A 66,589-nucleotide genomic window follows, 5' to 3' on the forward strand; every position below is an offset into this window, starting at 1 on the left:
TCTCCCCACCCACCCCGCTTCTGTGAGTGTGCTCCCTCACCCACCCACCCACTCCCTCCCACCTCCCCGCCCTGGCATTCCCCTACACTGAAGCCTTGACAGGACCAAGGGCCTGTCCTCCCATTGATGCCGGACAAGGCCATCCTCTGCTACATAACGCATGACTTTCTAATTTCACGTAATGAAATCATGCGGGAAGACGGATCTATGGAATCCTATGTCCAGCGGGCCCTGAGGCCTACAACTACTGGCTGCCAACCCTTCCAGGCGCTCAGTCTTGGCTGCTGTGGTGCCTCTCACTGCACCGCGCATCCTAGCGCTTTTTCTTCCACCGACTTTGCGGTGGCAGGTGAAGTCCCTTCTGTCACTGGTGACAGCCCAGGGAGGTGGGCTCCCAGGACACAGTGCCAGTAGCTGGAGCGCCCAGATCTCTCGCCTGGGGCAGCGCGCGCTTTGCGGGAGGCCGGTTAGATTGGACCGGCTGCCGGGTGGCCCTACTAATGTCTTCAGCTCCGCCCCACTGCCACCTGACCCCTCATGACCAATCAACCAGTCAGGGGCGGAGGCAGGGCCCGTGCGGCTCGCAGATTGGCCGAAGCGCGACACGCAGCCAATGCGGATACCCTGGGAGCCGAGGCTCCGCCCCATCGGAGTCTAAGGGGTGCTCAGTCTTGGGGTTACCGGCCAGCGATCAGGGAGATGGACGTGGCGCGGAATGGCGCGCGGGGCAGTGTGGAGAGCCCGCCCAACAGGTGCGCTCCCTCTGGGGATCCCGCAAGGCCCGAGGACACTTGGGGGACCTCAGTGAGGGTATGGTGAGGCGGGGAAAGGAGTCCCAGAGACAGGCAGAAGCGTCCGGCCACACGACCCGGGAGAGAACAGGCTACCATCGAAGCTAAGGGCACAAGGGGATCCGCGGGTGACAACTGTGCCGTGTGGCCGCATCATCCTCCCGTGTTTCGGGCTTCTTCCCAGGGAATGATGTCTTAGAGGCTGGAGCTGGCAGCCAAATCGCAATTATCTGCATTTTACAAGAATCGCTGCTGCTTAGAGACTAAGGCAGCGTGGCTGTGGGACAGGGGAGAACTTTGGGGACGATCTCTAAGGCCCATTTGACCGCCCTGAGGTGAAAAGTGGAGGGAGCCTTAGGGTCACCAGGACGGTGGGGGAGACCTACATTCTCTTGCTGTCCACAGGGCTGCGGGACCTCCTCCCCTGGCGCGCAAGGAGCAGGGGTGATGTGTCGGTCCTGGTTCACCTCTCTTCAACCTAGGAATGCATCACACCAAAAGCCCCCTCCCCACCCCCATTTCAATTTTTTTCTTTCTCTTTTTTCTTTTTTCCCCCGTCCCTCCTCCACCCCAGCCCCACAAGGCCTTGCTATGTAGTCCAGGCTACTACTGCTTCCTCCCACCTGGGTTACAGGTTTGCCCTCTCATTTTTTTTCTCATCGTCTGTGCCCACGTCTAGGATGTGAAATATCTGTCTCTCTTTAAAAAATTGAGTCTTGCTGGATGTGGTGGGACTTGCCTATAATCCTAACATGGAGAGTGGAGGATTGTGATTTGGAGGCCAGCCTAGATTACCCAGTGAGAACCATCTTATAAAGGCCTAGGCCTGGTGGTTTGAGCCTTCACTAGATATCCATTAAGCAGTTTCACTTTCTCTAGGAAGTTGCTAATGACAGAGTCAATCACTGGTAAAATGCAAGCCATAAAACAGTTGAGCCAAGCTACGGATGGGAAAACCACTGTCACTCAGCAGACCTGAGGGTGTGTTAGCACTTTGGAGATTCTTTAGAGGACCGACTTGGAGCAGGACAAAGCCTGCAGCAATGTGAATTCCAGCCCCAGGGTGGTCAGGTACACCTTCCATGACCTCAAGCATTGCAAAGTCAGGTGACTCTTTGGGGCTTAAAGCAAAGATAGGAGAGCAAAGCTTCACCCTGCCTGTTCTGTGGTTCTCTTGCCGGCCTAGTCGGGCACTGTGTTCCGGCTCACCAGAGCATTGGCTTGAACACTGGTTGGACTTAAACCCAAGTGAAATACTGACTGTTTTCAGACCTGATTGCCTACCATGGAGTTTTCTGAAGGTCTGTGACCCTGGTGAGAACACAAAAAGATAACTCTCTTTAGTGAGGGTCTCTGGGGCTTTGCACTCTGTGTCCTCTGGATGAAGCCCCTGCCGGAAGACAAAGCCTGCTTGTTCCTGGAGCTACTCGTCACTTGTTCCCTAGAGAGGGCACTAAGCATGTGACTCTTGGGTCAGATGATGACGGGGACCACAGGGGAAGACTGGGATGAGGGGAGGGAAGGAAGGAAGAGGGCCAAGCTGCGGCCTGCAGTTTCAGACAGAACCGTGGAGCCTCACCCAAGCAGGGGGTGGAGCCAGGAAAACTGAAAATTCGAATTGCCCCAGGGAGAGGCCTGTGTGGTGAAAGCCGAGGAGAAATCTACTGCAAAGACACAGAGGGCAGAGCTCTTAGAGGCAGCTCCTGAAGGACTCGCAGGAGCAGATGGCTCCAAGTTGTTGGGAAATTCCCCAAGGGAATGTGGGGCTCCCCAGCCATGGGAAGTTCTTTCCTCCCTCCCTGCCTGGAGTTGGGCCTCAGATCTGGCCTCCAGCCACCAGCTGTCAGTCAACCTTGTGCTAGGGGAGATTATGACCATCTTGTATGGGGCAGCTACTGGCTGATTGGAAACCATGGTGTCTCCCATCAGGAAGGAGAACATGGAGAACTGAAGCCTGTGCTGACCTGTCCTACCTGGGCCTTCACTCTGGTTGCAAAGGACCCGAGCTGTGGACTCCCAGAAGAGTGTTGCTGCCTACACCCTGCCTGCTCTCCCTTTACCGGCTGTTCTCTTTCTTCCAGGAAGGTCTATATGGACTACAATGCCACCACACCCCTAGAGCCCGAAGTCATCCAGGCTGTTACGGAAGCCATGAAGGAAGCCTGGGGAAACCCCAGCAGCTCATATGTAGCAGGTAATCTAGAAGAATCCATGACAGGCAAGGGAACCAGAGGCCTCTTAGAGAAAGTATATCCTAGCCTGGCTTGGTGTTGCCTTTAATCCCAGCACTCAAGAGAGGCCAGCCTGGTCTACAAAAAGTGAGTTCCAGGATAGTGAGGGCTACCAACACTGAGAAGCCCTGTCTAAAGTGTATGCTTACATGAGATGGCTTTGTTTTGGTTTGGAGTGGACTTTCTTTTTTCTTTCGACTTTAAAGTTAGTACAATACCTATATTGCTTAACAGAATTCCCAAGAGTTTTTTTTTAAAGCACACTTTAAAAAAACAGAAACAAAATAATTACATTTTGATCTTTAAGCAGTCTGTCACTAAAGTCTACATAGTATCTTCTATGTAAATGAGCATCATGTTACAATTATGTACCTGACTTGATTCTTGAAGTCTTCAGTCCCTGTATGTATCCTAGCTAGGAACTGCACATCCGACAGATTTTTTTTTACATACACTCACTGGCATTGCACAGTATACCTGTGTGGGTCAGAGGACAGAAAAGTCCCTGATTGTATCTGGAGCCTTGCTGTCACCCTGATGGCTGTAACCTTTCAACTATAACCTGCCACCCTTCCCCACAAGAAACAGATCTCACTGAGCTCTGTATAAGCCCGCTCCTACTGAACATCTTCTCTACAAGTAGCAGTCTATCTCCATACATTTGGTGATGTGCTTCTCAGCATTTACATGTGTGGGCTGGAGAGATGACTCAGTGGTTAAGAGCACTGACTGTTCTTCCAGAGGTCCTGAGGTAAAGCACTTGATACACAAGTGTGAAGATCTGAGTTCAGATTCACAGAACCTGTGCAAAAGCCACGCAGTCATGGTGGCAGGTCTGTAATCCCAGCACCCATGAAGCAGAGATAGGGAACCCTCAGGACAATCTGACTAGCTAGGTTACCAAGTCTGCAGGCTCCACACCCTGCCTCAGGTTCTGCAGGAGACCCTGAGTAACACAAAGCACCAAGGGAGATACTCAATTCCTGGTTTCCACATGCATGTGCACCCAAACATGCAAACATGCATGTACAACACAGCACCTACACATGCAAACACACATGCACAACACAGCACATGCTGTGTTACATTTGAAAAAAGGGAAATTAATTTGTGGCTTGGGTTATTTAACATTCTTTCTGTTTTGTTTTGTTTTGTTTTGTTTTGTTTTGTTGAAACAAAGTTTCTCTGTATAACCCTGGCCATCCTGGAACTCACCCTGTAGACCAGGCTGGCCTCAGACTCAGAGTTCCTCCTGTCTCTGCCTCCCCAGTGCTGGGATTAAAGGCATGCGCCATCACCACCTGGTTTATAATTATTTCTTTCTAGTTTGCCTTTGTAATGTAGAGTTTTAAATTTGCATTTTTGAATGATCATTCACTTCAAGTCAGTAGTTAAAAGGCAGCATTCCACACTTTTCTGCAGGCTCAGAGGCTAATCATGCTTTGCCTCCCTAGTTAATGTTTATCAGCAGAGTGGCAAGGACCCTGCACCCAGCCCTGCGCCGTGTGATTAGGGTGACTAAGGCGAACCACAGTAATGGTGGTTTATTGGGAACTGAGTGCCAGTTAGGGGACTTGAGATGGCGCACGCTAACCCATCTGTCACACAGGTGGTTAGCTCCAGGTCTCTTACTAGTACCTATGTCCCACGTACAGGGTTCCTTGGTGAGTTTCACAGCAGCTGCTCATTGAAAGTTCCTCAGCAATTCAGTGACACAGACTTTCCAAGTCAGAAGCCAGTCCCAGTCACTCATTAACTTGTCTGTTGCCTTACTTCTGGATATTGCCTTCTGCCTAATGTCCCCTGCAGTCTAGTCAAACTTCTCATAGAAGACCAAGAAGATTAACGGTAACCTGGAAGTTGGGCATGCAGTGGGAGACTGTTGCTGGCCTGGGTGACACCCCAGCTGCTCTCTGTCGATATTTGAGAAGAAATGCCAAGAAGGGAAAGAAAAGTGAAAATCATGAATCACAGATTTCTGCCTATCTGTTTTCAAGACAGACAGGGTCTCACTATGTGGCTCTGGCTTCCTAGAACTCACTCTGAAGCCCAAGCCTGCCTCAAATTCACAGAGATCCTCCTGTCTCTGCCTCCCGAGTGCTGGGATTAAAGGCACAGCTCATCACAGATGTTTCAGTGTTCACAGCATTAGGTTTTAAAGCCTACAGCAACTTGTGCTGAGGTTCTGTGGGAAGAGTTTGAGTTTCCAGATGTGGCCTTGCTCATAACAGACAACAACATCTGGAGTGAGCTGAGGAGGGGAGGGGTTCTGGCCAAATGACTGGGCAGCATGGGGAAGATGGTCTGGACCCAGCATCAAATGTAAGAACCACTGGTGCGTTGACTGAGAGCCTCGTAGAGCCACCTTCCTCTGACACGCTGTGCAACTGGGCAGCAGCTAGGACACCTAATTGAAGGCAGACGCTCTCCATCTTCTTCCTGTGTCTCCCAAGGCTGACCTGCGGTGTGAGAGAAGGCACTGGCTGACTGGCTGTATGAAGTCTCACATTCTGTTTTGCTTACTTCTGTTGTTCTGAACCTCCTCTCCTTGTCCTGTCTTGAATGGTGTGGGCAGACAGCCATAGCCCCTCCTCTAGCATTCAGTAAAAAAGCAGAGTTGTGCTGGGGGAAACGCCTAGATCCCCCCGACCCCCCAGGATGTCCCTGGCTCTTGAGTTCCATTGGTTGGCACTTTCTTGCTAAGTCTAATGAGGCCCCTTTGCTGGCACCCCTCCGAGTGGTAGGAAAGTGTGCTCATCCCGGGTGGATGAGTCTCCTTCTAAAATCACCCTAGTCCCTGGCTTCCCTTGTCTAGTTGCCCTGTTGGATATGAAATTAATGGCTAGTAATGACCATGTTTTTTGTCTTTCAAGGTAGGAAGGCCAAGGACATTATAAACACAGCTCGGGCAAGCCTGGCCAAGATGATAGGGGGAAAGCCCCAGGACATCATCTTCACTTCTGGGGGCACTGAGGTAAAGCGTCCGCCTCTGCCTGCTGAGCTGAAAGGCACAGGTGGGGTGGGGGTGGGGTGACGTTGTTTTAGGATCGATCCACTTTCTCCTTCCTATTGCTCCTGCTGCTCTGGGACTCTCCTGTGATTTCCGACTACGTTGTATGTGTCATTGAGTTTGAGGCTTCATCTGTCCCAGTGGAACTTATTTATAAGTTGATAGAATACACTAGAAATAAACTTAGAAGGGAGATACCGCGAGGCTCAGGGACAGTTGTTGACTGTGGATCACAGGTTACTTCAGCCGCAGCAGTTTTTAGATTAAAAGTGAATTGTTTTTGTTTTTGTTTTTGTTTTTTTGCTTCTTGTTTTTTTGTTTTGTTTTTTGGCCTGTAATAGACATTTACCAGGACATAAAAATGTCTACTTAGGAAATAGATCCAGTAGAAAAGAACTGGTGAGACCTCCCAGGAGGTTGAGATGTTTCCTGGGGCCTCCTAAGGAGTTCTGGGCGACGGGCTGTGCACAGCACTTGCAGACCGGAGGACTTGGGATCTTTTTAAACCAATCTGCTGACTCAGCGCAGCCTCAGTCAAAATTCTGGCAATGAACCCTCACAAATTAACTCAATGTGGAAGCTAAGAGCCCAGACTTCTGGAAGATTAAGAGCCCAATGAGAGAAGGCTGGACACTACCCAGACCAAGTCTGTAAGAGCTCCCGTAACTAGGCAGACAGCTCTGGCAAAGATAGACACTTGGTCAGAGACAGTGTGTCAGTGAGGACGCTTGCCTCGGGACTGGTTGGCCACACATCTTGCCTGCTCAGGACAGGCCTGGACAACCATTGCTGGCACGGTAGTGGACCATAAGATTGTCATGTGACTGAGTGGGCCGATCACAGGGAGCCCTGCCAGCCTGTGCTGCTGCAGGGTCCAGGAGTCAACTTCTGCTTCTCAGCAGAGATGGAACCAAGAAGTGACATTAGGAAGCTCTTAGCTGCTGTCTCCGCATCTCTGTAGCATCAGACAGTGAAGGGTTCCTCAAAGGAGAGCGCGTGATTGGGCAGCTGAGGCAGGAAGGCCACAGCTTTGAGCCAAAACAAACCAGGAAGACGCTGAATTCGGTCACAGTAAAAAATAACAAACTTCGAGTTAACAGAGAACACTTTGAGGAAAGTCAGCTGACAGGCACGCAGGACAGCTGGGGGACTCCCACAGAGGTGGAACACAGGTGGGGCGCAAAGGAAGCTGCAGAAGTGTGGACGGTAGCACTAACTGGGAATGATGTACCCAGAGGCAGAACAGGTGATCCGCAGGCTCAGGTGAGGTAAAGCCCCAAGGCAGGCTGAGTGTGCTTTGGGCACTGTGGGTTCCCTGCAGTTCCACAGGGAAGAGAAGCCACCTCTTCCTGCTCTGCTGCCCAGCGGGTTCTCCTGGCCACGGTTTGGACCAAGTACTGTGGAATGACATGCCCTCGGAAGGCAGGGGTGTATTTTAATTTTAATTTGATTTTTACGTTTTTTCTTTCATCTTATTTATATCTGTGCATGTGTGTCCCCCATCTTGTGTTCCTCCCACCTGGGGTGGAGTTCTCCTTCCTGTCAGGTTTATGTAATATGAACGTTCGGGCTTACTAAGAAACAGGTACACTTGAAGTGAACTCTGGAATGTTTAGTGTTCTGAAGATTTCCGAGGGCGCAGGCCTGTCAGGAGGTTGGTTTTCTCTGGCCCCTTCGTTCTGAAGTGTTGGGCAGGAGGGAGAGTAATGGGTGAGAGCTTCCTCTATGCTGGCAGCTCTGGTGAAGGCTCTCTCTATTGTGTCTCCGCAGTCCAATAATTTAGTAATCCACTCTATGGTGCGATGCTTCCATGAGTGGCAGACCCTGCAGGGGCGCACGGTTGACCAGATCAGCCCTGAGGAGGGGACCAGGCCCCATTTTATCACTTGCACAGTGGAACATGACTCCATCCGGCTGCCCCTGGAGCACCTGGTGGAAGATCAAGTGGCAGGTTAGTGACCATGGGGACCGTCCCAGACCTCAGTGAGGGGACAGAGAGGCCACTCAGAGCCCGGCAGACCTGTGTACTGTATTCAGAAGCTGATGGCCGTTCCCACTGCTCTTACTCTCAGCTGTCACGACCAATGCTGCATAAGCTGCTTAGAGAGGGTGTTTGTGCGAGCAGTTGCATCAGAATTGCTGAGTCATACAGAAACCGAATTTGAGCCAAGTGGTGGCGGTGCCTGACTTTAACCCCAGCACTCACTCTGGAGGCAGAGTCGAGGCCAGCCTGGTCTACGGAGCTAGTTCAAGGGCAGCCAGGGATACACAGAGAGACCCTGTCTCGAAACCACATTTGACAGATTCTCGGATAGGCTTTGTTAACCTTAGCCTTTGCTCTGCAGGTCGATGTCACTGTCTGACACAGACATCGGCAGTGTCCTGTCCCTGCCAGAGCTTCTTGTCTGTCTCTCCTGTTGTAGTCGCCATCACGGGCTGTGCCTCAGTGGTCTTTCGGTGCCTAGTGTCTTCTCACACTATCTTGGCTCTTTTGTATACGTCTCCTTTTAGGACTCTGTGCTCCTGGTCTTGCCTCTTCTGGCTTTATTTTTGGCCTTTAGTAGTGAGGATTGATTGCAGGGCCTCGAGTGTGCTAGGCCAGTCCTCTGCCACTAACAGGGCCCTCAGCCCCTTGCCCTAATTTTTCCTGGAGTACTTATCTTTTTATTGACTTAAAAGAATTTCACAGATATTTGGCACAAGTCAACAAAGTTTTGATGAAGTCTAATTGCCTTTGGTGTTTGTTTTCATTTTGTTGTTTTGTTTTTGTTTTTTGTCTTGTGTCATATCTGAGAAGACTTCACCCTAACCCCGGGTCACGAAGATTTCATTGCTGTCTCAGCATCTAGTTTTCAGCTTTGGGTCTCACAGTCAAGTCTGTGGGGCACTGTGAGCTAGGAGTAAGAATCTGTTTTTTTTGTATGAAATTGACTCTCTGGTTTATGTTTCGAAAACTGTATTTTATGTATGGCACTGCAACTGAGATATTAAATAATGCCCTCGTAGAGTGATTTGATATGGTTTTATCTAACCTCTTGCTTCCGATCTTTGTGTCACTGAATTTGAGGTGTTACTCAGAGATGGAGGGTGACCCATTGATGACAGCTATAAGGGCCACTCAGACATTCCATGGGACCCGTCTGTGTGTCCCTCTAGTGTGGTGGGACCTGGCCCCAGTATTCTCAGCTTTGGTTCACAGAGTTCCAGGGGTGTTTCTCTCCTTAAAGCAAGACTGCCCTGTTAGAGACCCTGACACCGATCCAGATGGGAATAAAGTGGGAGGCACTTCCTGATTCCCGGAAAGGACTTCAGATGAATTTCTTTTGTCGTGTGTCTTGTCTGATGGCCGACTCTGTCAAGCCACGTGCACTGACTGGGCTGTTGTCCATCCATCCTTTGCCACACCTTGCAGGAATTAGTTTTTCTGATGATTATTTTTAAAATAATTTTTCAGAAAGAGAGCGAATGTTCGTATAATTCACATAATACCAGCTGAGGAAATGAATGTGCCATGTGGAGCAGCCCAACATGCTAAAGACTCCCCCACCTGTCTCCCCCTCTCCCTCCTCCCTCTCCCTCTCCCCGTCTTCCCCCCATCTCTCTCTCTCTCTGGACTATGGTTAATCTCATATCTTGCACACAGCCATGGCCATACACAAATCTATCCCAAGACTCAGAGGCTAGAGAGGGTTTGCACGCACTGGCTGTCTTTGTTCTGATTTCTCTAAGGAGTGTCTGTCTGTGGATGATGGTTCAGCCAGCTCTTAGACTCCGCTGACTGAGCAGAAATCGGCTGGAACCTATCCCAGTTCTCTGTGGACCTTTTTGTCTGGCCCCTAAATCCTCTCTTTGTTATCTCTCTCTGGACGCATTTGCTTATGTGTCACCTAAGGTGCTACCTGTTGCCATAGTGTGGCAAACCTCCTGTAGCTACTCACTACCCAAGACCTGCTGTTGTGAGAGAAGAGCCTGAGCCCTGAGCTTCTCAGTGGACAGCACCTTCAATTCCTCTTCTAAGGTTTTCTGAACTTGGATGAGACATTCCTCTTTTTAAAAACATAATTATGCAGTAATTTGCATGGCTAACCTTAGTATATGTGTTTTGTATTACAGAGGTCACTTTTGTCCCAGTGTCGAAGGTAAATGGGCAGGTAGAGGTTGAGGATATCCTGGCCGCTGTCCGTCCCACAACATGCCTTGTGACCGTCATGCTGGCCAATAACGAGACTGGCGTCATCATGGTGAGCCAGCCTTTTCCTTTTCAAGGAGGCCCCAGGGAAGAAGGTGCCTGACGTGGGTATTTCCGCCTGTCTGCACTCAGCCTGTCCTTTTTCTGTCCTTGGCCCTCCGGCCTAGCTCAGCCCTTGGCAGCTCATGTCATTCTACCCGCATCAAGTCAGAGCCACGCACTCACTCTGCTGCGTTCCTTTTCTTGCTTCAGCCCATCTCTGAGATCAGTCGTCGCATTAAAGCCCTGAACCAGATCCGGGCTGCCTCGGGGCTACCCCGAGTCCTGGTGCACACAGACGCTGCTCAGGCACTGGGGAAAAGGCGAGTGGATGTGGAGGACCTGGGCGTGGACTTCCTGACCATCGTGGGGCATAAGGTATGTATGCACGGGCTGCCTTCCCTCCATATTGAACTAACAGCCACGGCAGAGTGGAGCCCCCAGCACCGCCAACCATGACCAAATATGTCACTGTCGCCATCCAGTGAGCTCCAGTACCTGTCTGGGACCAGGTGCTGAGAGGCTGTGACAACAACTCAGGAAGGACTTTGTCCCAGAGAGCTTTCAGTGCATGTGTGTTATGGCACCAATAACAGCGAGGATGACCTTGACGAGTCGTGACACAGAGAGCAGGGCACCCCCAACCCACACGGAGCCAGGGGAGGACATAGCTATGGGCTCTGAGGAAGATGGATGGCTCTGGGTTCAGGACACAGCAAGTGCTGTTGCTAGGGAAACTTATGCAGAGGCCTCATCTGCTCCCACAGAGAACCCTGCCAGCATAGAAGAGATGGGTCTAGGAAACTGTTGCTTCCTCTAACTTGATTGAACTATGACCTCTTAGCAAGAAGGTTCGGTCTCAGTGACTCCTCAAAGTGCAGTTCACGAATAAGATCATAGCAAAGACACCCCCACCCCAGATCTTCCGTTTGGCTTTCTGGCAGCTGACAAGGACCGAGGTGTTCTGTGCTCTGTTTTGCAGCACAGTTCTTAGCTGGTCCCTAAAGGACCACACAAGTTGGCCTGACACTGTGACGCTGCACCCTTTGCCTCTTACCCCTGGGAGGTATGGAGTGCAGGAAAAGCCCTCGCTGCCATTCTGCCCCTTCCTTCACAACCCTCTTATGTCATGTGCAGGCCCCTCCCAACACAGGACTGGACCAGGAGTCTAACACTGCCGGTCCTCAGGCTGAGCTGGACCCTGGACCTGAGGGCTCTTGTGACTCTCACACGCCAAAGTAGTAGCAGAAAGACAGCCCAGGCCACAAGGAAACAGCAGGAGCATGCTTCCCCACAGCTACCCGGAGCACTTTGTGCCTCTCGCACTCAGACACAGCGGAGCAGGTGACCAGGCAGCTCCCAGTGAGTAAACGACTGGTTTTCCCTTCCAGTTCTACGGCCCCAGGATCGGTGCTCTGTATGTGCGAGGGGTCGGTAAACTTACCCCCCTGTACCCCATGCTGTTTGGAGGTGGACAAGAGCGGAATTTCAGGCCAGGGTAAGGTTGAAAGTCCACGAGCTTCTGTCCAGCTGGCCAAATACTCCTGTGGTCGGAGTCAGTGACGTTTTGCCGTTTCTCTCAGAAGTGCAGTCCACATCACCCCAAACCAGAACCGGTCCTGCTGATTGGTTTCCACAGTGGGACTCAGATCCGCAGTCTCTTGGGGTGACTCGGAGCATGCAGTAGGAGTCCCCCTTCTCAGAAATGCTCCAGAGCAGTGGGCTCCCTGTGTGCTGCAGCGCTGGACTCTTCTCTCAGTGGGGGCTCAGCAGGCGCAGAGGGTGCCCCGTTTTCCTTTGTGAGAGCCCTGGGTCTCCACTACACACATGGTGTTTTAACCCAAATCAGTGCCCATGCCACCTTTGTTAGGACATCTAAGGAGAGGGAGAGAGTAACAATTCAGAGACAGTGGAGGCTCCTTGGCTCGAATTCCACAGCCAGCTGTTGAGAAACACTGCTAGGGGAAGGCAGGAACTGCCCCCGCTGAAGCCCGCAGGCAGGCAGGCCGGCCAATCAAGGAGAGGAAACACTAGGCAATATCTGCTCTAGCCATTCTCACAGGGCAGTGTGCCGCCCTCACCAGCCATCACCGCATAGACCCCAGGCTTCCAACCAGTCTGTATGGAGCACTGCAGGCCTCACCATGGCGTCAAAAGAGACCAAAGGGACCCTGGAGGTCTCCACGCGTCGATAACAGGACACATCCTCTATGGACATCAAGTGAGAGCTGTGGCTTCTGCTTCCCGCTGGCAGCACTGGGATACAAGTCCTCTCTCTGCAGAGCAGAGTCGGAGCAAGTCAGGAAGAGCAGAAAAGTTAGCCAAGAGAAATTCTTCCAGCATGTGAAAATGTCCGGGTATCTCATCAAGGCCCAGAGAGCTCTTAAAGCAAGTGTCACCAAATGGATGCTAACCCCAAGAGAGTGAGATGAGACAGCAGGCTCCATACATGTGCGACAGCAAGGGATCATGGGAGCACTCGAAATGAGTGAGGGCTGGGGAGCACCATAGGAAGATCCAACTGGACATTTCAAATTAAAGTCTACAGTAACTGTGTGGCTGCGTGGATGGACTCACATAATCCTGCAGGATAGCGGGGACAAAGGAAAGGGGAGAGAGAGAGAGAGAGAGAGAGAGAGAGAGCAGACACCAGGAAATAGAAAACTGGACTGCGCATCGAGGACCTCCAAGGCCATCAAAAGTGGTGTGACGCATGCACCATTGATCCCCTCAAAGGAAAGAAGACAGGGCAGGACTAAAAAGGTCACCTGAGGATATAGAGCTGGCCTCAGTGGCACACGCCTTTACTCCCAGCACTCAGGAGGCTGAAGTAGGTGGAACTCTGTGAGTCCGAGGTCAGCCCAGTCTACAGAGAGTTCCGGGATAGCCAGGGCTGCTCTTTAAAAAAACAAATCAAAACCAAAATGATGATGGTGGTGATGGTGATGGTGACGATGATAATGATTATGGTGGTGGTGATGATGGTGACGACGATGATGATGGTGGTGATGATGATGATGATGGTGATGACGACGATGATGATGGTGGTGGTGACGATGAAGAAGATGATGATGATAGACAGCCAGCCTCCAGCCTCTCAAGTAAGAGACTGAAGCACAGGTACAGAGAGCTGGAGGCACAGAACAAGCAAGCAAAAAGCCAGGAGAAAGCCAAGGAAACGCCTAGACACTTATGTGCGAAACAGTGGCAGAGAAACTTTGAAAGCAGCCAGAGACAGACGGCATCTGACTGACGAGAGGAAAGTGCTTTGAATGACAGGCTTCACGTGGTTGTGCACCGTCCTGAGGGAGAGCAGTCAAGTTAGAATCCCCACCTGGTGAACAGGTCTTCACATCTGCAGAGGAAATCAAGGTGTGGCCAGATGAAGAGAACATAGGAAGCCCTTCTCGAACTCTTGGCCTTTCCTTGAAGCTTAAAAACAAAAAAGATTTGATGGCTCATGAAAGATTAGAACAGTGTCTGGCGTGGTTATCAATGTGTATAAAGTGAACATTGAAAATGGATGTACAAAGGAAAAACCGTAGAAGGGATATTACTAAATATGTTTGGCATTTGTAGACAGGAGTCATGTAGGTCAAGCTAGCCTTGAACTCTGACCCTCCTGCCCCTACCCCTCAGCACTGGTTATATTGGGAATGTTCCACCTGACTCTATGTCTCTTCTGACTGGTAAAATGATAAAATCAATAGGCTGAAAAGTTTTGCTAACACATAATAATATATAATATATTAATATAATGCATGTAATTCTGCAACCACGGTGGGGGGGCACTTTACAAAAAGATGATGGGTATATCCCCAAATTAAAATTTAAAGACCGTACAGTACCCCCACCAAAGCAAACAGGAAGATCTGAAAGTATGGTCAATGGTAGGGATACTGGCTTAGAATACATGAGGCTGTGGTTAGGGTAGGGCCACAAAACACTGGGGGAAAGCAGGCTCAAGCCCAGCTGCCTCAGTTTTTTTTCTTGTCACTGTGATAGAACACTTGGGCAAAAGCAGCCAGAGGGAGGGAGGAAGGGTTTCTCCTGGCTCAAAGTTCAAGGGTCCATGCAGTCTGTCATGGTGAGAAGTCCAGGAGGCAGGAGTTAGTTACAGCACATCCTCAACCAGGAAGCAGCATGATGACTGCAGGATGCTGCTCTATTCTCTTTCTCCACATTCACAGTCCAGGATCCCAGTCACAGTGGGCGGGCCTTCCCACCTCAATTAATGTAAAAAGATAATCTCTCCAGGTGTGCCCAGAACCCTTAGAATCTTAGGAGATTCTAGACCCTACCAAGGGGACAACTGATACTAACCGTCACGCTGCCATTTCAATAGTGATGTCAAATGTAAATGGTTTAAACACATTGCATAAAAGAATTTTTATGGGCTGGAGAGATCACTTATCTGTGAAAAGCACTTGCTATTCTGTTCCCAGCACCAACAAGCTTGACTGCATCGCAACCATCTGGAACTCCAGCTCCAGGAAATCCAGTGTTCTTTTCTGGTTTCTGAGGCACCTACACTCATGTCAGTACCCCGCCACCCCACCCTCAGACACACATCCACACAAAGCTTAAATCTTTTTTAAAAAGACACTTCAAATATATGGAGAGTCTGCCTGAAAGTGAAGAGGAGCAGAGAGGGAAGCAGGCGAGGCTGTCCAATCCTAGCTACAGTAGGCTTCAGAGACAGACAGAGAAGACACAGTGTGCATCTGGCAGAAGCTCAGATCCCCAGAGCTCACGAACTAGCTGGTCCCGTCAATCAGTGAGCACCAGGTTCAGCGAGAGAGACCCTGTCAGGAAGGACGACACCTGGCTCAACACCTGGTTTCCACGTGAACACACACATGCAGGGCACCTGCATGCGCTCATGTGTGTACATAAGAGCATCTCACATACATTTAACAGTTGCTTTGTGAATAGCTTTACTACAAAAAGACCAGCTGCCTGCTGGGAAAATATGTTCAATGGCAGACTTAACATCTAGAGTTGCCCTTGCTTCATCTCTGCGATAAAATACCCCGATACATACATATATACACACATACACTCATACACTCATACACTCATACATACATACATACATACATACATACATACATACCTACCTCAGGAAAGAAAGGACTTATTTGAACTGATAGGTCCAGGTTACGGCCCACCATAGCAGGGAAATCAAGGCTCCAGGAACTCTAAACAGCTGGCCACATCCCATCCACCATCAGGAGCAGAGAGTAATGAACTCCTGAATGCTCAGGACTCAGCAAGCTTTCTTACACTGCACCATGCCTTGTCTCCTGCAGGACCGAGAACACGCCCATGATTGCTGGCCTTGGGAAGGTAAGTCTGCTGACCTTGGGCAGCTACCATGGCTACATGTGTGTACTGATGACAGAAAGCCTGGACCGTCCTTGGCAAGGCTGGAGAGCTAGAGCCAGGTGTGGTGCACTCACGTAGTCTCAGTGCGTGGGAGGTAGAGGCAGGAGGATGAGAAGTTGAACAGATGTTTGCTCTTTGTGGTAGGGCAAGTTACTCCTGCTTAGCAGTTGAAAGGAAAAAACCTAGGCCAGTGAGAGGGCTCTGTGGTAAAGGTGTCTATCCTGACGACCTAAGTTTGACCCCTGAAGCCCACGTGGTGAGAAGACGGAACTGACTCCAGAGACTTGTCCTCTGACCTCGGCATGCACCTTGCTGCATGCATTTGCAAATGTGCGCTAGATAATAGAATCGTTTTAAAGGAGAAACTCTGAGTCTCTTCCCGAATGAGAGATGGCAATGCTGGCCTCACTGCAGGTGGTCAGGCCTGCTGGTCCCTGTCGTGCCATAGGGTGTGAGGTACCCAGGTCAGGGTGGGACTCAGCCTGTCTGCTCTGGAGCCTGCGCTCTGCTAACTCTTCAGGAACTTGGCTGTGCAGGCATAGTCCATCGCGTCCACAGGAGGGAAGCGGAGAGAGGTGGACATGCTCAGCTCACTCTCCTTTCATTCAGCCCAGGACCCCAGCCCATGAGAGGAGCTGCCCACATTCTGGGAGGGTCTTCCCTCTAAACTTAAGCCTTTCTGGAAACACCCTCGAAGACAACACACCCATAGTGTGTTGCCATAGCAACTCTAATGCCAGTCTAGTTGATGACAGAAAATTACTATCAGACTCGGGATCCCAAACCACACAGGTCCCTCCACATTCCCTGTCGCCCTGAGGTGGCTCCCACTTTCCAGGCCCTCGCTCACAAAGCTGGGAGACCCCTTAGGGCTCCTGGTCCTCTTCCGTGGGTCTGAGGTGGCAGCTGTGGCTGTCTCCTCTTCCTGGGGGTGTGGGGGGTGCCAATGTGTCTCTATCCTTCTCATGGCCCACAGCACTGGACAAAGTAGCTTGCCCTTGGTTTCCATGTGCCTCTTGTACAGCAGTTAGCGTGACCCTTGCATATCACAACAGGTCATCTCTGCCCTTACTAGAGCTAATCACACATCCGCCAGGCACTTACATTCCTATTCTGCCACCTGGACCTGCTGTGAGTGATCTCTTCCAAGGCCAGCAGTTGCCAGGGAGATGTGCTGACCTCTGACTGCCGTGGAAACACCTATTCCCCCATGACTATCTCCTTGGACCCTCAGGGACCTGAGGACCTGTGCACTCCCTTCTTAGGAGTAAGCTTGCCGACCTAGTTCTGTCCCTTAGTGGAATGACACTCCTTAGGGACTGAGATTCCTTTCGAGGTGTGTTTGTTCTGCCTGTGGCACCTTTGGGGAGCTTGTGGGGAGCACCTGGTGACCCTGCTGAGCACATGGGACAGCCTGGCACAGCTTACAACACACTTTGCAGAGGCACAGCAGAGGCTAGGAAGACTGTTCACAACTGTCTGATCTCCGATCCCAGGAGACCCACACTGTCCCATGTCTGTTACCCCAGGCTGCGGATCTGGTGAGTGAGAACTGCGAGACTTATGAGGCCCACATGAGAGACATCCGGGATTACCTGGAGGAGAGGCTGGAGGTGAGAGAGCGAAAGACCAACCCTGCAGCCTCATCTGTGCACCTGGGAGGCGCCCCAGGGTGGGACAGTGCAGGCAGCAGGGTGGCACCAGATACTAGCTCCCTATGGGTGAAACTCAGTCTGGGGACCTGCGGAAAGAGGGGGCAGAACTGAGCTGGAAGTTAACTGGCATCAGAAAGCCCAAAAGGGGACCCTGTATCGTTCTCTGTCGCAGACATGTGGTCGTGTGTGAGGGTGAACACATCAGTATATTCACTCGTGCTAGTTTAGGGTCCACAGTTTACCACATAGCTGTTATAAGATTAACACACACCAGGGCTGTTTCCAAAAAAGTCTGGATAGCAAACAGTTGGTGGGAGAGGGTGACTTTGAAGTGATCACTGACTAACTCATGGTGTGTGTGCATGCCTGTGTGTGTGTGCGTGTGCGTGTGCGTGTGCGTGTGTTTTTGTCTTTAGGCTGAATTTGGTAAGAGAATCCATTTGAACAGCCGCTTTCCAGGAGTGGAGAGGCTTCCGAACACCTGCAACTTTTCTATCCAGGGGTCCCAGCTTCGAGGTGACTACTGGTCTCACCCTCATCCCTGTGTTTGTTGGGGAGGCATGGGTTTGGGTCTGGGCCAGGGCCTGTCCCTGCCCTTGGGTGCTCTCAGCACAATGCAGTTGACATTAGCAGTGTAGGACATTTGCCAGGAACTGCTTACTGCAGCCAGGGGGCAGAGAGCAGATTGCCCAGGCCAAGCCAAAGAAAGTCGGTGCAGGCTAGACCAGCTTCCCTGCTTCCGCTCAGTCAGAAAATGCAGAGGCCACGTGACAGCTGGCTGAGGTCAAAGCACAGGATTCCAAGTTCGGGTGGCATCTTCCTGGGATCACTCATGAGCTCTCCTCTCCCAGTTCCCAGACCTGGTGGCCCAGAGAAGACATGAGCCACACCTGCAGCTGGTGTTTGACTTTTCCTCCTCCCCCTCCTCTCCCTTCTTCTTCCACCTCCTCCTTCTCTTCCTGTTTTCCCTCTTTCTCTTTTTCTTCTCCCTCCCCCCAACCCCTCCCTGTGGTCTTCCTCTACCTTCCTTTGAGACAGGGTTTCACTGTGTAACCTTGGCTGTCCTGGAACTCACTCTGTAGACCAGGCTAGCCTCAAACTCACAGATACACCTGCCTCTGCTTCCTGAATGCTGGGATTAAAGGGGTACACCACCGCTACGAGGCATAGATAGATAGATAGATAGATAGATAGATAGATAGATAGATAGATAGATAGATAGATAGATTTATGTATTTATTTATCTATTTATTTTAATGTGTGTGAGAGCTGTCTTCATAAATGCCTGCAGGCCGTAAGATTCTGTTATACATGGTTTTGAGAGATCATAGAGCTGCTAGGAACTGAGCTCAGGACCGCTGGAAGAGCAGCCAGTGCTCTTAACCACCAAGAATCTCTCCAGCCCTTGGCTTTTGGCTTCCTGGAAGAGGTCGTCACCCTCATCACCCTGGATCACAGAGGAGCCTGCTGTCCTGATGGGACAGGATGGACCCTAAAGCCCATGCTTGATGAGTGGAAGCAGTATCTCTCTCTCTCTCTCTCTCTCTCTCTCTCTCTCTCTCTCCCCCTCCCCCCTCCCCTCTCTCTCAAAACACACACACACACACACACACACACACACACGCACCATACCCCCTATGGAGGAAGCTATTCTCCTGCTCCCCACCCCCACTTCCAGCAGCAGCTGTGCCCAGGGATGACCTGTGTTGATTTAAGTGTAACGGATTTTTTAGTTTAACTACACCAGCATCTCTGCAGTTATCGTGTTTATCCCGGGCTTGTGAGAAGAGCACAGTGTTCCCTGGGTGAGCACAGCAGTAGGTAGCCACTCTCCAGCACTGCCTAGCACCAAACCTGTAAGCGAGGCAGCCTGTAGGCGTCCCAGCACCCTTGAGGTGGCTGGCTAGAATGCCAGTTCAAGCCAGTCTTAGGAGGCAGAAGGCTGGCCTTTCTGTAGTTGAAGGAAGTAGGTTTCCAGTTCTGCCTGCACTGCGATTCAGCGGGCGGTGGCAGGAAGCAGGGCCAGAAGGCTGGCAGGGCTGGGAGATGGCTCACGTCCTGCATCTGGGGACACGTGCTGTCTTCACAGGGTACATGGTCCTTGCACAGTGCCAGACACTGCTGGCCAGCGTGGGAGCTTCATGCCACTCGGATCATGAGGACCGGTAGGTATTCTTAGCTACACCCACTCGGGTTAATGGAGACTCGAGGGCGTAGCCCCGGAACTGCAGACTCCAGCATGGGAGAGGGGCTCTGCTTCTGGCTGGGAGCGGGTATGGGTCCTTGTGTCTCGGAGTGAACAGATGACTCTGGGACAGCAGTCAGCAGTCAGTACCGGGCCTGGAGCCGGTGGGACCGTTCAGTGGGCATGTGAGTAGAGCAGGGGACCGTTCAGTGGGCATGTGAGTAGAGCAGGGGACCGTTCAGTGGGCATGTGAGTAGAGCAGGGGACCGTTCAGTGGGCATGTGAGTAGAGCAGGGGACAGAGTAGAGAGCAGGGGACAGTTCAGTGGGCATGTGAGTAGAGCAGGGGACAGTTCAGTGGGCATGTGAGTAGAGCAGGGGACAGTTCAGCGGTCAGGAGAGGGGGATAAGGACCAGGCTCTTGGGGATCAGTGGTTCACAGAAGAGAGAAAAGACCTAAGAGGTCACACAATGCCCAGAGTCCAGCACCGATGACCGAGGCTTCCTTAGGAACAGGGAGACTGAGGACAGCTGGGGAGCAGGGGCGAGTGGGAGGTACAGATGGGAGGACACATAGGCTCCCCCAATTAAGCACTAGATGGCACTGCTCTAAGAGTGTTTACCATGACCCCAGTACAGGGGAGGCCCGGGAGCCGGGCCCAGTGCAGAGCTCAGGTTAGCTGGTAGATGGTGGATGGAAGGAAGGTGCTAGGACTAGAAAGCAGTGTGGTTCACAAATGGGTACCAGAGAGGAACGGAGAGTGTTAGGGGGACCTTACCTATGAGTGGGCTTAGAGGAATGTTTGGGCCAGGGAGTTTGGGGACAGGAGGGTCCCAAATGGTGTCAGTAGGCCAGACAGGCAGGCACTGAGTAGACGCAGCACATCCTCAGCTTGGGGGTCTGGCCGAGAGGTAGGAGCACAAAGGAAAACATGTCCCCCACAGCAGCTGATGCTGTCCCTCTCCTGCAGGCCATCCCCAGTGCTGCTGAGCTGTGGTATTCCTGTGGATGTGGCCCGGAACGCAGTCCGGCTCAGTGTGGGCCGCAGTACCACCAGGGCTGAAGTGGACCTCATCGTGCAGGACCTGAAGCAGGCCGTGGCCCAGCTGGAAGGCCCGGTCTAGAGCTAGCAGCCACCCTTTCCCTCAGCGGCCAGCTGGACTTTGGCCACTCAATCCATAGGAAACCGCTTGCGAAAGTTCCTGGCCCCTAAGCTGTCCCTTCTCATGAGCTGCATTGAGATGACTGTCCTACTATGGGGTGCAGAGTGACAGGGGGCCGCCCACTGCACAGTATCCCACCCCAGTGCCCATGCTTACAGGCTCAGGACAGCCGTGTCACATAGGACGTCCCCTGTCACCTCCGACAAGCCACAGGGGAATAGGAATATCCCAGTTATCAGGCAGCCTGACAGGACCACCCGACCCCAGAAGACACTTTGATCAGAAGACAAAACCTACGTCTTGGTCTACTGTCACTTAGCTGCTCATGTGAGAATAGGAAGTTGATTTCGTCTCCACCCATGGCCTCCCGTGTGCACCTACAGACAACACCCCTCCCCCATGCTGCCCTCCCCTTCTCCTCTGCCCTCAGCCTGCCACTGCCCACCTGCCTCCCTGGCCTGATGGTCCCCAGACGAGGTCTCATGCCTTGTTCCCGGAGGTCACAGCTCACCCTGCCTTCTACACAGGGATGGCTGCCGAGAGGCTGCTGCCTGATCTTTGCCAAAGTGGGAAATCGGATCATTCCTCACTCAGATTCAATTTTAATTTTATCTGCAAAGGGTTCTGTCATCTTGAGGATGTGAGGCACGCATCACACCAGTGTTTATATAGGAAATGTCTTCTTGGAGGACGCTTTTAGCACGTGGGTCTGTGGGCCAAAGGATGACACAGCATGTGGAAACAGTTGTCAGAAATTAAATGAACTAATGAAAGATGCCTGCACTTGCTGAGGTGGCCTGGCTTTCTCTGGTGGTGGGGGGAGACTCTTGCTGCTCACAAGACTGATGGATGCTTGTCTGTCTGAGCTGAAGAGGTTTCTGATGTACCGCTGTAGGAAGACACTGCAGCCCAGGGGCTCGAGAGGGACTTCTGGAACCCTGAGGTCGGTCCCCGATCAGCACCTTCCTGTGGCACCAGAGTAAACCCACATTAGTCCCGACTTCCCCAGCCTAGGACCATGGATGGTCCAGACTCGCAAGAGTGCTGTAGCCGGAGGGGACAATGTGGGGCTGGGAGGCCATCCTCTCACCTTAGAGGCCTTACCGTCCAGCAGCCCCTGGAAGCTCATCAGTGTCAGTGCTGAGAACAGCCAAGGCCTGGGGTTCAGATACAAACCAGCCAGGCACACACCTTTAATCCCAGCAATGGAGAGGTAGAGACAGGTGGACCACTGACCTCTGTGAGTTCCAGACCACTACTTAGTGAGGCGAGGTCTCAGGTAAACACAGAAAGAGAGAATGTGTGTGTGTGTGTGTGTGTGTGTGTGTGTGTGTGTGCGTGTGTGTGTGTGTGTGTGTGTGTGTGTGTGCCCTAGGTGCGTGTGTGTGTGTGTGTGTGTGTCCTGCGTGTGTGTGTGTGTGTGTGTGTGTCCTAGGGGTGCGTGTGTGTGTGCCAGTGCATGGTGTGTGTGTGTGTGTGTGTGTGTGTGTGTGTGTGTGTGTGTGTGTGTGTGCGCGCGTGTGTGTGTCCTGGGTGCCTCAGGTGATAGTATTTAGACCCTAAGGGTATCACAGTGGTCTACTCTTCAGGGAGAATTGAAGCATCTCCTGGGTGGTCTGCTAGTCTATCACAAGTATTTCCTGGGGCAGGTTTCTGAGGCTGAGCTGACTGTAGCTGTGAGCACGGCTGGCTGACTGGCTGGCTGGCTGGAGACCCATCCCAGGCCAGGAGCCTTGCTGAGGGATGCTCTCACTTCACTCTGTAGGTGATAGGGTTCCAGCTACTGAGTGGCATCTGCAGGCCTGACTTGCCTGCCCCTTCCTCTGGGCCTGCACTCTCCTTGCTTGGAAGCTCCAGGCACGAAGCCTGGGCCAGGCTTTGAGGGTCAGTCCCCAGAGCCTGCCCCCCCCCCCGTTGCTGCCTCCCATCTGCCCCGGGAGCTGCTTATCAGGTAACCAGAGCCCTCAGCAGCGTCCACGCCTGAAACAGGAAGCCCAGCCGGGCCTGTGTACAAGCCACTACTGAGAGTCAGTCAGGATGGAGGCACAGCAGGCACTGGTGGCCTCCAAGGACGGGGATTTGGCCACCTTGGAGCGGCTGTTTGAGGCTGGTGCCCTGAGACCAGACATCACTGACGATTTGGGGGCTGGCCTGGTGCATCATGCCACCCGGGCTGGTCACCTGGACTGTGTCAAGTTCCTGGTACAGACAGCCAAGCTGCCGAGTGACCAGCAGGCACACAACGGGGCCACACCAGTGCACGATGCAGCAGCCACGGGCAACCTGGCAGAGCTGTGCTGGCTCGTCCGGGACGGGGGCTGCGGGCTGCAGGTAAGCTAGAATAGGGTGGCTCTGTGCCTGTTCTGTGAATCTGGTGAGGCGAGTCCAGAAAGTCTGATCCCTAGAAAGCCCCGAGCTCTCAGAGAAGTGTGCCTCTGCCTCTCTCACCCCATCCCCCACCCCACCCCCGGAAAAAAGAAAAAAAGCATAAAGCCCTTGAACACCAAGGCCACAACATCAGATGTACCCAGCATTGGCACAGAAAAGTCACCGGGGTTTTTCCACACCTCCCTCAGCAAGGCGCGCCTGGGGCTGCCAACGATGGCCTTGCCTACGTTCAGGATCTCATCTCTGATCAGACCTGATCAACAGATCTGATCAAAGGGTCAAGAAGTGGATTTGTAAAGTGGCTTTTGGTACTCAGGAGCTTGTACCCCTAGGGACACGGGCTGTGGTAGTGGGAAGGCTTCTCAGGTGTGGTAACCACCTTGCTAGAACGTTTCCATCGGAGCTACCAGCCTCCCACTTGCTTGCACGCCTAGACCTGCTTGGTGCAGGCAAGGACTTAGAGTTGTTAGCCATGGCTGCATTCTTGAGAGTGTGAACCAGTCATCAGAGTTGGATGGAGACGGAGACACTGGCACATGGCACGGAACAGTGGGCTTCAGCCTCCATAGCCCTGTTCACTGTTCACAACAACCCCGAGGACAAAAGACAGACAGACACTGAACCAGTCCCAGATTCACATTGGATCATAGCACCCTCAGGGAATGGCCAGGTCTACCAGATGCTTGACACCATGAGGAGAAATGCCTTGGGGACCATCATGGAGAAGGGAGAAGGCCAGAGGCCTAGAGGCTGGTGCCCTGGAACAGCCATGGTGGGAATCACTGTGCTAGCAGAAACCTTTCTGAGCATGTGCAGAATGTACAAGGGCTCAGCTGATGAGGAAGGGAGGCAGCTGGGACGGGGTGGGATCCCAGGGGCCTAGTCCAGCTTCTTCCCAGTCAGGGTGCTCCTTCAGTCTCAGTAGGGGGTAGAGGAATGGAAAGGGAGCCAGCTGTAGACACTATAGGGTCCTCCAAGAGTCTAACCTCGGGCAGCTGCTTCTGGCCATGCTGATGCTGTCCAGCCAAGCTGCACGGGGACCTGCATGGACTCAGTGTCCTGATTGCGCCCTGGTAGGACCAAGATGCCTCAGGTGTCTCCCCGCTGCACCTGGCTGCCCGGTTTGGACACCCGGCACTGGTGGAGTGGTTGCTGCGTGAGGGCCATGCAGCCACACTGGAGACGCTGGAAGGGGCCTTGCCGCTGCACCACGCTGCTGTGAGTGGTGACCTGACCTGTCTGAAACTCCTGACAGCAGCCCACAGCAGGTGAGAGCCCAGAACCTTACCCATAGTGGCTGGGGGTGGGGGTCTGTGCAGAGGGGAGGCACAGAAAGACATGCTGGTGGCCTTGGAGGCAGGCCCTGTGATAACAGAAGCAGAGGATAAACGGGCAGAAAGCACGAGTACACGTTCTGCACGGGCAGGGAGGGCCTTTAACACAGATGCAGCATCGCACAGGATGAAGGGGGACGGGCCTGCAAGTATCGAACCCAAATGGTGCTTGGGAAAAGCAACCTCCTTTAAGCATGCTGTCTGGGCTCTTCCTCCACACTGGGGATCCCTCAATTGGACCAGTCTCCCCAAACCCAACGCCTTGTGGACCAGGGAAGGTATGCTCGACCCACTGGTCTAAGCCCTAGACTGTACAAAGCTCACCTTACTAGGACAGGGTGGCTTAGTAAGGAAAGAAACCCGAACCCTTGCCCCTTGAGGAAACCGTTCATCTCTCAGCCTCAGTTTCTCCTTCTGGAGGTTAAAGCTTGTAATAGCCTCTCCTATTAGAAGTCCCCCTCCGGGATGGATCCAAAGTCACTCAGTGCTGTGTTGCAGGGTGTTTGTGGAAGCTGCCATTACTCCCCTGCCTCCTCCCCCCTACTTCCCTTGCCTCCTCCCCCTCCTCTACCTCCCCTGCCTCCTCTCCCCCCCTCCCCACCCCTGCCTCCCCTGCCTGAGTGTCACCCTACTCGAGGGCCCCGGAGACAAGGCCGAGGCACAGTCAGAGACCTGGAGGACAAACACGCTTGCAGCAGGAGCGGTTAAGAGCCAAGGCTTACGATTCAGGGAGGCCACCTCATCCCAGCCCCAGTGAGCACAGCTCGAGCACAAAGCAAAGACTGCTCAGTGGATGGAGCTGGCCTGGCAGAGCTGTGCTGTGGCTGCAGCAGACAGTACCAGTCACACAGAGGCAGAAGGGGCCTTAGGGGTTAGGGGTTAATGCTGTGTCTCTACAGGGATGGCTGAGAATGCAGAATCAGTCAAGACTGTGACCCCCCCCCCATCTAAAATAACTGATAAGAGTAAGCTTGACCCAGGCAAGGAAAGAGTTAAAGACAGGTTGTGGCAGCAGAGTACACAGAGCCCACCGAGGCAGCAGGCGGCAAGAATTAAGGAAACTCAGACAGTATAGTCAGGGGTCAGGGGTCAAGGGCAAGTCTGTGTCACCGGGGATGGTGTCAGTTTGGGGTAGGACACTGGCCTTCCCTGCAGCTGGTCACTGGGAACTAAGGAGTCACCCAGGCCCGAGAGAAGCCTTCAGAAAGCCCCTGAATGCTGCCCCGGTTCGCCCTCCCCGGGGCAGTTCTGGGCGCAGGCCTTATGAGCCTCCCTCCTTCACAGTGGCGTGAACCAGCGGACACGCAGTGGTGCCTCTCCACTCTACCTGGCCTGCCAAGAGGGTCACCTGCATCTGGCACAGTTCCTGGTGAAAGACTGTGGGGCCGACGTGCGCCTACGAGCCCTGGATGGCATGAGCTCATTACATGCTGCGGCGGCCCGTGGCCACTACTCTCTAGTTGTCTGGCTGGTAAGGGGGCTCTGTGGGGAGCGAGGCATCCAGGAAGACCAAGCCCTAGTGTCAGATGGGTCTGGAAGGGGGCTCTCAGGCACCAGGGTCACACACAGCCCTTAGCGCATCAGGTGAAACCCCACCCCTCTGAAATGGCCACAGGACTATAGGAGACAGAGAGGGCAGCCCCCAAGGGCACACAGGACCCCTTCCTAGGAGTCGGGTGCTTCTCTGGGGCTTGGTGTTGATGATCTGTCGCAGGTGCCAGCACTTGACCTAAGCCACTCAGCCACATTCAAGCCCTCCTTCCCCAGAGTCCTGGGCCAGCCACTCACCTTTCCCTGGAAGGAAACCCCAGACTCCAAAGTGGCCGGAGTTGGGCTTGAGTGGGCCAGGGACTTCTCACCTTTACAACAGGAAACCATTCACCTCCAGAAGTGGGCACTTCAAGGGTCCATTAGAGATTCCATAGAGTCCATGAGTTGGGGAGACCCTGAGAAGGAGGAAGAGGAGGAAGGGGAGGAGGAAGAGGAGGAGGAAGAGGAGGAAGGAGGAGGAGGAGGAGGAGGAGGAGGAGGAGGAGGAGCTATGGTGGGGAGGAAATGTGATATGTATTGTGGTTGGGGCGGGACTCAAGGCATTTCCCAGAAGAGGATGCGTCACACTCAGAGGTAGGACAGCTTGGTCTCTGGCCCTGGGATCGAGTGGTTAAGACAGAGAGGGCCCTAGGCAGACAGGAGAATCTCGAGGAGCCATGGAGGACTCAAAGCCCAAATCCGCCTGCATGATAGAAAGTCATCTGACTGTGGCTAGGGCTCTCCCTTCCTGCTCCCCTTATCTCCCCCTTCAGCCCCCTCTCAGGGCCTTTGTGCGTGCTGCGCCTTCCTGAGGTCCCCCGTATTAGCACCTGACCACATCTGGCTGGCACCATAGTTGATTTCTCCCACCATCAGGTCAGGTCCTGTCTGTCTGCCGGATTCCCTGTGCCTGGCAGTTAGCGTGAGGAGACACAAAAGGAGCAGTGCTCCCCTCACACCCGAGGATGTCCTCCCAGGTGTCACTTGTCTTCAGCTTCCCTTGCAACACCTGCCCAGCCATTGGTGTCAACTGCGGGCTGCTCCAGTTCCCTCTGCAGAAAGCCTTGGCTCCAGGCTGCCCAGTTCCGCAAGCCCTTTTGTCCTTGAAGCTTCGCCCATGGCCTTGCTTGTATAACTCAGACACTCTAGACCATGCCCATCACCTGTGCTGCCCCAGGTCTGAGCCTTAAGCTGGCTGTGCTGCCACCTGGATGTGTGAGCGAGTGGGATGTGATTGGAGAAGTGGCTATGGTGGTGGCATGTGGCAGGGCACAGGTGACTTATCCACAGAGACCCTCGGATTGTGTCAAGGTGGACGCACTCTGTTCTGAGGAAGAGGTAGCCACAGTGCCACAGGGCCAGAAAGGCCATTCTGGATGGGGAAATGTCCAAAGTTCCCCTGCCTGTCAATTGGGTCACCAGCAGACCCCACAGAACAGAGTCAAGGGCAATACCAGATGTCCACATTTCCTGAGGTAAGCATGGGAGAGTGGGCGTGGCTTTTGGCTGGGCAGCCTGAGAGGACCCAAAGCTGGGTCCTGTGAAGCAGATCCCATTGTGTTTTTGCAGGGCAGATGAGACAAGAGATGAAGACAGGCCTTAAAGCACTCTAGTGTTAACCAACAGGACAAGCCCCAGGCTATGTTAGCAGTTCTGGACCAGCCGCTGGCATCACAGAGCATGTAGGATGAGTCAACTCTGTCCCAAGGCTTCCTAGGGATATCCTCACTGCCCACTGAGGACCACAGCTAGGAAGTCCCATTTTTGTTCTGAGTGTCCCTGTCTCTTCTCCCTGAGAGAAGTTACCACAGGTCCACCCTCAGCTAACAGCTCACTTTCCTTGGTTCTCTTACTAGGTCACGTTCACAGACATCGGCCTGACAGCACGGGATAATGAAGGAGCCACTGCCCTGCACTTTGCAGCTCGCGGGGGCCACACGCCCATTCTTGACCGCCTCCTGCTCATGGGTGCCCCCATCATGAGAGATTCCTGGGGAGGGACTCCCCTGCATGACGCGGCCGAGAATGGACACATGGAGGTATATTTCAATGGGGGAGGGGCTGGGACTCTGAGCTGGCACTTCGTTGGTGTGCCCTTGAGTCCTCCCAGAAGACCTTTGGGGTAGGTGCCAGTGCTACCCTTCCACAGAGAGCAAGAGTAGGTACAGCATACCCCTGCTAATGAGCTATGGGGGAAGCTATCGGCTCAGAAAAACCCTTGTTTCCTGCTCCGCGCTAACCTGGTGATGTGTGGTGGAAGGCTCTACGGTAAGTGCATAACCTAGACCTGCTGGTCCAGGTGGCCCAGGTTCTAGGAATGACTCTCCAGAACTCAGGACATGTGAGGGTGAAAATGTCACAGATGAGGAAATGCCAAGCTCCGAGAGCCAAGATTGCTGGTGTCCAGTCTGGTCCGGTCCCACGCAGATTCCCTCTCCCCTACCATTCCTGCCCTGAGAACTTGAACTCCACCCCATCCCTACCCCCTTCTACCTGCTTCCTGGATTCCTCATGAATTTCTGATTTTTGCCAACGTTGGCCTGCAAATCTCCAGGCTGACTGGACTCATCTACGGGGGTTGTCACTGGAGACAAAGCAAGTGTCCCAGCATGGGTAGAGTTTGGACAGCTGTCTCTAGCAGGATCCCCAAATATTCAGGGAGACGCCTCAGCAATGCCAAACAAGAGAACTCCACACAGTGCCACCACATGGTCACTAAAGGCAGTCCTGACCAGTCCATGATGGCTACCCATGGGCCTCCTTCTCTACCTCCCTCACCTTCCAGGCAAAGGCTCCCTGCACAGCTCACTCCAGCTCTGTCCCCAGGTTAGCCTGGAGGAATAAGGGGCCTGCCCAGAGTCCCCCGGGAGCCCTCTCTGCCCTGTCTGGTGAGGATGAGACATCCTGGGTGGAATGACAGAGGCCAATGAGCTGGAAGAGGGAGTCACTCCCGCCCCACCCCGTGGGAGTCTGCTGGGCTCCAGACCAGGTACCCTCAGGCTCTGCCACCTGGTGCTCAGGCCCCAAGCACACACACCCCAGCTCGTTTTAGGGAAAGGCGTGCAGGGCAGTGGAGTCCAGGGCTTTCCCTAAGTAGCAGATATTTTCCCATTTAAGACTGTGCGGAAGTCCATGAAGCAAACAGAGTAGCCAGCTCCGCGGGTCCTCAGAGGAGTGTGCCTCCCTTACGTCTTACAGAATCCAGGACTCACGAGAGTGCATGTCCTCAGTAGCTCCCGCCTTCCTGCCCCCTGGCATATGAGAGAAGGCCCAGGACTGGAGTAGGGGTAGTACCAGGCACACTCGTGCACACTCACATGCCAGCAAGACACGCACGTACACAGAAACAAGTCTAATGCGTCTGCTCCAGGTCCCAGCCTTTCTTCTAACCACTGCTTGGCTGGAGCCCTGTTTTTGCCACTGTTCAAACAAGTACTTCCTGTCTCCATTTTCAAACCTTCTCTGTCCCCTGACAGGTACAATCGGTCGAGGCCAGGTTCCGTAAGGCCCGGGTGCCAGGGCAGCCTGCAGCGTGGTTCTCCAACTTAGCTTAACAGCAAGAGAACTTCAAAATATGCCAGCATCTCGCTGCATGTCCAATTCTGGTTTTAACTGGTCCTGGGTGGGGCCACATGTGTTAGATGGAGGACCGGGTGTGAGGTGTATCAGTGAACCTTATATAAAAAGCCACAAAGATGAGGCGTGAGAAAAGGAGCTGACTGGGTGAGGCTGATGCAGGGGCATGGGGCTAGAAAGATGGTAGGGTGCTTCCAGAAAGGTTTCTGGGGGAAAGAACTCATGGGCAGGAGGCCACAGTGTGGTGTAGGGAGGCATTCGGAGGCTGCTGTAGGACATGAGGACAGGTGACTTTGAGGCTGTTTGGAGGCAGGCACTGCGGTAGGACAGGCAATGTGGAAGAGAGAAGAGGTGTGAGGTTGCCTCAGGCCAGATGTGTGGCCGGCTATAACTGATGGTTAGCTCTCTACCTAACTCCAGGGAGAGAGCCTAGGAGTGCCCGCCAATGCCCTACCCTGTGGAGGTCCAGCCAACTGCTGGGTCTCTTGCCTGTGGTGCATGCCCAACCCTCTCCGTTCACAGTCAGTCTCTCAACAGACGTGTTTTATCAATGTTTGTGGGTTCTGTGGCACTCCCTGTGTAGGGTCCCGGACTCCTTGAGGCTGGCTTGGGTGGTTACAGTGATTGGGGACAGGAAGATTAGCTCTGTCAGATCAGCCCTACTCAGTGAAGAACACATTTTCAGGGGTGAATCTCTTCAGGGCTCAGGGCTGACACCCAAGTGTGAAAACCCAGTCTGTGACCATCTGAGCAAAGGCCTCAATAGACCTCACTGGCTCAGTGCACAGGCGCCCGGCTGTTCCCTTTCTAGGAAAGGCTCCACAGAGTACACTGAGGGGACAGATACCTTGTTTCATCTCAGCTCTAAAATGAGGCCAGTGACAGCAATTGCTGGGCCTGACGTTGAAGCTGCATTGGTCTGGGTTATTTTATTTTATTTTATTTTCCCTCTTGGTTTTGACGCTACAGTGGTTCTCAGCTAAAGGGCCGAGAAGCCATGCTGACTTTGTTTTTAAGAGTCTCGTGTAGCCTAAAACTCACTGTGTAGCAGAGAATGACCTTGGACCCCTAGCCCTCCTGCTTCTCTCTCCCGCATCCTGAGCTCTTGGGCAAGCACTACCACACCTGGTTTAGGTGCTGTTGGTGACTGAACCCAGAGCTTCCTACATGGTAGACAAGGCCTGCACCAACTGAGCTACATCACCAGCTACAACAGCTTGACTTCTGACTGCTAAATCCGTAATGATTCTGCATACAAGTAAAGCAAGCTGTCACCTGTCACGACGGTACGTTCCTGTAACACAAGAGAATCGCAAGTTTGAGGCCATCACGAGAGTGATACCCTGTCTCAAAGAGGAAAAACAAAACAAACACCCAAACAACAACAAACACCTTCCGGGTGATCTCGACACAACTATGAAGTGAGCCCGTGGCAAAGATTTCTATTTAGCTTATTAATTAATGAGGAGTCCGCCATTCCCAGCGACCCTGTGTGCACAGATAGGAAATGTTGAAGGCTTTCACAGCCGGGCAGGCTGCAGGTCACTGGCCACTCGCTGGTTGTCTCCATCCACTCCCTTCTTGTGGGCAGGAATCCTGTGCAGAACATCAGAGCTGGAGGTCAGAGGCATGGTCAGAGCAGGGAGCCCACGGACAGCCCAATAGGACGCCTGGGGCTTCATCCCTTTCTCTGCCTTTCTCAGCTGAGTCTGATTCAGTCCTCTGGCCCTCCTGGTTTCCAGTGCAGGATTTTAATTATTCAGAAGCGATGTGTACGGGTCGATGCTATCGCACATGGTGTTGTGTTAGAAGAGTGAATGAGGTATTAGGAAGAGCTGGGAACAGAAGGCTCAGGGTGTCCTGGGGCAGAGGATCCAGGATGGTTGCCCTCAGTGACCCAGAGCCCTTGCTTGTCCGCAGGGCAGACTGTGGAGCAGCAGGCTGGGGGCTATGAGGTCATCATGACCTTGGAAAAATTCTTAGCTTCTTCATTCCCTTTCTGCATACCCGAAGCAGCCGAGGCTCCCACAGTGGCTGGGGATGGGGCTGGAGCTTGGTACACGTGGGGCTCATGGGAAGGACTTCTGTGCTCTCTGTTCCCAGCTCAGATTTGGGCCTACAGCTGGGGACACTGTGGACAGAGGATGGAGACCATTGTTGAGAAGCTGGGAGGGTGAAAGAGAGCAGGTCATGGGGGGGGGGTCATCTTCAACAGTTCTGCTTCTACAGCTTTATAAAACCTTCTCTCCTTCTCTTTCTAAAGAAAACAAAGTCTCCATCTTCTTTCCACCCCACGCAGATCAAGCTTCCCCATGGAATTGCTGTCCCCCGGTTTTGTACGTCCGGGGGCTCCTTCAGTGTGGCTTTGTGGCTGGGAAACCATCGGTTCTTTTTGTGTGTTTGCCTCCAGATGTCTTTATGTTCTTTTCAGTAGTGATGGATGCCTTTGCCAGAAATAAACTGGGAGCTGGGAGCCAGCGATGGGTGTGGTGTGGTGAGACTCACACCTGCTATGCCAGCTCCCGGGGGATGGAAGCAGGAGGATCAGGGGTTCAGACTCAGCTACATAGCAAAGTTGAGTCAGCCAGGGCTTTAGGAGGCCCTGTCTGGGAGAAGAAAAAGACTGTGATAATTTGAGCCCTTTCTTTTTGTATGTGGTTTAAAATGGTCATCTGCTGCTTCCTAGCCCTTGTCCCTTAGAAGGCCAGGGGCCTGTGTCCTGTGTTCTCCCCTTCACTTGTCAGAGACAGCCCCTCTGCTCCACGCTGTCTCTCCTCTTCTTCTGGGATTCATGTTATATGACGTGTATGACGTTACTATCCAGCGTTCAAGTTCAGTCACGGAGACTGCACAACTTATGAGGGAAAGTTTTTCTGGCTCGCAGCTTCAGAGATTTCAGTCCACGGTCATTCTTTCCTGGTACTGTCGGCCTGTGGCCACACAGAGCGTCATGATGGGAGCACGTGGGATGGAGCTCAGCTGCGTACTCACCTCTGAGAAAGAGAATGAAGAGGGATTAGGGTCCCAGGATCCCTCTAGAGTACACACCCTGGTCCAGCATCCTTCTAGCAGGCTCCTCCTCCTCAGACCTCACTGTATCTCAATGGTGCCGCAGACTAGAGACTAAGACAGGCCCCTGAAAGATGCCGGTCCTGATAGCGCAGTCTGCTGGGTTTTCTGTTTCCTTTTTGGGTCTCTCTGGGATGTCTCAGTTACATTGTTCAAAGTTATGCTTTGAATGTAACTTACTAGCGAGTAGGTTTCCATGAGGCAATTTCATGCATCCTTAGCTTTGGTTAACACTCCTCTCCTACCCCCTCTCTCCCATCCCCAACTCTCCTAAGCCCCCTCCTCATCCTCCCACCCCTGCCCTCACTCCTTTAACTCCCAGAATCCTCCTCCTTTTCTTGCATATCACACGTATTCTGTGGTTACTTTTTCAACCAGGTTGCAAGGTGGCTTCTGCATGGCTTTCCACACGCCCTCTCTCAGGTTGAGCCTTCCCAATCACTTCTTCCTTACTCCCACACTCTTTCAGGTTGAAGTCTTTCACCTCCCAGTGTCCCAGTACTCTCCTTGATTTTGTCTAACACACCCTCCTTTCCTTAAAGTGGGCCCTTCCAGCCCCTTCCAGCTGACTGGCTTCTACTTAGACTTCCGGTTAGACACACACACGATTTGAAGCTGGATCCACCTATGAGAGAGAACATGAGGGCCTTGGGAACCTCATTCGGTGTAAGTTTTGCCATGGATCAGTTCTGACCCATGTTCTCTTTATTAGTTCAGCCTCCAGCCTCAGTTGTAGTCACGTCTTTATGCCCTGTCTGTCATTTTCAATCTCCTGATTGGTTATTTGTTAGCGTGGCTTTAGATTTGCTTATTTTTTAATTTTGAGACAAGGTCTCATGTATCCCAGGCTGGCCTTGAGCTCACTGTGTAGTTGAGGAGGACCTTGAACTCCTGATCATCCTGCCCGCACCTCGGTGTGCTAGCGCCCAAGGCGTTGCAAATGTGCACCACCATTCCTGTTCAAGGCGCAAGGGCTCCAACCTGGCAAGCGCTCGGCCAACTGACCCACACCCCAAGGCCCATATCACTTTTATTGCCTGTGACACCATGTCTAAATTTTTACACCTGGGTTTCATTTCTTTGAAAGTCAGGATCACTGTGCTTTTTCCAGACCTGTTTGTTGGGGTCGACCATTTCTCCTGTTCCCGTGCGTCCTTCGTTTCTATTGACGGTGTGCTGGGCAGTATAATTGGAGAATGGTCTACAGTTGTAACTGGAGTGGTTTCTCATCTCCTGTGCCAGGGAGAGCTACAAGACTAAGTCTGTTTTAATCTTCATTCCAGGCTAGAGGTTCTTCCGCCTTAAAGTATGAGGCAGTCAGCGGGCCATAGGGGACTTTAGCCTACAGCAGAGGTTATCAATTAGAGCTCTTATCAATTTCCTGCTCTCCTTGGTCCCTCGTTCTTCAGGCTACTGGGGGAACAGCCCTGCTTGTCAGCAACTTTGTGGAACACAGTGGAACTGAATGTGAGGCAAGGCCTTCCTCCGCCTCCCTCATCTCCTGATCTTAACCTGGTCCACTCGCTTCTGTATCCTCTCGGAAGGCATATTGTGTGGATCATCCTTTGGTTGCCCCTCTTGCTTCTCCCTTCCCTATAGTAGACCCATTTGCTCACTCCTTTCTCCTGCTATGGCCTCCTCAGATGTCCAGGTTTGGGCCTTGGTCATCTCTCCTCAGCTACCTCTGCTCACTGCACCCAGCACCCAGGAGTCCTTCGCACTGGCAGACTCCTCCTCCCTCACAAACCCCCTGCCATTGCCGACATCCAGTCCAGGCTGAGCCTTCTCTGTTCAACACTACCTGGGGTCAAACTTGATGCCTTGTCCCTTTCTTCTACATAGCATCTGCTGGGCAGACCTCCCTGGGTCATCACAGCCTCTCCTGCTACCCCAGGAATCTCCCATAGCTTACCCGGCTGTTACCACATGCCTATGTCTCAGCTAGGCTTTGCTTAAGCCATGAGCTGGAGGTCCCGGTCCACTCACCTGAGAAGGATGTCTCATTCTCATAGAAGGGGTCTATGAGGAGAATTGAATCATTGGCAGGCTGCTGAGTGACCAAGCCTGTAGCCAGGGAAGTGGCCTGAATGTCCCCATTGACACCCAGTGAGCCATGTGTCATTGAATATTTCTTTCTCTCCAGTGCTGCCAGACCTTGCTCTCCCACCATGTAGACCCCTTCCTGAGGGATGAAGATGGGTATACGGCGATAGACCTAGCAGAGTATCATGGACACCAGGATTGTGCCCAGTTCCTGCGGGAAATGTCTCGGCCGGTAAAGCCTCAGGGGCCCTGTCTATCCTGGAGGATTGGGAAGGTGGGCTCGCAGCTGGTTACAATGCTCATTTAACACACCCCTCTTGCCTCCAACACTTGCCAGGAGCAAAGGCCTTGGAAGGACCCAGTCAGTGACTTAGTCAGCCAGGGGAAGCAGAAGCCAGAGCAGGAGCTGTGATGAGAAGGTCCTGAGATGGGGACAGGCTGCAGTGGGGGCTGAGCCAGGACTGGACAAATCATGCCTGTGGTGTGGACCATAGAAGTGGTGTCTATGTTTTGGGGATGCTATTTCAGGCTAAGCATGCTCAGGGTTGGAAGCAAGACCCCATGCTGTCTGAGGTAACCCTCAGGCATCCTGTTACTCTTGCCTTCTTGAGGTTGAGCTGGTCCTAATTGTGTCTTTGAAGTGATATAGGACCCAAGGCAGCACCTCACCATTGTGCTTGGGGACTATGGTACCTGGTACTCTCCAGTTTGCGTGGATGACTCTCTTATAGCCTAACATGGCCCATCCACTTCCTATACCCCAATACCTTCCTTCCTGCTCATTTATAGGCACCCACCCAGGCTCTGCAAGCCTGACACTTGGCCTTGCGTGGGCTCAGTGGTGTATATATCCCTGGAACCATTTAGGGCTAGAACTTGGCGACCGTAATATGTCTTGGTGGCGCCTGGTGACAACTAGAGGTGCCTGACTTCACCACTGCTAGAGCTGTCCTCTGGGCCTCCTACCTCATGAGGGAGGACAGGATGTCAGCTGCAGGCCGGCGGCAGGGGGAGAGCACCTGATGTAATATTGATGGAAATGCAATATGCAGAGGTCGTCTGCACTGACGCTCTCCTGTGGGCCTGAGGAGATGGTGAAACCCATTATTCCCCGGACACCACTGTCCTGAGCTGCTCCCAGGGGACGTGTGGGCCCAGAAGAGGCAGCTTGAGTGCTAGGCTGTCAGTATCAAGAGCGATCACCTGAAAGGACACCTTCAGTGAGCATTTTACCTCAGGGGTCGGTGGGACCTTGGCACACCCTCTGCTGAGTGTAGGGCCTGCTCGGATCCCTGGGGAAATTCAGGCCATGCTTCTCCCTGGACCTCTGCACAGTAAGAGGCGGGCCTCCTTTCCTAGGTGGGACAGAAGCAAGGCTTTGAGGCAATAGCCTGCTTGCCCACCCTCTCTCAGACAGCCTGACTCCCTGGTGTCAGTGGGAGTCTGAAGGCTGCTGAGAGATGTTAGCCAATCACGGCAGGGCTGGATGGCCTCCCTGCAGCCCTCCAAACCCAGGGAATGCAGCCCTCACCCCTGGTTGCTGGGTTGTCCTACTTGCCTACCTTACACTCACTCCCACCAGTGTGACGCTGGATCCTCTTGGGCACAGGGCACCAGCCTTGGCTTCCCTTGTCCTTTTCAAAGCAGCTCTGTAGATCTCGTTTTAGGGGCAGAAGCAATGTTCCCTCCCCTGCTGTGTTGCGATGGCCTTAGCTTAGTCCCCCTCTTCTCACTGCAGAGGGACGCAGCGCCCCTTCGTAGATGTGGGAGAACTGGAGCTAGAGAGGGCCGGGGATGTCCTTGGACAGAGTCTTGTCTCAGGGCAGAGTGGAGGGGACTACCCACAGTAATGGAATCTCAGCTGCAGTGAATGGTGTCCAGCTCCGTCTGAGGTCATGATTTTCTCAGCCCGGGTGGCATTACAGGCTTGTAACTCAGATCGCCACAGCTGCCCTCCATGATTAATTCATGGCAGGCTCAGCAATGCTCAAATCTCACCAAAAACAAGGAAAGAGATGGCGGGCAGTGGAGCCGGAGGCACTGCCACCTTCCCCACAGCTGTCCCAGACATGTTCCGCTCGCTCAGCCATTCAGACTAAAGGATGGCCTCTGGCACCTACCCCTCCTCTACCAGGGGTTTCCTCAGGGGCCGTGGCTAAGACTGAGAGGCAAGGATGGGGCCACCACAGTCAGGTTTCCTCCTGACCATGGTCAGCGGGGGCAGCACTAGTGGTTTCTTGTATAGATACAATCGGATGTTTCCCACAGTGCCTTACCCACCCATGTTGAAGAACCCACAAGTAGCCATGACACTGGCTGCCCTTTCTTGTTCAGTGGTGAAGTGGGCAGCAGGGCCCCGTTAGCACAGGGCCCTGAGGTCCTCAGGCTGTGGGACTGCTCCGTGGGCTGGAATCTATTCTCCCAAGCCAGGCCAACATTCCACCTCTTCTGTTCCGCCAGCCTGAGGAGGCTGCCACCAGTGCCCCCTCAGCCCCTTGATCTTTCCCGGGTGAGGTGAGCAAGGACACTTCTTGCCCATTCTCTTGCCAGCAGATTAAATGGCAGGAAGGGGAGCTGAGGATCCCAGGTGAGGCTCCCATCCCAGTTGTTAAGCCAATGGTCCAGATGGCTGCCATGTTCTCAGTGGGTTTGTGTTTCAGCCAAGGAGCCCTGAACCCGGGCAGCTCCCATCAACACGTGTAGCATTCAGATTATTCCTGTCCTGTAGGGTCACCCCTGTGACAGTCCTTCAGGGTCAAATTCAGCATCTGGAGAGATTGTCAGGCCCAGGAGCTGTCCCCCAGAGCTTTTGTTGCCCCTCCCTTGGCCATGAGTTACAGCTGTGAGCCCTTGGAGAGCCTCTGGTCCCCACTGCGTGCTGAGAGAAGCACTGCAAGTTGGGTTCCTCTGGGTAACCTTAGGTCCCCCACCTCCCCGGGGTCCACCCTAGGCCTCTACTATGGAGCCTAAGGCTCCTCCTGGTAAGGAATCCCATACCTGGCCCCCACCTGATGGCCACCTGACACCTGGACCTTCAAATATTAATGTGATGCCTCCCACTCCGGGCACACAGCTTCCACAGACCCTGACAGCTGGGACTGGGACAACCACGGCTCCCTGGGCTCGGCTGCCCAGCGTTTGCTGCTGAAGCGGGCAGATGTTCCAGCCCTGCAGCCCCACGTGTGGGTCCCTGGGTTCTGCAGATTCCCAGGATAAATGAGGTGCACAAGGGGGCATTTGGGGTCCGTGCTATCTTTTCCCTGTGACCTGGTGAGCTGAGGGTGTTGGGTGGGATGAGACTGAAGGGCAGGACAGCCACCTTGGCCATGAGCAAGGAGTGCCCCAAAGAAGCCAAGGATTGGCCTGGGTAGTGCAGGCTGCTGCACCATGGGGTGCAGGCTGAAGGCCATCTCTGCTGATGTGGGAGAGATGTGAAAGCAGGTACAACAGTCATAATCCAAGCCATGGCAGGTTCCTGACACAGATCCTGGCTGTGGGGACACCTGTACTGAATCAGGGCGGGCTCAAGCCAGAGCCCCTTTCCTGCTGGGGGTGTGGGGGTGGGGATCTCGCCAGCATCATCTTAGGGGCCTGGTGTCAGGTTGGCTTCCTCTGCCCCCGGAGGGAGATGTTGGGGCTTAGGCATGGCTGTGGGGTGGATACTCAGAGGGATGCTATGTGCGCCCTGTTAGCTGCAGCCAGGATCTGGGCATCTGCATGCCAGAGGGCATTAGTGTAATGCATGCCTCCAAACCTGGATGCCTCCGTCCTAGACAGGGTCAAGAAGCTGTCCACATCAGCTCTCAGTCAAAAGGTGCCAAGCCCAGCTTAGAGGACTTGGGAGAATATGTGGGAGGTGAGCCAATGGCCTCACGTCTCTTCTTCCTAGCCAGAACTAATAGGAAGAAAGATCCTCAGCTTCCCTGGGTCAGGTGTCCCAGCTGAGACTGATCAGGGCCACTCTGGGCAGCACACTCAGGTCAATGACTCATCCACTGGTCCAGTAGAAGTAGCCAAGAACGGTTGGCTACCCAAGCTAAACATGGAGGGGCTGCCTCTCCGGTCTTTGATGGTGTGTGTGGCTTGGACACTGAATATAGGTCATGATTGCACCTCTGCCGGAGGTATACAGTCCCAGCCACTCAGCATTATGGACTTAGAAGAATTTCAAGTATCCTATCTTGCCTCTCTGCCCAATCAGCATATCTGTCCTCTTAGGGGTGGGGCAAGCCAACCAATGGTGCAGTAGTTTGGGAAAGATTGGGCAGTATGACTCTCCAAGACCAGGCTCCCTGAGACAGCTGCTCAGCCTTGGGAACAGCTTAGGGGTTGTGCCCAGGGTCCCTGGGTCCTATGTGGTCTGAGTTTAGGCACTGACATCCTCACTTGATGACATCCTTACAGGGACCTGCCACTCCCCCTGCCCCTTACTGGATCTCACCAAATCCCCCTACCCCAAATTACTCTCAGGCCCATGTCAAGGGGAGAGCCAGGTGAGTTTCAGGAGTGAAGCTCAGTGGTAGGGGGACATGTGGGCCTGCATGTGTAATGTTCCTGTCTGTGTGAGGCCGAGACAGATGAGCACAGCTAACCCAGCATTTAGTCCAGGAGGAAGGCTATTGTAGCAGACCCTGAGCTGGGTTCTAAATGAGTAAAGGGTACAGACAGTTGGGAAACCCAGTCACTCAGCATGGGTGGGCAGGTACAGACAGTTGGGAAACCCAGCCACTCAGCATGGGTGGGCAGGTACAGACAGTTAGGAAACCCAGCCACTCAGCATGGGTGGGCAAGAAGACACAAGAGGGATAGGATCCTGGAGCTTCTCCTTGTGCACTTCTCTCCTAGCCCTCTGAGCTGCACATGTTCCAAGAGGCCCTCATGCTTGCCCAGCAGGGCTGGGACAGACCCAAGTCCAGACTCACCTCAGTCTCTACCAACCAGATTTGTCCATCCCCAGGTGCCAGTTCTGATGACACCCCCACCCCCACCATTCCCACCTCCTCCACTGCTGGCTGCAGGACTCCCCCTGGAAGAAGAAAGAAGAGGGGACTCGGGACTCAGGAGCCCCTCATGTGAGTGCTTGGCCACAGAAGAACCGGTCTGGGCAAGGTGTGGAAAGCAGCAGAACCCAGCTGGGTGGACCTCCTCAGAGGAGCCAGGCTCAGGCAACTGAGTATTTAGAGCTTCCTTTCTCAGAACTCCTCCCCGGCTTCTTTTGCAGTCTCTGAGGTTGACATTTCCTATCTTGGATATCATGACGACAGTAGCCTGAAATAAAAGGAAGTGATCTCAGTGGGCCCAAGGCTAGAGACCTCAGCAGGCCAGTGAGCATCAGGAGATGAGGAGGGTCTGCCAACGGAGGATCACCACCCTTAGAGGATTGTGATCAACCCTTATCAAAATGCCATAAGATGGCATGTAACAATTAGCAGGCGCCACATGCAACAAGGTTTCATCTTGGCCAATGAACAAGTTACAGTTACATGCTAACATGTAGGAGTGTGTGTCTGCCTGTGTGGGCAAGTGTGTCTGTATTGTCTTTATGTCTCTGTGTGTCTGTGTCTATGTCTTTATGTGAGTGTGCAAGTATGCCTCTATGTATGTCTGTGTATGTACTGTGTGTCTATACATGGGCGTCTAGCATGTCTGTGTCTGTGTGAGCATGTATGTGTCAACCTATTTGCGTTTCTGTCTGTGTGAGGATGTATGTGTCTTTATCTATCTTTGATTTTTCTGTGTGTGTGAGTATATACGTATCTGTGTCTACCTGTATGTGTGTGTTTCTAATGTGTGAGCATGCACTTGTCTGTGTGTATCTGCTTATGTGTATGCATGTGCCTGTGTGAATCTACGTGTGTGTGTGTGTGTGTGTGTGTGTGTGTAGATTGAGTGAGTATGTCTGTGAATGGGTCTATGCCTGCCTAGCGTATGACACAGCTCAGGGTTATGGCACTAGTGTGTGTTAATAGTGCATAGGGGTTGGATTAGTAAGAGAATAGGCTTTGGGCACTGACAGAGCTGGGCTAGGTCCCCAAACCTTCAGGTCTATGGGCTGCCCAGGTTATAGAGAAGTTGGGAGATGAGGTGCTGTGGTAGGCAGAATCAAATAACACACAACCTTTCCTGGTGGCCAAGTTGGGGCAGGCCCTATGAGGCCTATATGAGAATCCTAGTTGTATCATTTTGCCTCTGACCCCAGAGGGCAGGGCTGAGAGGTCTTGGGCTCCAAGCCCAGTGTTCCTGGAAGGGTAGGGCTGGCCTGGGTCCAGGAGCTCCACGCTTGGCATCTCTGCTCTCCTGTACCCCTGCCCTCTGACGCCCCTCTAACTCCAGCTGTCTTCAGCAGCCTGGCCTGCTCAGCCTGTCCCAAGGGAACCAATGGCCTGCACAGCCCCTCTGAGTGTCACCTCCTCAGCTGCCCTTCAGGTGAGTATCTTCCACTCACTCCCCATATCTCCACTTGAAGGCCAGTGCACCCCATGTTCTCTCAGCCCAGACAGCTCTGACCACCCCCACGTTTTCGGAAGACAATCTCAGGGCGGCAGCAGGCAGGTCTCATCACAGAACCTTTCTCTGTCATCTCAGAGTCCTGACTTCTGGACTCAGGGTTGAAAGCTGCTGTCCCAGGAAGCAAACAGACAGCTGCGGGAAGGTTCTGGAATCTGCTCCTCTGGGGAAAGCTGTGCCCAGCCACCCCCACTTTTCCAGCCCCACCTTTCCCTGCATCCCATAGGACTCAGAGATTCACCAAGTGATACTGGTCCTGTCAGAGCACAGAGTTCAACAGAGGCTCTGATAAGTCTGGCACCAGAGAACTGGTGGGTGGGCTTTGTCTGTACAGCCATTTTTTTAACCCTCTTTTGCTCTAGGCAACCTCATCTGGGCCATGAAAGACCACACCTCTTGGGGGAGGGGTTGCTCTAAGCACATCCTCTTGCTCAAGGCCTCACCTTTATTAGGCTAGGGACTGGAGGGGTTGGGAATCACCCCTTGCTCAATCTTAGGTCCCCTTAGGGCATGTCTCCTGCCTGTCTCTACAGGGGCCTGAGGTGGAACCCCTGGACTCCCACGATGGCCTGACCACTCTGCAGCTGGATCGGTTGCCTTCAGGAGACCTTGACATGCTGGTGCCCACCCAGGATGAGCGAGGCCGGCCCATCCCTGAGTGGAAGCGGCAGGTGATGGTGCGGAAGCTGCAGGCTCGCCTGGGTGCAGACCATCCTCCAGAAGATCAGGTGTCTCGGGGAGGGAAAGGGGAGGAGCCAGAGGAGGATCCTCAGGCCAGAGGGAGGGGCAGAGCTTTAAGGAGGAGGGCAAGACTCCAGGAAGAGGGTGAGGGTTAACCAGAGGGAGATGGGGAGGTGGGGTGGGGATTTGGGGGGTAGGGTGGGGGATAGAATAGAGTGGGGTGGAGGGGGAAGTGGGAGAGATGGAGGTGAGGAGCAGGTTAGGAGGCAGGAACACGGCCACTAAGTGCCAGGCGTGGGAGTTGCCAGTGGGATGCTCTAGCCCAGACCTAAAACCCAACCCAGATGTCCTCCTCTCTGTTTCTGTGTGGTCCCAGCTTCCTCTTCTGCCACACACGGCTCAAAACTACATGGAGGGGCTCCAAGCAAGGCATTTATGGCTTCAGAGGGGTAGCCCCATGATTTCTGTCATCTGCTAGACTGGGTCAGCCTTCTTGTCCTGATGCTTACACTGCTGCAGAGATAGCAATGGGAAGCATATCTTAGTGACAGCAGGGTGGGAACGAACCCACGGTGAAGGGCAAACCAGTGTGAATGGGAGGCCCTAAGGGGGGTTCAAGAGAGGCTCCTCTCTGGGCAGGTGACCTTGAGCTGGAGCTAGAAGAACATGAGGAGGAACCCATGGGAGTTTGGGCATTCTTCACTCTAGGCAGAAGGGAAAGCAAGTGCAAAGGTCCTGAGGTATAGTGAGCAGGCACGAGGGCTGATCAACAGAGACAGTGCTGGAGTGAGTGGGGGAGGGGCATGCTGAGAGGACAGCAGCTGTGACTGAACAGAGAAGGGGCTGTGATTGCTGCGCCATTCACAGGGCTTCGGATGCTGTCTGGGCAAGGGAAGCAGCATCTTGCCCTAAAGGAGTGTGGGTTAGTACTACAGCCAGGTTTAGAACTGAACAGTCCAGACGGCACTGTCAGTTACTGGGTGCAGGTTTTAAAGTCAAAGTAGGATCTCTCCATTACACCAGTCACATCTTTTCCCCATGCTAAGGGCTGCAGCCTGTCCTCCAAACAATGTGTCTACATAGCACAGCACAGCACAGCACAGCACAGCACAGCACAGCACAGCACAGCACGTAGGAGGGGGCGAGGGAGGTGATTGGTGGGAAGGGCTACATCCAGGAAGTCCTTGGAGTCCAAGGATGGGCTCCAGGTTCCACAGAGACAAGAGGCTCTGGGCTATGGAGGAGGGTTGCTAAGGGGAACCTATGGAGTGATGGCTTTCAGAGAGCAGACCTGGTGGTCCCTTGTAGACTGGACACTGCCTAGAACAATAATGTCTATCCCCAGGCTGGTGAGGAGGCAGGCAAGGCTGCTCAGGGTTAAGTGAGGGCCGGGATATCTTGGTGGCCAGCCCCTATGAGTGTTAGGAGACGGTGGGGAGCAAGCAGTCCTCATCTTTGTCTAGGCTCCGACTCTGGACTGGGTTGACCGGCCGCCAGCTTCACGTTGTAAAGCCAGGGGAGGGCCAGCTGGTGTCCAAGGTCTAGGCTTTAGGGAACTAGGCGGAGTACTAGCTGGGGTGGCTGCTGACCCAGCCTTTTTGTGCCCAGGACCAGAGTCAAAGGCAGGACTCAGGCCCCACCCCTGCAGAACAGGCAACTTGGAGGTATTCGCAGACTCACCAGGCCATCCTAGGCCCCTTCGGGGAGCTGCTGACAGAGGATGACCTTGTCTACCTGGAGAAGCAGATCAACGACCTGCAGCTCCGGCGCCGATGCCAGGAGTATGAGAGCGAGCTGGGCCGGCTGGCAGCTCAGCTGCAGGCCCTCCTGCCCGAGCCCCTGGTCAGCATCACCGTCAATAGCCACTTTCTGCCCCGGGCTCCCGGCCTGGATGACGAGGAAGGTCCAGCCCTGGCGCCTGAACTCGAAGCCTCCGAGGAGCCCGGGAAGGCCGAGCCCAGAGGGCAACCACTGCCCTTCTGGTGCAGCCACATCGGTCGCCTGGTGCGCAGCATGTCTCTGCTGCTGAAGGGCATGAATGGGCTGACACAGGGCGAGGAGAAGCCGCCCGCCTCGGTCCCTCAGGACCCAGGCAAGGAGACCATGGCCGGCCCTTCTCGGAGTGAGGCCCAGCGCGAGATCCAGGAGTGCGGAGTGTCAGTTCGAACTTTGCGGGGGAATTTCGAATTTGCCCCAGATCTGCCCTGCGCCTCGAACTCGGGTCCCTGTGAGCTGGGGGCGCGGCCCGGCCAGTGTCTGAGAGGATGCTGGTCTGCGCCGCCACAGCCCCAAAGTGAGCCGATGGGAAGGGAGCCCCGGCCAGGCGACACGGAGGAGGCCAGCGACTCGGGCATCAGTTGCGAGGAGGCCCCGTCAGAGGCCGGCGCCGGTCCCGGACTGGACCTGGCCAACCTGCGCAAGGAACGCATCGTCATGCTTTTCCTCGGCCATTGGAAGAAGTCGGCCTACACACCCGCGCTCAGGACCGCCGCCTGCAGGACCCTGGAGGCTCAACGTGCACGATCCAGGGGCCCCGACGCCGCGAGTAGCCCCCGGCCGCTCTCCCCGCAGCCCAGCGACGGTCCCAGGCTCGGCCACCTGTGGCAGCAGCGTGGCATCATCACCCACCTGCTGGGCACCTGGAAAGCCATCATGGCGCACGTGCCGGCCCGGCAGCTGCGGAGGCTGAGCCGCAGGGCACGCGGGCCCCTGTCCCCCGAGCAGTTCTTGCCTCACGTGGACGGTGCACCGGTGCCCTACAACAGCCTCTCGCTGGACCTCTTCATGCTCGGCTACTTCCAGCTCCTGGAGTGCGACCTGCCAGCCGAGGAGCGCAAGATGCGGCACTTGCTGTGCTTTGAGGTTTTCGAGCACCTAGGCGCACACGGCTGGGAGGCCGTGCGAACCTTCCATAAAGCAGTGACCGACGAGGTGGCCGCGGGCCGCCGTGCCTGGACCGACGGTTTTGAGGACATCAAAGCCCGCTTTTTCGGCTCCAGCCAGGGTCCCCCCTGGGACGTGGAACCGGGTCGCAAGCTGGGCCTGACACCTCTCGGTTCCTTGCCCCATGCTGCCCTCCCTGGCAGCGGCCCCGAACCTGCATCCCCGAGGCTGGGGTCTAATTCTCAGCAGGGCAGCTTCAACAGCGGGGACATCTGTGGCTACATCGACCGCAGCTTCGCCTTCTGGAAGGAAAAAGAAGCTGAGATGTTTAATTTTGGAGAATGACTGTTCACCTGGTGGGATAGGACTCTGGGGGAAGTTTGGGGTTCCTTTGTTCATTCTTTATGCTCCCTGGGGTTCAGGTCAAGTGGGCACAGTGATGGTTGACTCCTGTTTGTCTTCGTGGAGATCGGAAGCCAGGTCTCGCAGAAGTCTCTTAAGCCATGGTGTCCATCTCTTCTGAGCAGTGATTGGGGTCAAAGCCTTCTCACTTGTGAGCACAGCCCCCAGGCCCTCAAGTGATCATATGGGTCTGAGGGTCCTGCAGCCAAGGAGCTGGTGTCCTAGCACCAGGGCCCTCTTGCCAGTCATGTTTCCAGCAGTCACGTGGAAGTCTCGATCTTTGGTTTCAATGGCTCAGGTGGTCTCAGCTCCACCACCACCCTCTCTATACCTCCCTTTGGGCCTCAGCCCTGGGCTTGCCTCTAGTCTTTGTTTGTTTGTTTGTTTGTTTGTCTGTTTGTTTCTGGCAACCTCCTATCTCTAAAACCAGAGGGAGTGAGTCTAGCGTGAACAATCTCCCTGACAGAAGGGCTTCTGTGGAGGAGACCCCAAAGCCCCAACAGACAAGTGATCCTGCCCTGATTCTCCTGCTTGGCAGTCATAACTGCTATTGTCATTCTAGCAACATCTCTCCTCCGGCACTGCCTGGCCCCTGGGGGAAGGCTAGGAGGGCCCTAAGAGCAGGGAGACCAAGAATATCCCTCCACCGAGAGGTGAGGATTCCTTCCAATACAAAGGTTGGTACCTTCTGAAGGGAAACTGGCCTTCTGTAGCTGGGAACAGCTTACGGCAAAGGAAGATCATAGCAGGGGTGGTCATGTGGCCTTTTGGGTTTCACCTTCCCACTTAGGCACAGAGAAAGGAATCAAATGCCTTGGAGATTCCAGGTACCATAGAGAACCACAACAACCAGGTGCTAGAGAGGGAGCCCTCCAGGTGGCTGGCTGTAAGATGGGGCTCCATTACAGCTTCTGGTGACAGGCAGAAGGATGAGTCACCACCCACCTCGTGGGGCCCAGGAGAACTGGCCTGGAACCCCCGGAGGACTTTGGGGTAGTGACCTTTTGAGGAGACTACAATTGGTATGGAACAGGGATCGGCAATCCAGTCTCTTGGGGCAGAGTCATTCACAAAGGGGCCAGGCGTCTCCTACAGTGTCCCTGAATCACCACTGGGGGGAGCAGGGAGCCCTAACCTTGGGCTCTTGGATGGTAGTAGAAAGGCTGTTGGCTGGATGGAGCAGAGCCCGCACAGACTCGAGTCTAGGAAGGGGTCCCGTGGATAGGGACCTCCAGGGAGATAAAGTTGGCATGGGGCATGGATTTTGGTGCTGGAAAAGCCAAAAAAGGCAGTGGTATAGGCTCCAAGTTGCCTCCAGCCCTGGCCCACCCTGGGACCTGCTCTGAGGTGACAGGGTGAATCCTCCTACTTGGCCCTTGGCTTCCTCTGTTTTTAGAGTCTCTTCAGAAGCTGACGCTGGCTGTGTGTTTGCTAAATAAAATTGCTGTCCCTGGCCGGCGAGCACATGCTTATCACTCTGCCCCCTGGGAAAGGTGCCTGTGTTCACAGAGCCTGACCTCTGAGTGGACACTCAGACCCCAGTGGCTCAGTGCAGCTGTAACACCAAAGCAAGTTGTCACACCTACAAAGGACCTAGATTCCTCCCTACATCACGGCCACAGGGATGTGGTGCTGATGCTGGCTTGCCCATTCTAGGTCCTGGTAGGTGAGGGGTTCTGTCCAGAGCCTCACCATTGGCTCAGATGCTCACGAGCTTGTAGCACTTCCACAAGTAGACACCAGTAGGCAGGGCACCTACAGGGTAGTGACAGTCATCTCGTTAGAGTGTAACAAAGAAGGATCCTGTGTTGCAGTTGGGAGGGCAGCAGTCACAGAGCCCAGTCTTGAGTCTCCTAGGTAAGAAGTGGGCACGCCCAGTCCTCATAGCCTTTGGATCTCAGTTTCACCAATGAAAGGTCAAACCTAGACTCTCAGGGACACCCAACAAGATCTGGAGGAACTGGAGTGAGGTATGATGTTAGGCGAGGGAGACAGTAGGGGTTCAAACCTAGGTTTGTGGCCCAAATGGAAGGCAACCTCTTCTGCAGACATGTCACATCTACAGGAAGCTACCTCGAGATTCTGGTGCCCTGGCCTGGGTGAGGACAGGTAGCTAATTTTTAAAGACATTCTGGGTCATTCTGATGCCTTATCCAGCAGGCCAGGAGACCATGGCCCTCTTGCAGTTGGCCTGGAACCCCTGTAGGACTTTGGGGTAGTGACCTTTTGAGGAGACTACAATTGGTATGGGACAGGGATCTGCAGTCCAGTCTCTTGGGGCGGAGTCATACACAATGGGGCCAGGTGCCCCTTGTAGTCAGAGGCTAGCCCCTCAAGGCCATACTCACAGTTGGACACATGAACCTGTTGTCCTGCTGGCAAAGCTTCACTGAGGACCCAGAACCCCTTCATAAATGTCTTGGAGGTTGAGGTCCCAGAACAAGGCTTCCAGATGAGTTTGGGCCCTCTCGTCAGCTTGTAAAATGTGTGCAAAATGAATACGCAGAGAAACAGAAAACATGCCAAGATTAATAAACTAATGCTACTCCCAGACCAGCAAGGACCGAACGCAAAGTGGAACCTATAAGAAACAACGATCAAGTTCATTTCAAAGAAACACAGGTAAAGGAAGCTGTCCTGGTTTGCACGTAAGCTTGTGTTTGAACACGTGGTCCCCAGTTGGTGGGCCCGTCTCAGAAGGGTGTGGAACCCATTGAAGATAGAAGCTGACTAACAGGAGGAAGTGGATCACTGCGGGAAGACCTTGAGGCTTCATAGCGCAGGTCCAGCGTCCGTCTGCTTTCGATTTCCTGATTGTGACGTAACATGGCCAGCTACCTGATGCTCCGCTGTCCCGCTTTCGTCACGATGGACTGTGAGCCAATGTGAGCTCATTCTTTAAGTCGTTTCACCACAAGAAAAGTCACTAATGCAGAAGCTATAAGGTCAGCCTCTAAGAAGGTCTCCAGAGGGTTGGGTATTTAGCTCAGTGATAGAGCGCTTGCCTAGCAAGCACAAGACCCTGGGTTCAGTCCTCAGCTCAAAAAAAAAAAAAAAATGAAGAAGGTCTCCAGAGACCCTGCCCTTAGACAGTCACAGCCCATGCCCCCACCCCCGAATATGGCAGATGGTGGGGCTGTCATTTTTTTTTTTTAAGATTTATTTGTTATATATAAGTACACTGTAACTGTCTTCAGACACACCAGAAGAGGGCATCAGATCCCATTACAGATGGTTGTGAGACATCATGTGGTTGCTGGGATTTGAACTCAGGTCCTCTGGAAGAGCAGTCAGTGCTCTCAACTGCTGAGCCATCTCTCCAGCCCAGGGTGTTATTTCTGATCAGCCTTTGGAAGATGCCGAGAGTTCGGTTGTATGATTACTTTTCTGTATACCTCAGGGAAGCCAGCAGCCAGGTGAGGAGGGACCCTGTGGAGACCTGGGGTAGAAGTGGGGGTTCAGTCTTCCCCTCTAATCCAAGCAGCTACCTAGCCCAAGGTAGCCTTTAGATGACCAAAGTCTGAAGGCCCCTAGTGCAGTCCGATGGGACTTCCCGAGAGGGCCACCCTAAAACGGTACTTGTGTGGGACCGCTCTCATTTGTTTATTTGAGACAGGGTTTTTCTGTGTAACCCTGGCTGTCCTAGAACTTGCTCTGTAGACCAGGCTGGCCTTGAATTTACAGAGATCCACCTGCCTCTGCCTCCAGAGTGTTGGGATTAAAGGCATGAACCACCACCACCTGGCTTGTGGCACTTCTCCTTCGAGACACTAGATTTGGGGACAAATTCTTACACAGCAGTAGCTGACAGATACAAAAGGGAAAGCACAGAGAAGGAGCTTGATTCTGCTCCAAGGTGTCATCATTCCAGAGTAGTGTCCTGACAGCAAGGTGGTTCTAACCCAAGAGCCTGAGTCAGAGAAGCCTGACGTCCACACTTAGGAAGCATGTCCTGAGAAAAAGAGCTGCAGCCCATTCACGGGGTCTGAAGAAGGCTCGGTAACAGTGTGGAGTGCTGTATGGAGCTAACTGCTGAAACAGAAGAGGATGCTTTTACAGCACCCCCTAGACACACACACACACACACACACACACACACACACACACACACACACACACACAGAGCAAGCTCACGTCTACCCAGAGACAGTGCACCAGCCAGGGCATAAATACTGGAGTGTCGGAGGCAATGTGAGTTGTGGGGCTCTACCCTGGGCTGGCTTCACAGCCCCCACAATATCCACACACAGCAAAAGCAAGTGTGCTTCCTCCGAGCCTCGTCCCTCTGGTGTAAGCTGCCCCTTTTAAAGATGGTGGCACATTTTACTTTGGTGAGCTCGCACTCAGAATCTATTCTGGGGAAATAAGTGCATAGCAGATCCTCTTCATCAGGGCATCCAAAATGGAAAATGACCCGAAAGCCCGTGAATAGGAGCTGCGCCTGGTGTCACCTCCAGCCTTGGGAAGGAAGGCATCTCCCTGTCCAGATGAAATTTAAACCCATGTTTTCAAACCAATCTCCTCAAAGCCCATGATTCAGCATCAAGTGATCAAAACAGTGCCCTGTGCTCACCCAGCCCTGTGCACACGTCCCGCCCAGACTCAGACTCATGGTGGATGGTCTGTGAGGGATATTGTCGTTTGTGTTGGAGGGTTCTGCTTTATATTTTTCAAAACTCTCTCTCTCTCTCTCTGTGTGTGTGTGTGTGTGTGTGTGTGTGTGTGTGTGTGTGTGTGTGTGTGTGTGTTTAGTCACTCTAGGCCTACTTTAAAGGCACAGCTCTTGGAAGAAACCTGTCGTTTTGAACCCCTAGTTGAAAGGACAACATAACCCCCATTTGTCTCCATTTAAAGACCAGGACTGATTTTGAAAAGAAGGCCATAGGCACCCTCTCCAGGAACAGACCATAAAATCCAGAAGGCCATAAACTCCCTTCCAAAGAACAGCCTGAGGATAACTACAAAAATGGGGAAGTATCTTATCTCAGGATGGGCCATCTGCACTGGGCAGTCCTATCTTATGCTATGGTTAAACATTCATGACAAAGGAATGCAAACCACTGATCATCTGTGACCCCCCCCAGCACCCACCAGTGAAATTTTAGATTACCTAATCCTTCTAGAGAGCCCCCCCAGTGCCCTATATGAAGGCCTGCATTCCTCTGTCTGGGGTCACCATTTCAAAAAATGGTTGACCCCTGCAGACTGGTTGTTTCTGCAGAATAAATGCTCTTTGTCCTTGCCTACTCTCTGAGTTTGGGGTCTTCCTTCAGTGATTTTTGGACCTTTATACTGGTGTTGTGTCTCCTGCCTGGTCTATCATCCGATGATGCACTGGACTTCTAATGCCCACATGGTGATGCCCACCGTATGGTCTGCTGGAGACCCGCTCACTTAGCACAGCCAGCACTCCCCGTGACAGAGCCTGTGTCACCGTTCCTGTCCTTGGCTCCCTCTAGACAGAGCAGGGAGGCACTGCCCCTGCAAATGGGGTGTTAAGCAAAGCCTTCACCTTGCTTCAGTACCTTTCCCCTGGTGGCTCTAAACGCCTTGCAGACAAGGACACCCATGAGGGTCTCCTATACCACATGAATTTAAATATCAAAACCAGAGGGAAAGTCTCACTGTGGCCTAGAAACAGGGCCTGAGATGAGTAAGGAGGGAAGCAGAGAGCCGGGGTCCTGCCTGTGTGAGGAGCTTGGCAGGCCCTGCAGGGCTCTCCTGGTGGTGACTGAGTTCTTCCTGGGAGCATGAACTGCTACATGAACTTCCCAACTGCTGTACCAACCGGGAAGGTGTCATGCATCCAGTACCTCAAGAAAGTACCCAACTCTGCCAGGAGAACTGTCACTCAGGGCCACCTGGGACCCTATCTGTGAGAATATCGCCTTCATCCCTAGTGACCTCCCAAAGCAGAATACCAATGATTATTTTACTAAGGCCTACATGTGAGAAGGAAGGAGGCATGGATGGTGAGAACTAGCTTGGTCACCCAGACTGAGGTGTCCCACCTGTGCACTGAAGCGCCCTCTATTAGCTGGTTTTGTGTGTCTACTTGACACAAGCTGGAGTTATCACAGAGGAACCTTCCTTGAGGAAATGCCTCCATGAGATCCAGCTGTAAGGCATTTTCTCAATTAGTGATCAAGTGGGGAGGACCCAGCCCATTGTGGGTGGTGCTGTCCCTGGGCTGGTGGTCCTGGGTTCTATAAGAGAGCAAGCTAAGCAAGCCAGGGGAAGCAAGCCAGTAAATAACATCCCTCCATGGCCTCTGCATCAGCTCCTGCTTCCTGACCTGCTTGAGTCCCAGTCCTGACTTCCTTTGGTGATGAACAGCAATGTGGAAGTATAAGCTGAATAAACCCTTTCCTCCCCAACCTGCTTCTTGGTCATGATGTTTTGTGCAAGAGTAGAAACTCTAAGACACCCCCTTACCTGGGAAGCTTGGCTCTCGTCCTCCTTCAGTTCTCTGACCCAACCTGACCCTGGGTGACATCAGTGGCCTAGACACTGTCTGTGAAGTGCGTCCCCGTAAACCAAACACTGCATGAACGAGCAGGACGCTCGGCTGGTTTATTTTTGGATGACCCTGTTTCTTAGCTGCCCAGGGCCAAGGCTTTGTTTACTGCATGGGGAGAATCCTACTCTCCTACCTGTGCACCTAGGTGTCAGGGAGCCTGTCACCCTGCTCTGAGCACAGCATTTACCCCTGAAGTCTCTCACCCACTACCACTGTGGACCCCAAGCTTAGAGACTAGGCTGACCACGGGGGGACTGCGGCTATCTGGGTCCCCATCAGCCCAGCATGAAGCAGTACAATAAGGTCCTTAGTGTCAGCCCTGAGCAGCCTCCTGCTCAGGCCCCTGCTGTCTCCACTCTGCCTGTGTCTGTCTCACACTCTCAACTCCCCCACCTCAGCCTGGGGGCTGAGCGAAAGCACCAACTTGTCCAAGTCCCCTACTGTCCCATCTAGCCCTCTGGTAACCCAGAGGCCTCCTGTGTGAAATAGATGGTGTGGCTTTCACAGGAGACAGTCTTCGAAGAGCTGTGACCTCACTCCTCCCTCCACCATCCCCCCTTCCTCCCATACAGAAGCTAAAAATACCCCTAAATTCCCACGTGGTCTGCCCTGCCCAGCCCAGTCCAGCCCAGCGGCCTCCTTTGTGACCCACACTTCAGCCTAAGCCCTGCCCTTTGGTCCATAGTCTCAGCAAAGGAGCCTTAATAACAGGTAAGACCAAGGGTTCTACAAGGAGGTAAGTTCTGGTTAGGCTTAGCAGAGTCCTCTACAGGCCAGGGGCTCCTGGGAGCTGAATGGGTTCAGACAGAGAAGCCGGACTCTAGGAATGCAGCCAGAGCCACATTAGCAGGGCTGCATTAAAGCCATTGCCATTCTGCCCTTTCATCCAGGAGCAGCCCTGGTAAGACTCTAAAATCCCCCTTTACCCTCCAGCCTCTGTGGAACTGCAGGACAGCAGGTGTCCACAGGTAGCTCTGAGGTCCCTTGGAGAGGTGCAGTGTGCACAGGCCTGGTTGTACCATTGTAGCTATGGTTGATAGCCAAAGAGGAATGCGAGGCCTGTCTGTGGGTGTTGCCCTGGGCACAGCACTCCCTACGTGCCTCAGCTAAAATACCGTAGCCTCAACCAGAGGCCTCCCTGAGAGGTTAGACAGATGGGTTCCTGGTGGGTATGAGGGTCTTGAAGCCACCAGTCACCTGAGCTTCCTTTTTTAGGCCTAAGCCAAGGCTGTTCCTTGAAAATCCTTCTGAGTAGGTCCCTGTGCTGTAGGAAGGAGAGGGCATCAGGGATGGGGCATAGGCCTCAAGCTCCCGGCCAGCCCCATGCCACAGGCCCTGTGGTTTGCCAGTTCACTGGATAGTGCTCACCCTTGACGTCCCTGTTTTCCAGTCATCCACCAGGCTCGCTAATCCTCTCCCACTGTGGTGGCTGTGTGAGGCACCTCCAGAGGGAATACACTACCGCTGTGTGGCTTTCAGCTATGAGGGACTCCTCAGAATGGTGGCCTCCATTATATACCTTCCCATCTCTCCTTTCCTTGGCCCCTCCCTTCCTCTCCCCTTCATGCTTTTTTCTTCACTCTGTTCCCGTTTTATTTTTGTTTATTTTTTTTGTGTGGGTTTTTAAATAATTTCTCTTAATCATTAAGCTATCTTTCTAGTCCTATGAGACGCGGTCTTTTTTTTTTTTTTTTTTAAGATTTATTATATATAAGTACACTGTCTTCAGACACACAAGAAGAGGGCATCAGATCCCATTACAGATGGTTGTGAGCCAAGCGCTCTACCACTGAGCTAAATCCCAAACCCCGGTTCCCTTCTTTCTAAAAAAGAAATATATATATATATATATATATATATATATATATAAAAGATATATTCATTTATTATATATTAGTACACTGTAGCTGTCTTCAGATACACCAGAAGAGGGCATCAGATCTCATTACAGATGGTTGTGAGCCACCATGTGGTTGCTGGGATTTGAACTCAGGACCTCTGGAAGAGCAGTCAGTGCTCTTAACCGCTGAACCATCTCTCCAGCCCCCCCTTTTTTTTGGCAAGGTCTCACTATGTAACCCAAGCAGACCTTGAACTTGCTGGTAACCCTCCTGCCTCAGTTTTGGGATTGTAGGTGCGTGACCCATGACTGTTATCTTTGGCGGTTTTCTTAGGGCGAAATACCAGACATGCACATTGTTAGGTCTAGAAGTGGAATCTGCTGACAGGTCATGCACTCAACAGGACGGGAAGCTTCTGTGGTTACATTTTGAGTTCTATGTTTTGGTTGCAAGCCAGGCTCTGAATTCAGTTGCTATCCCCTGCCCTGCCCCCCAACATCTGCTTCCTAGTTCTGTGGTCTTGGGCTGATGACTCAAATTCTCTGGATCACTTTCTCTGTAAAATACCAGTACTCAATTGGCAGAGTGCTTACACGGCTGAGTGTGAGGACAGAAAGAGGCCTGGGAAGTGGCCGTGCATAGGAGCTGCCCCAGAGGGTGACTCAAAGCCCCTTCGCCCTTAGCTACTCCATCAGAAGCGTAGAAAACAGGACCAGATTTGACTCAACCAAATCACCCAGCCAGCAAGTTCATGCAGACAGGAAGTAAAAACCAACAGGGCAGAGTAAAACCTAAGAACACCTCCGGTGGCCTGCCCAGCAACATGGCACCTGAGAGAAGCCTCTTGGACTCTTGGAGCAGGTTCTCTAGCCTTGGGGATCTACACTGTGGAAGATAAGAGGCCCAGGGTTTGTATTCTCTACATGGTCCTTGGCCATGAGTAGTCTATCCCTCAGCTTCCTCCCTATAGAGTGTGAGTAACAGTTGACTTACTCATAGGGCTGAGGACCTGGGATAGAGCAGGATGTGGGATGCCCGAAGTGGCCTTCACACTGGCAACACTCAGTTGGTGGGCACTTGTCAGGGGTGAGGACGGCTGACATCTAGACAGTCATACAATGAATCACAGGTGGATGAGACCCGTAGCTCTCATACTTGACCCTGCTTTTCTACTTAGGTCTTCAGGGGAGCCCCAGGAACTACTTCCGGTAAAGAGGGTGAGCTACAAGGGTCTCTGTGCGCTCTGCATCATGGTGAGGAATGTAGACGACCTGGACTTCCATCTGCCTTCACACGCCCAGGACATGCTGGAAGGCCTGCAGCGTCTGCGCTCCCTGCCCAAGCTGGCGGATGTCACGCTACTGGTTGGTGACCAGGAGCTGCCCTGCCACCGCAGCCTTCTGGCGCTGAATAGCCCCTACTTCCACGCCATGTTTGCCGGAGACTTTGCTGAGAGCTTTTCCGCACGTGTGGAGCTGAGAGACGTAGAGCCGGCTGCAGTGGGGCAGCTCGTGGACTTCGTGTACACGGGCCGGTTGACCATCACTCAGAGCAACGTGGAGGCGCTCACCCGCTCCGCCTCACGCCTGCACTTCCCCACCGTACAGAAGGTCTGCGGCCGGTACCTCCAGCAGCAGTTGGATGCTACCAACTGCTTAGGCATCTGCGAGTTTGGGGAACAGCAAGGGCTGTTGGGTGTGGCTGCCAAAGCCTGGGCCTTCCTGCGGGAGAACTTTGAGGCAGTGGCCCAAGAGGATGAGTTCTTGCAGCTGCCTAGAGACCGCCTGGCCACCTGCCTGGCCAGCGACCTCCTGCAGGTACAACCGGAACAGAGTCGGCTCGAGGCCCTGCTGCGCTGGGTGCGCCATGACCCCCAGGACCGGGCCGCCTACCTGCCCGAGCTCCTCAGCCTGGTGCACCTGGATGCCCTGCCTAGGCCCTGCGTGCAACAGTTGCTGGCCACAGAGCCACTGATCCAGGAGTCAGAGGCGTGTCAGGAGGCCTTGTCCCAGGGCCACAGTGCGGTGAGTGGGAGGCCGGGGACTTCCACCTAAGAAGTGGAGAAGCCCCTGAGCTCCCCCACCCCCCGCCCACAATGGAGAGAAGAGTGCCCACATGCCCCATCTTGCATGGCTCCCTCCTGTAGGCTGGTCCCCTGACCATCATGCTCTGAGGACCAGGGGGAGGAGCCTAGAAGTGTCTCTACCAAGCCCATCACTGCTGGGCCTCCGTGGCAGATGCCTTTAATCTCAACACTTGGAAGGCAGAGGCAAATGAATCTCTTGAGTTTGAGGCCTGGTCTACAGAATGAGTTCCATGTGACCAGGGTTACACAGAGAAAAATCTGCCTCCAAAAACAAAAGCAAACCAAACCAAAACAAAACAAAAACAAAACAAAACAAAACAAAAAACAAAAAAGCAGACCTAGTACATGGTGGAAAGGCCACCACTGGAAGGATGTGCTAGGGCCATCGGGCACAGGCTGGCAGTCAGGAACGACTCCCTGGAGGAGTCCACACTGGAGCTAGGCCTTAGAGGAGACATAGGAGTTGAAAGGAGGAAGATAAAGGAAAACCATTCAGGATGTTGGATAGCTGCACAGAGGTGGGATACTGTGGGACCCAGAAGCTCTCACCAAGTACTCCTGAGGGGTTCTGACTGAACCTGTGTGGAATTCCATGCCTGCTCATGCTGCCAGTGGGCCAGCAGCAGGCAGGCAGGTCCTAAGAGAGTGACAGGCCTGGTCACCCCGAGGGTACTCCAGAGCACTTGAGAAAGCCCTTTCTGAATACTGAGAGGCACAGCTCTCCATGGGGTGGGGGTGTGGATGGGGTGGGGGTGGGTGTGGACGGGGTGGGGGTGCGGATGGGTGGGGGGTGCGGATGGGGTGGGGGTGCGGATGGGGTGGGGGTGCGGATGGGGTGGGGGGTGTGGATGGGGGGGGGGGTGGATGGGGTGGGGGGTGGATGGGGTGGGGGTGTGGATGGGGTGTGATTATTCACAGGTTGGGGGTGTGCACCACTATGTCCAGCCCATGCAGACATGCATGCACAGGTACTCACTGATGCATACCCCCATGCACGTGTGCACACATGCCAAAGTCCACTTAGCCTCGAGCAGAGGCACTGAGAAAAGACTACACATGACCCTTGGGCTGAACAGACAACGACTCTAACCTGGCTCCTGTCCACAGGAGCCTCCTGGCCTCCCACAGAAGATGCAGGAGGTGCTGGTGGTTGTAGGAGGACGGGCGCTGGAGGAGGATGAGGAGGGTGGTGAGGAACCCAGCCCCCACACCGGGAACTTTGCTTTCTACAACACTAAGGCCAGTAAGTACCTGACATGCTTGTCCTGGGCATGAGACATGAGCCATCTTGGGGTACAGCCAGCGAGGAGTCCAGTGAAGTGGGGGGGGGGGCTGTCTCCAGAAGGTTGAGTTTTAGACCTTGCCAGAGTGGCAGAGGAACCTGGTGGCCATGGTGAGGAAGGTGACTCCACCTCTGATCTTTATTAGGCCCTGGGGGCTGGGACAAAGGGCCCAGACAGAACAACTAAGGTGGATGTTCTCCTAGCCCACTGATTGCTCTAGGTTCTCCTACCCTGTGCATCCAGCGTGGGAACCAAGGCTCTAGGGGAAAATAAGAGGGTGCAGCCCAGAAGTAAGAGTTTGGGTTCTGGCCCAGCTCAAATTGGGATCCAGTTTGGTCCTGGAGCAAGTCATTTAACCTCCCTGGATGTCTCTTGATTTTTCTCACCTGTGAAATGGGTTCCCCGTGCTTCCCTCCCATGGTTGTAAGGGGGTCTGAGGAAGGCCATCTCACCCAGGAGAGCTCTTGGGAAAGTGCTGATGAGGGCTGGTTGGCTCCAGGGCTCAGGCAGGTCGCCAACACCACCACATCAGCTCTGGCGGGCTGGAGGAAGTCCAAGGCCAGCAGTCCAGGTCAGAGGCTTATAGTGGGGATTTGGGGTTGACGTCAGGAGAGAGCAGCTGGCTGGCAACAGTAGCCTGCCAATGGCTGGGCCATCCTCATCTTGGGGTGACACAGACATGAATCAGGGGACACTCCGTTCCTACCCATGGTGCCAGGCTCTCGGTTCACCACGAACCCTAGAATTCTACATGTTCCCAAAGTGTCCTAACAGTCAACAGTCCAGGGGACTTCCCCAGGGCCTGATCTCCCACCAACACTTGCAAGGAGTCCATTCACAGGATTTGAGTTTCCCACGTCTATGGACTCATGATGGTTTCTTTCCAAACATTCCTCATCACTCTGTCTCCCACAATGGTGACAGCAGTGAGAACGGCTTAACAGCCACCGCTGGTGGGCGTGTCCCATGCATCACACGTCTCGTGCCTTTTTAAATTTGTGTTTTACACTTAATGTATATGGGGTGGGGGTGGTGGGACCTGTGTGCCGTGATGCATGGGTGGGAGTCAGAGGACAACTTGTGAGAGTCCGTTAATCTCCTCCTATCATGTGGCATCTAGGGATCAAACTCACACCATCAACCTCCACGGTGAGTGCCGTCTCTGGCCCACAGGGGCTGGGCCATGTTTGAATCCACACAACTGGCACATGTGAGGTAGGACTTGGGCTTGCACTCTACCGATGCAAGGCTGGTAACCTTGAAAATGGACAGAGGCTTTGGATAGACGGCTAAATGGAGGAGTGAACACACGTGCTACTCCCTACTATTGATGCCCTCACGCAGCCGCGACCTTTGGTGATGTTCATTTAGAGTCAGTGAGGTGAGCTTCAGGTCAGAGTGACAACAGCCCGCAGACCCTGGGTTATATTTCCTATCCGCGGCCTACACTTGTCCAGTCTGGGCTCCCAGGCTGGTGCTGTGGGGGAATCCGATGAGCTGGAACACCCCAAGCTGTCTCTGACCCTGTTCTCTATCCACCATTTTTGTCACTAGTGAGGAGGACATTTCTACAGCCAGTTCCTGAAAAGGACACCAGGGCAGGTGAGGGAGTGGGGAGCCTGCAGGAGGAGCACAGCCACTCTGACCCTCCCCCTCTCTCTTCCTACCAGGGCAGTGGATGGCACTCCCAGACTTCCCTGATTACCACAAGTGGGGCTTCTCCCTGGCAACCCTCAACAGCGATGTCTACGTCACAGGTGGGTGGTCCGGAGCTTCCGGGAACACACACCCTCATCAACTTGGTAGAATGGCAGGCCCTCAAATCAACTCTCCCACCCAATAGGATCCTGGGAGGTCTACTAAGACCTTCCAGACCTTTCTACGCATCTGAAAGTGAGGAATCTCCAGAGGTAGAGAAGGGAGCATCAGAAACTCAAGGTCGTCCTACATAGCAAGCTCGGGGCCAGCCTGACTCGGAAGCAAGCAAAAACCAAATTAATCTGAAAAGAAATAAATAAGTTAGAAAAAACAAAGAAGCCGGAGTCCAGTGACAAGTGCTAGGAGCCACCACCGTATGTACTGAATTTCTCTCTGACAGGTGGCTCACGGGGCACCAAAACAGATACCTGGTCGACCACCCAAGCCTGGTGCTTCCCGCTGAAGGAAGCTGTCTGGAAGCCTGTGGCACCCATGCTGAAGGCCCGCACGAACCATGCCAGCACAGCACTGAATGGAGAGATCTATGCCATCGGTGGTGAGTCCTTCCTCCCTATCACTACCTTGTTCCTAGAGCCACAGGTCCCCAACCCATGTCATCACTGGATGCTACCAGGGAGAGCTCTCTCCTTTTGAGGGACAGTGAGTCCCAGATAGTCCTTAGAACCCCTGGCTGGGGCATCCTGGGTAGCAAGGAACTAGGTAGCCCCTCTTTGCCTATCCTGGAGGACTCAGAGCCTTAGGGTCAGCAAGAATGATCACACACACCCAGGAACTAGGGACTCAGCCCTCAGTTCAGAGTCACTGCAAGCCTCTGAGGTGAATGACCCACAGTGACCCCTGTGTTGCTATCGGCCTCAAACTTCATCATCCAGACAACCCGGTGCCAGCTATGAATATTAAAATACGACTCACAGGCAGCCTGGAAGCCACTTCTAATGTGTAACAGTTGTATGTGTGTATGTGTGTGGGGTGACCCCTCTTCTCAAAAATTGCTGTGTTCCTCACCAGAAAGCAAAGAACATACATGCTCTCCAAGTCCCAGGCACCTTGGGGTCCCCAGAGTCCCCAGGGTTTAATGCAAGCTTAGACTAGGAAACATGTCTCCCCCATAGTAAGTTCTCACCATTGGCATACCTGTTCCACTGGGGGTTATCACTGTAGTCTTATGCCTTACAACCTGTTCTCCCAGAAGTGGCCCTAGGGACCAGTGTCCAGCATCCCACCTGCATCCTACCTCTTGGTGTGGTCTTGGGTAAGTCCTGCTGCCTATGAATGGGACTCAGATCACAGAGTCCCAAGGTCCTACCTCCTTCATTCACCCCCACTTCCTGGGTCTCTAGAGCCACCCCTGCTCCCTTTGAATGTCCAGACCCTAAGCTTCCAGGACCCTCTCCTATTCCTCAGCCTCCGAGCCCAACTCCTACCAGTTAAGACCTCCTCCCACAGGCACCACCCTGGACGCAGTAGAAGTAGAGCGTTACGATCCCTATACCGACAGTTGGGCTCCTGTCCGTCCGGCCCTCAAGTATGTCAGCAACTTCTCGGCTGCCAGCTGCCAGGGCCGCCTCTACCTGGTGGGCTCCAGTGCCTGCAAGTACAACATGCTGGCTCTCCAGTGCTACAGCCCTGTGACAGGTAGGAAGGCCTCCCTGGTGGCCTGTACTCCTGAGGTGACAAGCTCCAGCGGTTGGGGGTGGGGGAGGCTATTGTTTCTGGACCTGACAGAAGAGAACCCCATGGGGAAATGTGGGTTAGACAGATGCAGAGGCTCAGGGGCTGCCAGCAGTCTGTGGGAATGAGGTGTAACTTTTCCCAGTGAGGAACCATCTCCTCCTCCTGGTGAAGTTATCCATCCACGTGTTCTGCAGATGTCTGGAGTGTCATTGCGTCACCTTTCCTGCCCAAGTACCTGTCCTCTCCACGCTGTGCTGCTCTCAATGGAGCCCTGTATCTCATCGGTGACAACACTAAGAAGGTCTACGTGTATGACCCGGGGGCCAACCTCTGGCAGAAGGTGAGCAACCCCAGGTTTCCCTCTATCTGCCCCCTGGTGGAGCCTAGCTCCTGACATCCCGGAGATGCAACAAAATGGAGGTGTGCTTGGAGTGCCCGGGTGGCCAACAGAGGGCTGAGGCAAGCCTGCAGACTCTCTGAGAGGGCTGCCACAGCGTCAGTGGTGACAGAGACACAGACGATGACTGCGGGTCACTCTCAGATCTCTTTCCCTTGAGCTCTTGTCTTCATTCTCCGGGATCCAATCCATGCTTAGTGCTGAGTGCCTCTGGGGCAGCCATGGACCGACCGAGGGGAGAATCATTTGTTAACCAGGAGGTAGCGAGTGTCCCACTCCACGGGAGATCGAGTTGATCCTGTGCTAAGACTGAGGAGCAGCCGTCTCCCCAGTACCATTCTGCCTTGCCCCTGTCTTCAGTCCCAGGAGAGGGTGAGAATTGAGCTTGACCAGATGTCAGCCTGGGGAGCCAGAGCCCTGGTCTTTCTCCTCAGTTCTAAGCTTGTTGTTCTGGGTCAGTCCACCTACTTTGAGATTCTCAGTCCCAGGAGCCTGATAGTGTTCCCCTCCATCCCCAGTCACCAGTCAGCCTGGCGATGGCAGCCCCACTGTGTGTTCTTGCCCGCGGTCACTGGAATCCCCATCACAGTAGTCAAGCGGGGGCAGAGCAGGCGCTGCCAAGGTGCTTCTTCCTTGAGCCTCTCGGCTGAGCCACAGCTGGGCTGGGCTCCCAGTAGTGTGGGTGCTACTTGGACTCTGTGGGTCATCAGGCAGGGTAGCTGCCTGCCGTCACCTTCATGTGGAGGCAGCACCAGCCTTTTCGGGTACATGTGTCTGCCCCAAGAGAGAGTTGCACAGGAGCCAAGGCTCAACCCAGACCCCATTTGGAGGCAGCTCTGGGCTCAGACCTCAGCACCCTACTTGGATCCTGTGGCTCTAGGGCCCGAAGGAGCCACCCTGTTAGATGTAGGTTGGAGAGAGACCAGGGCCTCGCTGGCAAAGAGAACCAGATATAACCACAGTGAGCAGTGATGAGCTCTAGGCTTCAAGGTCACGTGGTGGTCCCCAACCCCACCAGGGACATCCTTGTTTCCACCCTCCGGTTGCCTGCCGGCCACTGATAATTGCCTTCCACAGGTGCAGTCTCAGCACAGCCTACACGAGAACGGCGCATTAGTGCCTCTGGGCGACCTGCTGTATGTGACAGGTGGCCGCTGGCAAGGCATGGATGGAGACTACCACGTGGAGATGGAGGCCTATGACACCGTGAGAGACGCCTGGGCCCGCCACGGCTCCCTTCCCCGTCTCTGGCTCTACCATGGGGCATCTACCATCTTTCTGGACATCTCCAAGTGGACGCAGCCCTTCAGCCCCACTGCCCCTCAGGAGCACTAGGGAGCACTCTGTTCCTCGTTGTCCTGCAAAATGTCCACCCCTATGCTTGTCCTCTGACTACTGTGAATTGCTGCCCCCTCCAGGGCACGAGCTGGGCTCAGTATCAGATGGCACAGCTCTGGAGGCTACCAACTTTGCCACCAGTTGTAAGAGTGAGACTCTGATACTCAACTCACAGTGGGGGAGAGAGCGTTCTGCTGTCCCTGAAGACTTCAGAGAAAGCTGAGGGGTCCTGGACTACACCCTCAGAGAAAAAAGACCCCTTGGTGGCAGCTCTTCTTGCTCTATCCAGCTGTGGTTTGCAGGGAAGCTGTGCAAATGAGGAGCAAATGAGGATGTTCCAAAAATGGAACATCCAGAACCCTGAGCCAGGGCCTCGAGCTTGGATACCCACCCTAGAGCATGCCGCGACCTGCTCTTTGACCATGCCCACAGCTTCCTCTCCTCTTTCCTCAGATTCCACATTCACCCCACATGGGGTGGTTGGATGAAAGCCAGGCTCTCCCCATCTCTAGCCTCTGTGTGTTGACACTGTGTTTACATAGCTGCTTCTGGGATGAAGGTGGTCCTGCCGGACCACGGGTACCTCTGACACCAGGAAAGCAGCTCCTGAAGAGACACTAGGAAGGCAGGGGATGCTGTACAGGACAGGAGAGTGGTTCTCAGCCTTCCTAGTGCTGCAATCCTTGAATACAGTCCCTCACGCTGTGGTGACCTCTGACCATAAAATTGTCTTCATTGTTACTTCATAACAATAATTTTGCTACTGTTGCGACTGTAAATATCTGATATGCAGAATATCTGATAAACAAGTATATATCTGATATGCGGGGTATTTCACACCTGACCCCTCGCCCTGGTCTGCAGGGATTCTGGCGGGCGTGGGTGGGTCAGAAGCTTGCGTGGGTGGGTGGGTGGGTCAGAAGCTTGGGTGGGTGGGTCAGAAACTTGCTTCCAGTGGTCTGCTGAGATGGAGTGGAGCTAATGGATTCTGCTGTCAGTCACGATATGATTTGGCGTGACTCAGACCATGGTCTCATGAGGTCGTGCGCTTTTCAGTCTCTACATCTTCTCTGTGTGCCTCTTTTCCTCTCTTTGTCCCTACCCCTCTCGCTTTCCTTTAGACAAGGCACCAGATTTGTAGGCAGACAAACAATAAAGGACTCTCACTGTGTGAGCAGCATGCTGTGTCTGCTACAGACTGCTGAGGATCTAGACTGCAGATTAGGAGTTGGTCTGGCCAACACCAGCTACTAGCCCACTGAGGCCCTGAGTGGCCCCCAGCTCCCTTTACGTGTGGACTTCTTCTCTAGGACCAACCCAGGGACTCAGAATGGTTCCCGATACCACTGGGGTCTGAGGACAGGACTCCTGTCTGCCCTGATTTTGCAAGTCTGGATTCACTTTGATCCCAGACCTGACTTCATGCCTATCTTTCAGACCATTGGACCAACTCAGAAATCAAATAGGGCAGGGGGTAGAGGTGTTACTTCTAAGAGGACAGAACTCAGACCTGGACTCTAAATGTTCCCGTGGTGTCAGGGTTTGAATAAGAGTTGGTCCCCCCATAGGTTCATATATATTGAGTGCTTAGTCATCAGGAAGTGGAACTGTTTGAAAGGATTAGAAGGATTAGGGGTGTGGCTTGTTGGAGAAAGTATGTTACTAGAGGTGGGCTTTGAGGTTTCAAAAGCCTATCTCATGCCAGGCCCGGTCTCTCTCAGCCTGCAGATCAGGATGTGTTTCCCTGTGCATGCTATCCTGGGGCTGTCCAAAGGCAAAGGTTGAAAGGGTGAAGCTGACTTCAATCAGGAACAGGGAGTTGGGAAGGCCACACATCCCTGGACGAGTGTGAGTGAGGGAAGTCCTGGACTAGAGAGAGACACGGTTCTCAGCTTGCAGCATTGTGCCTCATCTGGTCATTCTGGGGTCAGTGGCATAGTTGGTGTTCCAAGAAGAAAGGTCTTCCAGCTAGGGAGCTGGAATAAAGTCTCCAAGCGGGCACCAGCTTCAAGGGTGTCCAGCTGGTGGAGGTGAGCTGTGGAAATGCCAGGAGCTCACAACAATAGGGTATTCTGACCACCACCAGCTTCTAGGGACCAGAGAAGAGGCAGATGCTGACTCAAGATGGTGCTGAGAGAGAGTACAGCTTTAACTACAGAGTCTGGTGCATGTGTGTGTGTGTGTGTGTGTGTGTGTGTGTGTGTGTGTGTGTGTGTGTGTGTGTGTGTTGTCCCTAACTCTACTGTCCCCATTTCCAGCCAGCAACCTGACAAACACCCAATGACCAGAGCCTAGGGAGGGAAGACAAAATACTAGCAGAGTCCACTAAAGCCACCCTGGGGGCACAAAGTGAGCAGGCAAAGGGACACAGCCACCAGCATAATACACAGAGACTGGAACAAACCAAGCACTCAGGAGATCCTTCTATAATGCAGGGGACAGACATAAGGCACCCCAAGAATCATACCCTAGAATCCCTAGGGAAATAAAGCCTCAGACATTTGAAGCTCGTGAGGACTTCTGGTTAGGATATAGAGTACTCAGTTCACATAGAGCCTACAGGAGGACCCAGAGGCTACAGGAGCAGCTGGATCCCTCAGAGCCCTCCAACCCGTCAGGAGAGCCCTCAGACCCTGCAGGAGCACTCAGAGCCTGAGAGTACTTGAGTCTCCATGCCTCAGTCAGTGTTCTAATGCTGTGAAGAGACACCATGACCAAATCAATTCCTTTTTTAAAGATTCACTTATTTATTTTACTTATGAGTACACGGTAGCTGTCTTCAGACACACCAGAAGAGGGCATCGGATCCCATCACAGATGGTTGTGAGCCACCAAGTGGTTGCTGAGAATTGAACTCAGGACCTCTAGAAGAGCAGTCAGTGCTCTTAACTGCCGAGCCATCTCTCCAGCCCTGACCAAGGCAATTCTTACAGAAAAAGGCCTTTAACTGGGGGCTTACGTACAGTTTCATAGGTTTAGTCTCTTAGCACCGTGGAAGTGAGCACTGTGTCATTCATGGTGCTAGAGCTTATCTGAGAGTTTCATCCTGATCTGCAGGTCTGAGAGACTGGGCCTGCCATGGGTTTTTGAAATCTCAAAGCCCACCCCCAGTAACACACGTCCTCTAACAAGGCCACACCCCCTAATCCTTCTAATCCTTTCAAACCGTTCAACTTCCTGATGACTAAGCACTCAATATGTATGAGTCCATGGGGCCGTTCTTACTCAAACCACCATATCCTAGGAGCAATCAGAGAGGTCCCATAGGAGCACCCAGACCCTACAGAGCTGCTGACTGCAAGACATGATAACTGGGCCCTGATATGCTTTTGATTGGTGACTCCTTGATGCTCCCAAGTTCTACCTCCCATTTTCCTCATTCATATGTTAGGGACAGTCACGTGATCTGAGTACCAATTGTCCATCCATGTGCAAGGCATAGCAAATGACACCATGGCTATCTGCAGGTACCCTAGAGGCCACACAGCTAGTCAGTCTCAGGCAGGCTCCCATTGTCTTTGACTAAAGGGAGATTTCATGCCCATGACCTCATCAGCCTACGGCCTTCCTTTGAAGAAAGAGGGACACGGGGAAAGCTTGGCCCATTGAACTGCCAGGAAGCTGGGTCAAGGCCATGACATGAGGGCCCAGGAATGAGGATTAGATTTCTGCCACGCCAGAAGGCACAGTGGAGGTCACTCGTCGCTTTGCCTGCTCCGTCCTACTCATGCAGCACTTTCACTCAGACGCAGGCCCACCCTCAAGGGTCCCACTTCTGAATAGGAGACACTGTTCCTTCAAGGTTGTGGGCCCTGTGTTTAGTGCCCTGTGGGCTCTGCTGTGCACTCCTGTCTTCCTGAGGACCTTGTTTTCAAACGGGACCCTGAAAACATACAGGAGCCTTTCCTGAAAGGCTAGAGTTCTGGGGCCACACGCCTGAACTGGACTGCGTCATTACCTTGAGCTAGGGCCCAGGAAGTCATGCCAGTACCAGAACTGATTGGATCTGGGCCCTCTGGAAGAACCCATGACATCACTAGGACAGTCTGTTGTTTGGGGAAAATAACTACTTTCACATGGCAACAGATCTGTTTGTCAGCACTGCAGCAGGGGCCCTCACTATGAACAGAGTAGGGTCACTTGACATCTTAGGGTCATGCTCCCCAAATCAAGTCCCTTCTTTGGATTCCCTCTTTTAGCCTTTAGGGGCACCTGCACTCACATAAATGCTTGTGCACACAACTTAAGATTAAAACAAATCAAGAAAGCAAGCAAACAAAAAATAACCGAGAGCTCCAGGTGTGCTGTTTTATCTCGAGCCAACGTAATGACAGTAGCTCAAGGCAGAGTGGGTCTGCCTTTTTGGAGGAGAGCCACTCAGATGAGGCCTTCAGGGTTTGCCACACCTATCCTGGTTGAATGCCCTGTGGTGGTCAGAGGGCAGTCTGAGCTCCTTCTGCCCCCATACCTGGCTTAGGACATCAGAGGGATCTGTCCTTTCAGCCAGGCTGGGTCAGCTCTTTGTAGCTGCTAGTGGCAGACTCAGTAGCTGGAACCCAAGAGGCCCCAGCAGTGCAGGTACATCCTGAGTGGGGAAGAGCAGGAAAACCTTACAAGAGCTCCAGGTTCTCCAGCTTGAAAAGGAGGAGTCATGAGGTCCGCCATAC

The 66,589-nt window shown here is 53.5% G+C and overlaps 3 protein-coding genes across 4 annotated transcripts; all 3 read left to right on the forward strand.

Moving 5' to 3' along the window:
* The first annotated feature begins 596 nt into the window (after positions 1 to 596).
* On the forward strand, positions 597 to 21,439 carry Scly (selenocysteine lyase). Of its 2 annotated transcripts, none has more exons than XM_032901628.1 (12): positions 597 to 752; positions 2,873 to 2,985; positions 5,896 to 5,996; positions 7,803 to 7,983; positions 10,146 to 10,273; positions 10,474 to 10,638; positions 11,652 to 11,758; positions 15,573 to 15,609; positions 17,178 to 17,261; positions 17,720 to 17,819; positions 19,393 to 19,468; positions 20,459 to 21,439. In XM_032901628.1, exons 1-12 carry the CDS (start codon positions 700 to 702, stop codon positions 20,610 to 20,612), a joined length of 1,299 nt encoding a protein of 432 aa, XP_032757519.1. In that variant the 5' UTR covers positions 597 to 699; the 3' UTR covers positions 20,613 to 21,439. The 2 variants fall into 2 exon arrangements, with proteins under 2 accessions (XP_032757519.1, XP_032757520.1); XM_032901629.1 differs by having other exon boundaries at positions 2,877 to 2,985; positions 5,900 to 5,996.
* A 1,249-nt stretch (positions 21,440 to 22,688) lies between these two features.
* On the forward strand, positions 22,689 to 45,007 carry Espnl (espin like). The gene is made up of 9 exons (XM_032899779.1): positions 22,689 to 22,982; positions 24,117 to 24,307; positions 25,658 to 25,844; positions 27,760 to 27,942; positions 34,692 to 34,823; positions 39,549 to 39,663; positions 40,938 to 41,017; positions 41,632 to 41,826; positions 43,406 to 45,007. Exons 1-9 carry the CDS (start codon positions 22,689 to 22,691, stop codon positions 45,005 to 45,007), a joined length of 2,979 nt encoding a protein of 992 aa, XP_032755670.1.
* A 7,197-nt stretch (positions 45,008 to 52,204) lies between these two features.
* On the forward strand, positions 52,205 to 62,759 carry Klhl30 (kelch like family member 30). Its single transcript, XM_032899619.1, has 8 exons — positions 52,205 to 52,295; positions 54,603 to 55,449; positions 56,619 to 56,754; positions 58,465 to 58,551; positions 58,893 to 59,048; positions 59,960 to 60,148; positions 60,382 to 60,527; positions 61,662 to 62,759. The coding sequence occupies exons 2-8, from the start codon at positions 54,676 to 54,678 to the stop codon at positions 61,917 to 61,919; spliced, it is 1,746 nt and encodes a 581-aa protein (XP_032755510.1). The 5' UTR covers positions 52,205 to 52,295; positions 54,603 to 54,675; the 3' UTR covers positions 61,920 to 62,759.
* Positions 62,760 to 66,589: the final 3,830 nt, after the last annotated feature.

The sequence above is a fragment of the Rattus rattus genome, chromosome 4, assembly GCF_011064425.1.
Source record: "Rattus rattus isolate New Zealand chromosome 4, Rrattus_CSIRO_v1, whole genome shotgun sequence".
Lineage (NCBI taxonomy): Eukaryota > Metazoa > Chordata > Mammalia > Rodentia > Muridae > Rattus > Rattus rattus.

Bases quoted from the DNA above. Each gene is read 5' to 3' on its own strand.
- Espnl (XM_032899779.1), top strand. From the start codon at position 22,689: ATGGAGGCACAGCAGGCACTGGTGGCCTCCAAGGACGGGGATTTGGCC. The intron at 22,983-24,116 runs GTAAGCTAGAAT...GCGCCCTGGTAG, and splicing joins ACGGGGGCTGCGGGCTGCAG to GACCAAGATGCCTCAGGTGT. The intron at 34,824-39,548 runs GTAAAGCCTCAG...GTCCATCCCCAG, and splicing joins TGCGGGAAATGTCTCGGCCG to GTGCCAGTTCTGATGACACC.
- Scly (XM_032901628.1), top strand. From the start codon at position 700: ATGGACGTGGCGCGGAATGGCGCGCGGGGCAGTGTGGAGAGCCCGCCC. The intron at 7,984-10,145 runs GTTAGTGACCAT...TTTGTATTACAG, and splicing joins GGTGGAAGATCAAGTGGCAG to AGGTCACTTTTGTCCCAGTG. The intron at 15,610-17,177 runs GTAAGTCTGCTG...CTGTTACCCCAG, and splicing joins TGATTGCTGGCCTTGGGAAG to GCTGCGGATCTGGTGAGTGA.
- Klhl30 (XM_032899619.1), top strand. From the start codon at position 54,676: ATGGTGAGGAATGTAGACGACCTGGACTTCCATCTGCCTTCACACGCC. The intron at 55,450-56,618 runs GTGAGTGGGAGG...TCCTGTCCACAG, and splicing joins TGTCCCAGGGCCACAGTGCG to GAGCCTCCTGGCCTCCCACA. The intron at 59,049-59,959 runs GTGAGTCCTTCC...CTCCTCCCACAG, and splicing joins AGAGATCTATGCCATCGGTG to GCACCACCCTGGACGCAGTA.